Source organism: Pecten maximus, unplaced genomic scaffold (assembly GCF_902652985.1).
Source record: "Pecten maximus unplaced genomic scaffold, xPecMax1.1, whole genome shotgun sequence".
In the NCBI taxonomy this organism is placed as follows: Eukaryota; Metazoa; Mollusca; class Bivalvia; order Pectinida; family Pectinidae; genus Pecten; species Pecten maximus.
Window position 1 is genome coordinate 79,972 of NW_022979487.1, and position 66,630 is coordinate 146,601.

General features: G+C 37.4%; 2 protein-coding genes and 1 long non-coding RNA gene across 5 annotated transcripts; all 3 read left to right on the forward strand.

Moving 5' to 3' along the window:
- Positions 1 to 7,266: 7,266 nt before the first annotated feature.
- LOC117318722 lies at positions 7,267 to 10,413 on the forward strand. The gene is made up of 2 exons (XR_004530439.1): positions 7,267 to 8,573; positions 9,476 to 10,413. It is a non-coding gene; the product is annotated as an uncharacterized LOC117318722 (long non-coding RNA).
- A 33,592-nt stretch (positions 10,414 to 44,005) lies between these two features.
- Positions 44,006 to 48,958, forward strand: LOC117318723 (carbohydrate sulfotransferase 11-like). 3 transcript variants are annotated; one of them, XM_033873677.1, is made up of 4 exons: positions 44,007 to 44,265; positions 44,749 to 44,873; positions 45,170 to 45,210; positions 45,766 to 48,958. In XM_033873677.1, exons 2-4 carry the CDS (start codon positions 44,750 to 44,752, stop codon positions 46,819 to 46,821), a joined length of 1,221 nt encoding a protein of 406 aa, XP_033729568.1. In that variant the 5' UTR covers positions 44,007 to 44,265; position 44,749; the 3' UTR covers positions 46,822 to 48,958. The 3 variants fall into 3 exon arrangements, with proteins under 3 accessions (XP_033729569.1, XP_033729568.1, XP_033729570.1); XM_033873679.1 differs by lacking the exon at positions 44,749 to 44,873 and having other exon boundaries at positions 44,010 to 44,265; XM_033873678.1 differs by lacking the exons at positions 44,749 to 44,873; positions 45,170 to 45,210 and having other exon boundaries at positions 44,006 to 44,265.
- Positions 48,959 to 58,659: 9,701 nt separating this feature from the next.
- On the forward strand, positions 58,660 to 61,314 carry LOC117318728 (carbohydrate sulfotransferase 11-like). Its single transcript, XM_033873685.1, has 2 exons — positions 58,660 to 59,137; positions 59,471 to 61,314. The coding sequence occupies exon 2, from the start codon at positions 59,534 to 59,536 to the stop codon at positions 60,524 to 60,526; it is 993 nt and encodes a 330-aa protein (XP_033729576.1). The 5' UTR covers positions 58,660 to 59,137; positions 59,471 to 59,533; the 3' UTR covers positions 60,527 to 61,314.
- The last annotated feature ends 5,316 nt before the right edge of the window (positions 61,315 to 66,630 follow it).

Here is a 66,630-nt window from a genome sequence, read left to right on the forward strand (position 1 = left end):
TTATCGGAAGTTCGAGATACCCGGGAGGAAAGGTTTTGTATTAAGGTGTACTTGGGTTCACGTGATCGTAAACTTTGAAGGACTGATAGTGAATCAGAACAGATGACGGCCTGTTCAATGCGGTGTTCATCGATATGGTCAAGGGCCAAACCGATGGCACATGCCTCCGCAGAGAATATCGAGGCGCCATCTGGTAGTCGAATGGAAGAACAGTGGTGAGTAGTGCAGCAGGCTGCTGCAACCTTCTCGCCATCTTTTGAGCCATCAGTGTAGATCTGTGCATGAGTAGGGAAACCCGCAATGCACTCCCGAAAGGAGGATTTGTGTTCTTCGGGTAATGCACTGGCCTTTGCCCGCTCATGTAGCGTGAAATTAATGTCAGGTGTTTTAACAAGCCATGGTGGTATATCCGGTACTGAATACTTGGCTATGTTGTCTAAAGATATGTTTAATTCTTCTAGAAAATTTGATATTCGGATGCCAAAGGTTGGTACGAGTTTTTGGTTTTGAGTGAAGATGTTTCGATACTGTGGATTGAAGACGTGATTGAAAGCTGGGTTTTTTGGATTGGACTTTAATTGGGCAGCAAATTGTAATGACAGTTTTTTCCTTCGATCATTTAACGATGGCTCATTCGCCTCTACATAAAGGCTTTTTACCGGTGTTGTTCGAAAAGCCCCAAGAGCTAAACGTAACCCCTGATTCTGTATAGGATCCAGCATCTGCAGGTATGAACTGCGTGCTGATCCGTAGACGATCGAGCCATAGTCAAGTTTCGAACGAATAAGCGACCTATACAGTCGCAGAAGCATTTCACGATCCGCACCCCAGTCAGTATGGGAGAGGACACGCAAAATGTTCAGCGCCTTTGAGCATTTATCCTTCAGATGTTTAATATGTGGAACAAAGGATAGTTTAGAATCAAATATTAGTCCGAGAAATTTAGTTTGTTCGACAACTGGAATTTTAATGCCATCAAGTGTGAGATCTGGGTCATTGTGTGGTTTTCGTTTTTGACAGAAGTGCATACATACAGTTTTTGATCTGGAAAATTTGAAGCCGTTTTCATCTGCCCATACTTGTAATTTGCCTAAACATTGTTGGAGTTGTCGTTCTATTGTGTGCATGTTCTTTGATCTATAACAGATCAGAAAGTCATCCACAAATAGTGAGCCTTCTGTAGACTGACCAAGACATTGAACTATACTATTAATTTTTAGGCCAAAAGGTGTTACTGATAGGATTCCGCCTTGTGGAACTCCCGTTTCTTGTTTGGCTGTTTCAGAATAGGTTGAACCAACGCAAACTTTGAAGTGTCTGTCAGATATGTAGTTTGAAATGAATTTCGGGAGATTCCCGCGCACACCAATCTCATGCAGGTCTTTCATTATACCATATTGCCACGTAGTATCGTATGCCTTCTCAAGATCGAAAAATACGGCAACAAGGTGTTCTTTCTTGGCAAAAGCTTCTCTAATGAACGTTTCTAGTCGGATCAAATGGTCTACCGTCCCTCTTCGGTTTCTGAATCCGCTTTGGAGTGGGCTGATGATATTGTTTGACTCGAGAAACCAAACTAGCCTGGTGTTAATCATACGTTCAAGTGTTTTACAGACGCAACTTGTCAGAGAAATAGGGCGATAATTATTTGGTTCAGTAGCGTCCTTTCCGGGTTTTGGAATTGGAATTATTGTAGATTCCTTCCATGACTCGGGGATCTTTCCGGAAGCATAAACTTGGTTGAATATATGTAGAAGGCAATTTAATGACGAGTCTGGTAGATGTTTTAAAAGCTGATATGTAATTTCATCAGGACCAGCTGCTGAATCTTGTGATTTTCCTAGTGATTCAAGCAGTTCTGGTAAATCAAAGGGTTTATTGTAATTTTCAGTGTTTGATGATTTAAAATTGAGCCGTTTCTTTTCTTTCTCCTTTTTAAATGCCTGGAATTTTCTGGAGTGATTTTTGACTGATGAGTTTTCGGATATATTTTTGGCAAATGCGTTTGCAATTTCAGATTTGGAAGAAAATATTTTGTTTTTGTTGATAAGGTGAGAGGATGGTGATGTTTTCCTTTTCCCACTTATTTTTCTGATCATATCCCATACTTTTTTAGACGATGTATTTGATGATATTTTAGACACGTATTCTTTCCAGCTATTCTTTTTGTCAGTTTTGATTGATCGCCGAGCCTTTGCCCTCCAGATTTTAAAACTACTGTAGTTTGCAACGGTAGGAGAAGCCAAGTACCGTCGCAGCGCTGCGTTACGACCAGATCTATTTAAAAAAGATTCTTCTGATAAAAGGAACTTTGTAGGTTTTGGAGCGGATTTTTGTATGGTCTTTTCGGAAATAGAAGTTAGTGTTTCGGTAAAAGTTTTAATTGGGTCGTCGAGGTTTTGGAAATGTTCCTCGATCAGCTCATCATTGCACAGGTTTTGAAATTGATCCCAGTCTGCTTTGTGTATATTCCATCGAGGAAGAGGTTCCTCGAGGGGTGACCCTATATTTTTTAGAAAGATGGGAAAGTGATCCCTTCCACATAGATCGTCAGTGACCTTCCAGTCATAATCAAGTAAAATTGAAGGATGACATAAAGACAGGTCAATGTGGGTAAGCGAACCAGAGGCAGGGTGTAAGTATGTAGGTGCGTTGTTTTTAAACAGACACAGGTTGTTCTTATTTATGAGCTCTTCGATACGTCTCCCTCTTTCGTCTGTGTTTGGGGAGCCCCACAGGCTGTTGTGGCCATTAAAGTCACTCAATATGACAGAAGGTGTTGGGAGCTGGGACAGGATGTTTTTCAGTTGGTCGCAGTTAAAGCTTTCGCTCGGAGGAAGATAAATAGAACAGACGGTAATTTGTCTGTGTAAAGTTGCGCTAACGGCAACAGCTTGTAGAGTCGTGTTCAAATGTAATTGTCTGTGATGGATGTTTGTATTTATAGCAAAAGCTGCATCATCCGATGCCCTGCCGCCAGCTGTTGGAATATTACAGTAGAGTGAGAAGTGTCTCAAGTTCATCGAGTCTTTAAGCATAATTTCTTGCAAGCAGAAAATGGCTGGGTTGTGTTTTTTAGATAAATACTGAAATTCTTCTATGTTTGCCTTTAATCCGCGTATGTTCACATTTAGGGGATAGTAAGATTTTTTGAGTGGCTATACTGGCGATTAGAACATGAAATTTGGTTTAAACTCGAGACCGATAGGTCGAGAGTTTAAACCAAATTTCATGTTCTAATCGCCAGTATAGCCACTCAAAACAACGTACTATCCCCATTCTAACACGTTTACTATCGCATATATTTAGAAACATTGTTTTACAGCGCTACAAGTACGCTGTTAAGTACTCTGTGACCTCCGTTAGTGACGTGTCATACTGTGGCGGATTGACCAATCAGAGAGAAGCTATCAAAGTCGGTCAATTGGCCACGCCCATACTGGCGAGAGCTCGGTCTGCATGTTAATGAAGCGGGGTATTTGGATTGTTGTGAAAGTCCTGTTTCCGAAGATTTAAAGACATATTTTGATTTACACAGTATGCTTAACGACATGTGCATTTTAACAAAGTCAGGGTTGATGTGTTTCTACAGGCTCAACCGTTATGTGAAGTCGTGTGCACTTGTTCCATTTCATTTCGGATTTTACTTGACCTTAGATGCTTGCACACGGACGAAATGAACGTTTCAATCAATAAATGACGGTAAGAATGATGTTAACGATTGTTGTTAAATTTATTAAGTTAGTTCATTCTATTCGCTTTCGATTCCAATATCACGGGTCATCAATCATAAATGGTGCAGAGTGTTGAATTTCGCTACGAGTCGAACTCGACGCCATATTGTTTTGATTAGAAACGGGGCGTGGCTTAACACGATATGTCATGGTTCTATCGCAGATTAGAAGTCGGTCCGCAACCAATCAAAACACGCGTTGCAAACGAATCGTGTTAGAATGTATTATAATATTGTTCATTTATGTTTTTGCGTGTTTGTTTTGTTTTCGTCCTGGAGTCGAGGAATGGAGTGGTGTAGCTTCCGCTTCCAACTCGTCTTCAAGACCAATCAGGATATTGAATCTGTTGGTCGGGTCGTCCGATCCTTTGCCATAATTATGTGACATTAAGATCGGATTCGACCGGCATTCTTGATATCCTTAATTTTTTTCTGGGTTGTTTGTAGATTGGTGATTGGTTTTCTGGCCTAGTGCGAGGCACAGAGAGTGAGCGGCATCGTTGTGATGAGGAGTGTTTTCTTGGTGAAGGATGTGTACGATGAGGTTAGTTTTGATTGGATGTCGAGTTTGTTGGAGGTGGTGGCTGTTTGTTTTCTGGCTGTTTGATTGGAGGTTTTGATGGTTTTTGACGAAAGCGTGACGGGTTCCCGACTAGGACCTTGCAAGACTTAGAGCTAGCTAAGTCTGGGACCTGTGAGCCAAATGCAGGTCTGTCCTCCGAAGCCTGGACAGATGCATCCTTGACTGTGACACTGTCGACCGGTTTCTTTGCTCGTGTCACCTGTGCATAAGACCCACTCTCTCCACTCTCAACTATCATCCTGTCCTCGGGGAAGGAGACACTACGGGTGTATTTGACCCGCAAGATCTCTCTCTCCCGACCCCAGGTAGGACAGTCTCGAGAGGAGGCAGCGTGCTTCCCCTCGCAGCTGACACAGCGCCGGCCGGCAATGTCACAGTCATTTTCGTCGGTGTGACCCTCGCGGCCACAAAACCGGCAGACCGTCGGTGACGGTGTACCGTTGGTAGCCAATAGTGACAGTTTGTGGGAGTGCTGGTGTGGAAAAGGTAATGATGAATGTATGTGTATTGACAATGGATCCTTGTTTCCTTGCTGTGATCCGTCTCACCTCGGGACGCTCTCCTCTTGGAAATAGGCCAGTATGTCGGCGTCGGTGTCATTGCGCAGGGCTGGGCACCTGATTACCCCCTTGCTGCAATTTAGTGACGAGTGTGGCTTCACACTGACACCGATGCCGCCAAAACTGGTCGTTCTCTGTAGGTTCACCGCCTGTTGCTGACGGTAAACCTCTATGAGGAGATCACCCGATCCCAGTGGCTTGACAGATTTAACATCGCCAGCGATGCCTTGGATGCCCTTCCTTAACAAGAGAGGGGACAGGGATGCTGTGGTTTTGTCACTCTGTGTCGAGGACATCACCAGGAACTGAGGGAAAGTTTTGTTTGGTTTTGTTTGGGAGTTTGGTTTGGTTTGGGTAGTTGTTTGATGATTAGGTTTGGTTTTATTTGTTTGATTGGTGGTTTGTTTGGATTCAGTGGGTGATTGAACTGCAGAATTTTCAGTTTTTTCCCATGTAGATGTTAATTTTGTTCACTAATTGTGGCCCCACCCACCCCGGAGTCCAACAAGGGGACACTTCTATGGCGTGGATATCCAACGTCGAGTGTCAGGGATGCACAAAATAGCATACTCGTAAGTAACTCGCGATTGACCCTGAGACACCGCCTTCTTAGATAAAGGTCTACGGGATCGGCATGACCAGCCGATTTGTAATACAGGGCCCATACCACCCCTCGTCTATCCAGTGTCCGAAGCCGAAGTGGTGTGTTGCAAGAGCTGGTTCATAATCCCCCCACATAAAAGGTTCGTCAGTGACGCCAGCTCTAGCTCAACCACCAGGACCATCATTCCCCAGAATACGAGCCGCAACCCACAGCAAACAGGTTGGCTCAATTTGGAGCTGCTGTGAAAGCCTTCAGCTACACTGATACCCAGTGTACACTACCATACCCCCGTAATGAACTATGCACAAAGGGTACCAATGTACCCAGTCTCGGGACGAGGACCCAGCTTTCTTGGAGATATATATGATCCTAAATAGCAGACTAATCCTACTACGAACAAGCAGAGACTATAGGGTGACGTCACAATACGTACAATCAGAGACTATAGAGTGACGTCACAATACGTACAATCAGAACGTACAGAGTGACGTCATAATACGTACAATCATAGCGTACAGAGTGACGTCACACTAAGTACAATCAGAGCGTAAAGTGTGACGTCACACTGCGTAAAATCAATGCGTATATATTGACGTCACACTACGTGCGATCAGAGCGTATAGAGTGACGTCACACTACGTAAAATCCGGGCGTCTATATTGACGTCACATTACGTGCGATCAGGGCGTTTTAAACGACGTCACACTTCGTACAATCAGTACGTCCATAATATTATCCATCCCTGTCAAAACTCACAAAAAAAATCACGGGTATGACAGAATATCGATATTTTCTCGATGGCGAAGCACCAGTGAAAAAAATTTCGCAATATTCTGGTATACGAGTGAAATATATATATACGTCATATTTAACGGGAAGCTATTCAATTTTCTTTTTATTGCATTTCATATACATTGTACCTAAAAACAAAATTAAAAACATTAAATAATTAATAGTGTCAAAAAGTGCGGGAATCGGTAATGACGTCATCTTTTTGAGACGTTACTCCGCATTTTTATATTTCATTGGCAAAAATGCAATAAAACTCCACCCATGTCAAAACTCACAAACAATATACCACATATACATTATAACTCATATCCACCCATATCAAAATCACATACAACATTTACCCTACCTGCAGTATAACTTATATCCACCCATGTCAAAAACACATACACAATCTTCCCCATATACAGTATAACTCATACCCACCAATGTCAAATCACATACACAATCTACCCAACATACAGTATAACTCATATCCACCAATGTCAAAACACATACATAATCTACCCCATATACAGCATAACTCATAGATTGTGTCGTTGGAGGTTTAGTACATGTCTTGTCTTTATTGACTAATTGACATTTTAACGTGGCGTGAACATTCACGTCGATATGAAATAAAATGTAAAACAGGGTGCTGACAGTAGTTCGTCATCGTTTACCTGGACGGTAGGTGTGTCGGCGGGGATTGATTGCCGGGATTAGTGTATAGAGGTACTGACTTGGCCAGGGATTAGTACTGGGGAGGGGTGAACTGTACTTAGTCTACCTGAGGAAACAAAGTAAGAGTTACCTCCTACATACTTACCTTGGAATAAAATAAAATTTAATATTTCCATACTTTACAAAAAAAACTTGAAACAAAATTAAAATGTAAATGATTAGAATACCCGAAAACATTTTTTAATCAAATTTGTTGAACATGAAATGTTTGCAGTGACATAAGACATGAGTGTAAGAAATATGCACACCTTGAAACATCAATTTTCTTTGGTATAAAATGGTAGAATGAGGAGGAGGAGGAGGGAGGAGGAGGGTAAGTGGATAAGTAGAATTGTACAAGTAAGAATGTGTTTTTTGTTTTCAAGCACAGGTCCTCGCTCGAGAGTCTGGGGAATGCGAGACTACACTTTAACCTACATTTGTACTGAATGAGAACTGCTGCAGCAATTGGTTCCATTATTATAGGAAGTTCCTAGGAATATTCCAATAAAGGAAAAGAATTGTACCTCTTAGACCTGAGAGCGACCGGAGTATGATGCTAATTAGGATGGAACGGTTCTCGCAGGCTTATGACAACATCGTCGTGTTACCCTAACTTTTAACACTTATCATTGAAAATATACGAATGTGCATTTATTATGAAAGAGTACGGTAAACTGAGGAGGAGGAGGAGGAGGAGGAGGAGGAGGAGGAGACATCACATATCTGTTTAAAGGGGACTACTGATGTGTTGATTGATAAAGTTTGATATCTTAAAAAGAATTATAGAATGTGATATGTTCCTTTTATAGGTTTCCAATGCATATCAATTTATAACATGGCAACGAGAGTAGATGGACAAATTGAAAGATTCAACAGGCTGTAACGAAATGATGACATTTTCACATACACAATTTAACTTAATTGTTTGTTTTTTTTAGAATTATTTGTAATTTTGAAAGCAATATGCTTATCATTTTTATTAATCGTACGCTACCTATTGCAAACATTCCTTTCATATACACCAGAGACGTACATATCACGTCACGGAAGCAGCGTCTGTCTGCAATGTTTTATTGGAGTACCATTATTTATTTTTATGCCCAGATATATATGTAAGTCAAATTCGTAAAAAAAGTATTATACATGTACCTCATCTATTCATAAAATGAAAGCATTATCATTATGCAGCATTAGAGTATTATCAAATCTGTCTATGTTCATCCAATTACTAGAAACAAATAATATGGCATTTCAAACATCAATTTGTAAAATATGTATATTGTAAAAATATGGAAATTATATGTTCTAAAACTTACATTTTATCATACGTACTACAGTATGGTTATGTATTGAACGAACTTTTATGCAGTGTATACTACAAACTTTGTCTAAATGTATGAGAAATATAACAGTGAAAACTATACCTGATTCATATACCTGAGTTGAACCTATTTTTTACCTTTGTTAGTATTCCGTATTGAAACAGACTATAACTAAACTTCAAAGAACTTCCTACATAAACACCTTCCTTTGTCTTAACCAGAGTTGGTGTTCGGGGAATGAGCCACACCACCACATACGATCTTCTCACCTGTAGAGGTATAAACATTTTCAGTATTAAAAACAAGGAATATTTTTGCCATTGAAAAAAAAAAAAAAAAGGAAAATTATAATAGAAAATTATGTACGATGGTAATACCAGAATTAGAGCAGTTAGGATACAATTTCTGTTTTTGTGCTTTTCATTTCTATTATATTGACGTTCCTAATGTGGTTTGCTGATATGAACATACCAAGTGAAAACAACAAACATATGACCATGGATACACTATGAAAACCGTATGAAAACATTGTCTCTCGTGCAAATCACCTGATTAATCGGGTCATATTAATACGCCATCGACAGTAAGACAGGAAGAGTAGCTTCCCTTAGATCGATAACGTTGGTACGAGATAAGTGTTAAAAATATTGAATGATTGTATTTAATATTATTTTTACTTTAATACTTCTTTCTTTTTATTTTATACAAAATTAAGCAAAAAAGACCGGAAAATGCGGAACGACATTAACACAATGGCGTGGTGCATAGGCGGGATCTCCCGGCTGTTCTAATAATTTGGCGTTTCGTCGTATACATGACAATTTTTTCTTTTTAATAAAATTTCTCGTTTTCTCGATATAAATTTTTTAAATCGAGGTTATGTAAATATATGAATTGAATAGATTTTTTTAAAATTTTCATTGCGGCTATGAATACCAGTAGCTAGCTACATATTCTCCGAGGCGCGCTACCGCGCGCCGCGGGATATGTAGCTAGCTACTGGTATTCATAGCCGCAATGAAAATTGAAAAAAAATCTATTCATATATACATCTATGACACGTAAATTAAGATTGGCTTTTAAACCATGTGTGTGATGAAAGATGTCCAATCACTACATATTCCAGGATGATGTTATTTTAAAAATTGCCTGATGTTACTGTTTTTCATTGTTTTGCAGTTCCATAGCAAAGTCGGATGTCAGAATGAATTCACTGATAATATCCTGAAAATGAGAAGGTCCGTGAGCTTTAAGGGAACTTTGAAGTGTTGATTTGTGATTGGTTGATTATCACGAGTTCTGACTAATCAAATGCCTTGTTCCTCGAAGTAGATTTCAATTGATTGAAAACCAGATATGAACGACCTTCAGAACTTCTATCAGGCCATACTACTCAGCTGATACAACACACTAAGGACACCTTGGCTGAAGATCCTATGTATATGGGTAAATCCCTAACTTGAGTCAGTTTCCATTTCTCAGTAAGCGGTGATGATTGATCATCCTATGCTGTTTTGTGATCTTAGGCAAGACACTTCATCTCAAATCTTCTGGTTAGCCTGCAGTGATGTAGCCGCCAGCTACTACCTACAGATCCATACACCTAAAAGACACCCAGGCTGATGTGAACATCGGGAAAGACAATTGACCCCAACTATTCTCGATACCAGTAAATGTCCCTATGCATGTTTTTCAGTGAGGTAGCCACCATCTACTACAAGCAGACATCATGGCCTCAAAAAGACCCTCACTGTTGATGGGTGAGAATCCTAACAATCAATGAAGACAGTCATAATGTATTTCGCCAACACAGTTGTGATTACATGAACTACAGAATCGAAGTGATCTCTAAAAGTGTATGGCTTTCATCATTTAAGTGCTATACAGAAGTTAAATTAACTGCAGGTTTTACATGTTCAGATGTCTATGACTAACCTGTTCTTTGTATGAAGCACAGAACATGTTTTGAGGTATACTGAATGATCGAGAATATATTAGATTTATCAACAAGATCGGGGGACACGTTCCACCACAGTAAACAAGAATGTGTTGATGTTGAGTAAGGTGTTTATATGTTCATATCAACTGAATATCAAGTAAACATGTATGAATACAAACCTGTTATCAGATGAGTTTGTTTATTTATGTACTCTCCAAGGTTTATACAGCTTAAAAGTTAAAGTTTAAAATCACCCATGTTGATCAATCCCAGTCTTTAGAATACTTCAAGTTCAAAATAGATAAATTAATTAATTCCGATTTCTTACAGTAGATTATTTAGGTTCTCAAAGTTGGTATCATGCAGAAAGCGCTTTTAAAATATATAATCCAAGTCCATGGTTCATGCTAAGATATGCACATTCAATAAATATATAGCTTGGTTGGTGGGTAGATCGTGTTAAATGTCATATATATAATATCATATATAGCTCTAGTCTTTTAAGGAGTAGTTCCCATATATGTGTAGTGTGTTCTGCCTGAAGGGATATAGGACATATTTGGTTTGTGTTTGTAAACAGAAAGAAACAAAAGTTCCCTCACCATACCAAGGCCCAGAGTTATAAGTATAAGTTCCCTAATTTGATAAGCGCTATTATAAATGCAATGTTCTTTGCAGTAGATATTTTCTTTACATTTCTTTTTCCTTCCATCAAAACGTTTGTGAACCAAAGGTTATGGGTTGGGGAATACACAGATACACATGATTCGACATTCTGTAGTTCCACACCTTGGTACATCACTAGTAGGTAACGGTTGTTTAAGTTATTTTGGTATAGCATGATTCGACATTCTGTAGTTCCACATCTTGGTACATCACTAGTAGGTAACGGTTGCTTAAGTTCTTTTGGTATAGCAGGATTCAACAGTCTATAGTTCCACACATTGGTACATCACTTGTAGTTAGCGGTTGTTTAAGTTACATTGGTATAGCAGGATTCGACAGTCTTTAAGAGGAATGTTAAGGGCAATAAATCAGCCAGAAACATTATTATTAATCAGTATAAATAGTTGGTCAAGGTTTAAAGGCAGATAGTAATCCTTAACAAATAGACAGAAAATTGGTTGTATGTGCAAAACGCTTAAATATGTAAAAACGAAGTCCAAAACAAGGTAACCTTCCAATGTTGTCAGTGAATGACCATGTTTTGTGGTCTGTATGTAAATGCAAAATGCAGTTTCCTGTATGAAGACATTTTATATCAAAACTCCTGTCAAAGCTGGCAAAGCATCATCTCAATGATCGTCACAAACTATAGTGTCCACACTTCCCTGCAGTTCAAATCATCTCATTGGAAATGATCTAAAACTTAAGATTTGAAATCAAACAGATGGAAGAGAAAGCTTAATTTCTCCGTTACCTTTGAGATATCACCGATGTTATCTTCCTTCACTTCAAGCTGCTCCTCTTTAGACAATGCAGAATGTAAAGACTGGGGCAGTTGGACTATTCTATCGCACTGTTCTGTCGCACTGTTCTTCCTTTCTTCATACTGTTTTTCACCCAAACAAAGAAGATGCAAAATTTCAATTCTGGGTTAGGAATATATTACGATAAATTTGGATACAGTACGAAACACTATTAGCCATGTCCAATTCAAGTGTTTCAAAACGCTTCATTCTGTGATACAAGTATTATACTAAATAGTGTTTCTTTGTAAGGAGCACCTCAAAGTATAAATACTTCTATAACACTATACTATGTTTGCACAAGCATTGCTTTAACCCGACGATAACCGATATCCTTTATATGATCACAAGCCTCGGCCAATTTCTTTGTCCAGAAAAACGTAACTATCTAAAATCCATGAGTATGGTTTTGTCTGATGAACTCTTGAACACGGTAGGAAAAAATTCTGGTAATGACATCGATGCCAAGATCATCCAGACGGCCAAAGACGAGACGGGATGTCTTTGACATTTAAAAACTTGCAATAGATATAGGTATACGTAATAAGCTTTCAAAACTTTTTAACATTAGATGGTAGGTGCGAAGTTTGATCAAAACATTATGTTTTATCTCTAATTCTAAAGATACTCAAAATCCTCTGGCTTGTAATACACAATCTCTGACATGCGACTTTGGAAGGTTCATAACGAACAGAAGTTAAAAAAAAAACCAGGATTGTGAAAGATGCGGGTTGGTGATAAGAAGTGTTTGACATATATATATCCTGGCGTTTTGCCACCAGCCTGGCTCTCGGTTAGAGAACATGACATTACCCAAATTTGAAATATAAGCAAAGGACCTTTACCTAAAAGGACACCCTGTCTTAGGTTCGTTTTTTCTTTTAGCAAGGGTCTCCGTGTTAATCTTTGTTACGTTTGCTCTCGTTTAATCGATTTCGATTTTATCTATTGAAATTATAGGTCTTTAGTACCTCCCCATCTATATTTTAACTTTTTTTACCCATTTTGAGTTTGTTGAAAGCCTCCTCATCGTCGGAGACCCAGGGTTGATTGCACTACGCTACGCTACTTGTATCATGATAAGTGTAACATAGTGCAATCAACCGTGGGTCTCTGACGATGGTAGCTTCCTATGATTACTGGACCCTAAGCATCACCGACGATTCCTAGAAGGACGAATCAGCTGTATGATGTCTTTAACGTCACTGACGAGTCCAAGAAAGCTGAAACTGCTGTTTAATGTCCATAACGTTACTGACGAGTCATAGAAAGATGAAACAGCTCTATGTTATCTCTAAAATCACTGACGAGTCTTAGAAGGTTGAAACAGCTGTATGATGTCCATAACGTCACCGACGTGTCTTAGAGGGAGAAAACAGCTGTATGATGTCCCTAACGTCACTGACGAGTCATAAAAGGACGAAACAGCTGTGTGATGTCCCTAACGTCACTGACGAGTCCTAAAAAGATGAAACAGCTTCATGTTGTCTCTATCATTACTGACGTGTCCAAGAATAATGAAAAAGATGTATGATGACGAGGAAACAGCTGTATGATGTCCCTAACGTCACTGACGAGTCTAAGAGGGACGAAACAAATGCATGATGTCCCCAACATCACTGACACGTCCTAAAAGGACGAAACAGCTTTGTGTTGTCCCTGTCTTCACTGACGTGTCCAGGAAGGATGAAACAGCTATATAATGTCCATTACGTTACTGACGAGTCCTAAAAGGACGAAACAGCTTCATGGTGTCTCTATCATCACTGACGTGTCCAAGAAGGATAAAACAGCTATATGATGAAGAGCAAACAGCTGTTTGATGTCCCTAACGTCACTGACGTGTCTTAGAGGGACGAAACAGCTGCATGATGTCCCTAACGTCACTGACGAGTCATAAAAGGACGAAACAGCTGTATGATGTCCATAACGTCACTGACGAGTCTTAGAGGGGCGAAACAGCTTTATGATGTCCCTAACGTCACTGACGGTTCCTAGAAATATGAAACAGCTTTATGTGTCTCCATCATCACTGACGAGTCCTAGAAGGACGAAACAGCTGTATGATGTCCCTAACGTCACTGACGAATCTTACAGGAACGAAACAACTGCATGATGGTCCTAACGTCACTGAAGAGTCATAAAAGGACGAAACAGTGGTATGATGTCCCTAATGTCACTGACGAGTCTTAGAGGGACGAAACAGCTTTATGTTGTCCCTGTCATCACCAAATGATGAACAGGTGTATGATACATTGAGTTCATTTTGGTTCTACTGACTCTGCTCCCTATTTGTTTTGAAATGGCGTTACTATATTATGGGTATTTTGTAGAGTACAATTCTATGAGTTAGAATTCAGGTTTTCACGTCAGCATTCTCATGATTTTAACAGAATGCTGATAAATATTTTGTAGACCATTCTACTGTACACTGATAGCTCTAAAACATCAGATGTCTGAGCGAAGACCGTATATTAGCCCTCGGTCGTCACTTAAAAGGCTCCATTCCTGTTGTCATTAAGTACGTGTAAGGTGATATCAATAATGATATACACATTATACTGCAGCCAATCAAAAAGGCATGCAGGTCTATTTATAGCAAGGTAACATTTATTACCAAAGACTGTCCTTAATTTACTGGAACGTTTGAAGATCTGATGATTCATTTCAATATATTTCTTTTAAGATGTCTACATAATGTGTACTGTTTTGTAATATATTTGCATGGCTTGCAATAGTTTATAGATTTAAATCAAAACAGAACAAAGGTAAGAAAATAATGGGGCTTGGGCAGTTATGCAATTTGTATCTTTTCGTCGGCACGAAAGAGACAGGCGGCACTCTATCAGTTTATCTATGCCAAAATCAGATAGACCTGGGTAAACATTCTCACAATTTAAATACTAGCACGGCTGTTGAACATGCAGAGGTATACACGATCGGTATTGATGCGTGTCTTTTATGAATAGCTTGATAACTTTTGTATATATTGCATGTGGTCATGGACAAAAGGAAAATACATCAAGATAGAAATTGTCTATCCAGTGACAAAGTCAATATTATTCTATACACAACCATTTAGAGTGTCCAGGAATTTCGCGACAAATAGTAAAGTTGATACATATAGATGTATTCGTCTTTATTTTGTAGTATTTATTGTCATATGATATACAATTCTATATATTAATCTTATATATGATATTATATATATATATGTACCTTCATTACTTATCACCATAATGTGTTGGTGGGACGTCAAACTTTACTTAGAAGTGTGCCTAAATCATTTTAGTATATTCGCGTGACATAGAAAGGAATATTAAGAAGTTTCAATAAGCGATAAAACTTCATAAATCTTGAGAGAGAGTTCTAGTCTTAAAGTGAAAAATATTGGCCGATAATTTCCTGATGTTAATCGATTACATACCTAGGTTCAGTGTCATGATATTATTTCTGAAGTAATCTTTACTCTCCAGTTTTTCCGTCACATTTACAACTGGTTTTGGTTTCAACAGTGTTTCTGACGTAGGTAACCGAGTTTTGGTTCTGCGACCCATCAGTAGTTGCACTGGTGATCCTAGGTTAGAGTCTCGTGGTGTTGTCATGTGATCCAATAAGGCCAGGCATGGATCTCGTTCGTCTTGTTTAACTTTTTTTCAGTAACCGTTTAACAGTTTGTTCAGACTTTTCAGACACTCCATTAGATCCTGGAAACAAGGGACACGAAGTTCTGTCTTCGAAACCAAACTCCTTTGTGAATTTCCAAAATTCCTGACTATCAAATTGTGGACCGTTTTCAGTAATCAGTAGATCTGGAGTTTCATGGCGTGCAAACTGTGATTTGCAGTTGATTATAACGGTTTCACTCTTGGTATCCTTTAATTTGGACACCTTAAAAAATTCTGAATAACAATATAATAGTATAAAGAAATGACCACCATCTGTGTCTGACACAGACCACATCTACTTTGATCATGGTCCTGATGGAGCTTAATGTGATATAAGCGCTTATATCGGCTTGCTTATACTGATTTCTTGACAAATAGCACAACACCATACTGCATCAGATATATATTGTTTGACATTTTGGGCCAAAATATAGCATTACTAGCCCTTTGTCTACACCTTTTATTCACTTAAATGGTATTCATGAATTTTCTGCGATATTTCACATCTCATACATGTAGCACTTGGGATGACAGACCTTTTACCTTTTAAGATCACACCATCTCGTATACATGTACTTAGCTTAATTATCACGAACACTACATTAGTGTAAAGCTTGTGAATGTCAAATCTGTTGTTGAGTCATCCGGATAAAACTAATGATTTGACGACTCGGAGAGACTGATCGTTTTTCTGTTTCCTTGCTTATTTCACGAAATATCTTCAAGGGCTGCTGATACGGCGAGCATTACGTTATCATCCTTCAGGTATGTTGTGTCGCGATCTTTAGGTAAATATACATAGGCACACTGACTTCAGCCAAGTTAATTGTTAGAGTACAATCAAAGACAGTTTTAATTTAGTTGTTAGAGTACAATACAGCTGTCTATCAGCTTACGACAGACTTTAGAGAGAAGAGCTTAAAGAGGTATGGCGCATATCGGCCTGTTTCGACCTAATGGTGACCGTTTTCAAAATAATAAAAAAAAAAAATGTTAAAAACTTAGTTTCTGTATACAAACTTTAAATCAATAACATGTAAAATTTCTTATTTGCGAAAATGTCTTTTTGTTCACTGCAATGGATATTTCATTGAATGACCGTAAAGTTGCATCATCGGGCTATTTGTAATTTTCGAGGGGGGTTTTCCCGCATTCATATCATTTTTTTGACATAGAGCGCATCGGAAGACCAACTTTTACAATGCCTTATTTTATTCTATGCACCAAAAGACAACTAAAATCCTTTTCTTAAAAAGTGGTCCTCCGATGCGCTGGTATCGAAAAATTGAAAAAACGTTGTTGATAAAATATTTTTATTTTCGCATTAACCAGACTGACTATAATTCTTCACATAACCATCACATTCCTATACACGTGTAAGTCAGCATAACTCATATGATAGAACCTTGCTTAGCAACCCGAAGGTTCTGAGTTCGGATCACCAAGATGTATCTTATCCATATTTTGTTATGTTTAACAATAATACCATTTGATTTTTCTTGGCCATATTTGAAAGATTTTTTTTTTTTTAATCGTAATTTGTATTCAATTCAACATAATTATAGGATGTTTTTGAAAGGAAAAGTATTTATCTTTTCAACGGTCATAAGCATATTATCTGAAACGTAGTCAGGGTTGATTTTTTGTCACTTTCTTACCACCCTTTTCTTTACAGTGAAAACTGGGAGCATCATTTTTACAGAAATACACGATAGATGTAATGAAGGAAAGACATATGGATATCTCAATTTTCAGGATGGAGTGCGACACGATTAGTATGGGGGAAGATCAGCTCCTGCATTTTTAAACAATCCCGAGGGACAAATGGCAAGGTAGTTGCACGTGTTTGAACTCATACAACATCAACGTTATACACCAACCCGGAAAATAACATCAGAATGCTGATGCTATGAGACGGATACAAAGTAGACAGTGTTGGTTTAACCTCAAATGAAAAAAAGAGCTTAAATACTACTTATACACGAGTTGTATATGAAGCTAAACAGTGCTGCGGCGTATTCACAAAAAAAATTAAAATAGATAGGTCATATAAAGAGATCACATAGAGAGACCACCTAGAGATATCACATAGAAATATCACATAGAGATATCACATAGATATATCACATAGAGAGATCACATAGTGATACCACATAGAGATATCACATAGAAATATCACATAGAGATATCACATAGATATATCACATAGAGAGATCACATAGTGATACCACATAGAGATATCACATAGAAATATCACATAGAAATATCACATAGATATATCACATAGAGAGATCACATAGAGATACCACATAGAGATACCACATAGAAATATCACACAGAAATATCACATAGAAATATCACATAGAGATATCATATAGAGAGATCACATAGAGATATCACATAGAGAGATCACATAGAGAGATCACATAGAGAGATCACATAGAAATATCACACAGAAATATCACATAAAAATATCACATAGAGATATCACATAGATATATCACATAGAAAGATCACATAGAGATACCACATAGAGATACCACATAGAGAGATCACATAGAGAGATCACATAGAGAGATTACATAGAAATATCACATAGAGAGATCACATAGAGAGACCACATAGAGATATCACATAGTGAGATCACATAGAGATACCACGTAGAAATATCACATAGAGATACCACATAGAGATATCACATAGATATATCACATATATAAGACATATCACATTGAGAGACCACATAGAGATATCACATAGATATATCACATAGAGAGATCACATAGAAATATCACAGAGAGACCACATAGAGAAATCACATAGAGAGATCACAAAGAGAGATCACATAGAGATATCACATAGATATATCACATAGAGATACCACATAGAGATATCACATAGATTTATCACATAGAGAGATCACATAGAAATATCACAGAGAGACCACATAGAGAAATCACATAGAGAGATCACAAAGAGAGATCACATAGAGATATCACATAGATATATCACATAGAGATACCACATAGAGATATCACATAGATTTATCACATAGAGAGATTACATAGAAATATCACATAGAGATACCACATAGAAATATCACATAGAGAGATCACATAGAGAGATCACATAGAAATATCACAGAGAGACCACATAGAGAAATCACATAGAGAGATCACAAAGAGAGATCACATAGAGATATCACATAGATATATCACATAGAGATACCACATAGAGATATCACATAGATTTATCACATAGAGATATCACATAGAGATATCACATAGAGAGATCACATAGAAATATCACATAGACATAACACATAGAGAGACCACATCGTTTTCACAACATAATCATCTTATTGTTGTATATACCAACTATATTTATGGAACCGTTCCATGTTCTATGTCTATATGTGATCGTTTGTAATTTACTTGTGTCTTGATAAAGGGGCAGATTGCCTTTTACATTCGACAATTTACTTGTCTGTACTGTAGTTATTACTACTTGACAAATCAAATATATATAATGGACAAAATAAAATAGATAAATGAATCAGCATTGACCAAACAGTTATTTCCATATATTATACTGTATACGTAAGACAAAATCTGCGCAGCAGAATCAATGATGATGATTTATACAACCTATATAGTATCAAATACAGGTAGCGGATCGTAGTATGATCTACAATATAACGTGTAATATACATCGGTGCGGCCAACAGCAATCGCGCAATTTACATGTAAACAAGTTACGCTTGAGTGACGCGCATCCTTACCTAGCCTAGCCCACCTGCTTCATGCATGCACAATGTAATTGATCTAAAACCCTTTAAAAATGGAAAAAAATGTAGTAATACAGGTTTGCATATATTGAATAGATTTTAGTAAAAGATACACATCGCATTATTTGGTGGTCTTGGCGACACTATGTCTGGTTGTGGCTTCAAAAACGACACACGTCCTAAAAGCGGCCAGTAACTGTGAATATTTTTACCTGTACAACGGTCAGTATAATGTACAAAATCACAAAAATACAATCAACGTCATACTATACATCTTTACTTTGTTTATACGCTTCGTGACATGGACCACATAGAGATATCACATTGAGAGATCACATAGAGAGACGTCGTCGAGAGATCACATAGAGAGACAACATAGAGAAATCACATAGAGAGGTCACATAGAGATGTCACATAAAGAGATCACATAGAGAGATAACATAGAGAGATCACATAGAGAGGTCACATAGAGATGTCACATAAAGAGATCACATAGAGAGATAACATAGAGAGATCACATAGAGAGATCACATAGAGAGGTCACATAGAGATGTCACATAAAGAGATCACATAGAGAGATAACATAGAGAGATCACATAGAGAGATCAAATAAAGAGGTCACATAGAGAGATCACATAGAGAGATCACACAGAGAGATCACATAGAGAGATCACACAGAGATATCAAATAGAGATATCACGAAAAGAGATCACATAGAGACATCACATAGAGAGATCACATAGATATTTCACATGGAGAGATCACAAAGATAGATCACATAGAGAGGTCGCATAGAGAGATCACATAGAGATTTCACATAGAGAGATCACATATAGAGATCACATAGAAATATCAATAGAGAGATCACAAATATAGATCACATAGAGAGGTCACATAGAGAGATCACATAGAGAGATCACATAGAAATGTCACATAGAGAGATCACATAGAGAGATCACACAGAGAGATCGCACAGAGATATCAAATAGAGATATCACGAAAAGAGATCACATAGAGAGATCACATAGAGAGATCACATAGAGAGATCACATAGATATTTCACATGGAGAGATCACAAAGATAGATCACATAGAGAGATCACATACAGAGATCACATAGAGAGATATCATAGAGAGATCACATAGAGGAATTACATAGATAGATCACATAGAGAGAGCTCATCAAGAACATTATTCCTCCGATAAGTTATTAAAACTGGTAAGTGATTCTTAACAATGAAAGACATCAGTTTCAGAATAAGTCTTGCATTAGTTGCATTATTACAAGGTCTAGGATAATTTCGCAAACGATTCCCGAGTTCATAGTGCTGGAATCAGGAGTAATGTATTACAACAAAGTACTCACCGACCGGTGTGTTATAGCTAGGTAGTCACCGACTCGTGTGTTATAGCTAGGTAGTCACAGACTAGTGTGTTATAGCTAGGTAGTCACAGACTAGTGTGTTATAGCTAGGTAGTCACAGACTAGTGTGTTGTAACTAGGTAGTCACCGACTAGTGTGTTATAGCTAGGTAGTCACCGACTAGTGTGTTATAGCTAGGTAGTCACAGACTCGTGTGTTATAGCTAGGTAGTCACCGACTAGTGTGTTATAGCTAGGTAGTCACTAACTAGTGTGTTATAGCTAGGTAGTCACCGACTAGTGTGTTATAGCTAGGTAGTCACCGACTAGTGTGTTATAGCTAGGTAGTCACGAACTAGTGTGTTATAGCTAGGTAGTCACTAACTAGTGTGTTATAGCTAGGTAGTCACCGACTAGTGTGTTATAGCTAGGTAGTCACTGACTAGTGTGTTATAGCTAGGTAGTCACTAACTAGTGTGTTATAGCTAGGTAGTCACCGACTAGTGTGTTATAGCTAGGTAGTCACCGACTAGTGTGTTATAGCTAGGTAGTCACCGACTAGTGTGGTATAGCTAGGTAGTCACCGACTAGTGTGTTATAGCTAGGTAGTCACCGACTAGTGTGTTATAGCTAGGTAGTCACCGACTAGTGTGTTATAACTAGGTAGTCACCGACTAGTGTGTTATAGCTAGGTAGTCACTAACTAGTGTGTTATAGCTAGGTAGTCACAGACTCGTGTGTTATAGCTAGGTAGTCACCGACTAGTGTGTTATAGCTAGGTAGTCACCGACTAGTGTGTTATAGCTAGGTAGTCACCGACTAGTGTGTTATAACTAGGTAGTCACCGACTAGTGTGTTATAGCGAGGTAGTCACCGACTAGTGTGTTATAGCTAGGTAGTCACCAACTAGTGTGTTATAGCTAGGTAGTCACTAACTAGTGTGTTATAGCTAGGTAGTCACTGACTAGTGTGTTATAGCTAGGTAGTCACCGACTAGTGTGTTATAGCTAGGTAGTCACCGACTAGTGTGTTATAGCTAGGTAGTCACCGACTAGTGTGTTATAGCTAGGTAGTCACCGACTAGTGTGTTATAGCTAGGTAGTCACCGACTAGTGTGTTATAGCTAGGTAGTCACCGACTAGTGTGTTATAGCTAGGTAGTCACCGACTAGTGTGTTATAGCTAGGTAGTCACCGACTAGTGTGTTATAGCTAGGTAGTCACCGACTAGTGTGTTATAACTAGGTAGTCACAGACTAGTGTGTTATAGCTAGGTAGTCACCGACTAGTGTGTTATAGCTAGGTAGTCACAAACTAGTGTGTTATAGCTAGGTAGTCACCGACTAGTGTGTTATAGCTAGGTAGTCACAGACTAGTGTGTTATAGCTAGGTAGTCACAGACTAGTGTGTTATAGCTAGGTAGTCACAGACTCGTGTGTTATAGCTAGGTAGTCACCGACTAGTGTGTTATAGCTAGGTAGTCACCGACTAGTGTGTTATAGCTAGGTAGTCACAGACTCGTGTGTTATAGCTAGGTAGTCACTAACTAGTGTGTTATAGCTAGGTAGTCACCGACTAGTGTGTTATAGCTAGGTAGTCACCGACTAGTGTGTTATAGCTAGGTAGTCACGAACTAGTGTGTTATTTCTAGGTAGTCACTAACTAGTGTGTTATAGCTAGGTAGTCACCGACTAGTGTGTTATAGCTAGGTAGTCACCGACTAGTGTGTTATAGCTAGGTAGTCACCGACTAGTGTGTTATAGCTAGGTAGTCACCGACTAGTGTGTTATAACTAGGTAGTCACAGACTAGTGTGTTATAGCTAGGTAGTCACCGACTAGTGTGTTATAGCTAGGTAGTCACAGACTAGTGTGTTATAGCTAGGTAGTCACAGACTAGTGTGTTATAGCTAGGTAGTCACAGACTAGTGTGTTGTAACTAGGTAGTCACCGACTAGTGTGTTATAGCTAGGTAGTCACCGACTAGTGTGTTATAGCTAGGTAGTCACAGACTCGTGTGTTATAGCTAGGTAGTCACCGACTAGTGTGTTATAGCTAGGTAGTCACTAACTAGTGTGTTATAGCTAGGTAGTCACCGACTAGTGTGTTATAGCTAGGTAGTCACCGACTAGTGTGTTATAGCTAGGTAGTCACGAACTAGTGTGTTATAGCTAAGTAGTCACTAACTAGTGTGTTATAGCTAGGTAGTCACAGACTAGTGTGTTATAGCTAGGTAGTCACTGACTAGTGTGTTATAGCTAGGTAGTCACTAACTAGTGTGTTATAGCTAGGTAGTCACCGACTAGTGTGGTATAGCTAGGTAGTCACCGACTAGTGTGTTATAGCTAGGTAGTCACCGACTAGTGTGGTATAGCTAGGTAGTCACCGACTAGTGTGTTATAGCTAGGTAGTCACCGACTAGTGTGCTATAACTAGGTAGTCACCGACTAGTGTGTTATAGCTAGGTAATCACTAACTAGTGTGTTATAGCTAGGTAGTCACCGACTAGTGTGTTATAACTAGGTAGTCACAGACTAGTGTGTTATAGCTAGGTAGTCACCGACTAGTGTGTTATAGCTAGGTAGTCACCGACTAGTGTGTTATAGCTAGGTAGTCACCGACTAGTGTGTTATAGCTAGGTAGTCACCGACTAGTGTGTTATAGCTAGGTAGTCACCGACTAGTGTGTTATAGCTAGGTAGTCACTAACTAGTGTGTTATAACTAGGTAGTCACCGACTAGTGTGTTATAACTAGGTAGTCACAGACTAGTGTGTTATAGCTAGGTAGTCACCGACTAGTGTGTTATAGCTAGGTAGTCACAGACTAGTGTGTTATAGCTAGGTAGTCACAGACTAGTGTGTTATAGCTAGGTAGTCACAGACTAGTGTGTTGTAACTAGGTAGTCACCGACTAGTGTGTTATAGCTAGGTAGTCACAGACTCGTGTGTTATAGCTAGGTAGTCACCGACTAGTGTGTTATAGCTAGGTAGTCACTAACTAGTGTGTTATAGCTAGGTAGTCACCGACTAGTGTGTTATAGCTAGGTAGTCACCGACTAGTGTGTTATAGCTAGGTAGTCACGAACTAGTGTGTTATTTCTAGGTAGTCACTAACTAGTGTGTTATAGCTAGGTAGTCACCGACTAGTGTGTTATAGCTAGGTAGTCACTGACTAGTGTGTTATAGCTAGGTAGTCACCTACTAGTGTGTTATAGCTAGGTAGTCACCGACTAGTGTGGTATAGCTAGGTAGTCACCGACTAGTGTGTTATAGCTAGGTAGTCACCGACTAGTGTGTTATAGCTAGGTAGTCACCGACTAGTGTGTTATAGCTAGGTAGTCACTAACTAGTGTGTTATAGCTAGGTAGTCACTAACTAGTGTGTTATAGCTAGGTAGTCACTAACTAGTGTGTTATAGCTAGGTAGTCACTGACTAGTGTGTTATAGCTAGGTAGTCACCGACTAGTGTGTTATAGCTAGGTAGCCACTAACTAGTGTGTTATAGCTAGGTAGTCACCGACTAGTGTGTTATAGCTAGGTAGTCACCGACTAGTGTGTTATAGCTAGGTAGTCACCGACTAGTGTGTTATAGCTAGGTAGTCACCGACTAGTGTGTTATAGCTAGGTAGTCACCGACTAGTGTGTTATAGCTAGGTAGTCACCGACTAGTGTGTTATAGCTAGGTAGTCACCGACTAGTGTGTTATAGCTAGGTAGTCACCGACTAGTGTGTTATAGCTAGGTAGTCACGAACTAGTGTGTTATAGCTAGGTAGTCACTAACTAGTGTGTTATAGCTAGGTAGTCACAGACTAGTGTGTTATAGCTAGGTAGTCACCGACTAGTGTGTTATAGCTAGGTAATCACTAACTAGTGTGTTATAGCTAGGTAGTCACCGACTAGTGTGTTATAGCTAGGTAGTCACCGACTAGTGTGTTATAGCTAGGTAGTCACCGACTAGTGTGTTATAGCTAGGTAGTCACCGACTAGTGTGTTATAGCTAGGTAGTCACCGACTAGTGTGTTATAGCTAGGTAGTCACCGACTAGTGTGTTATAGCTAGGTAGTCACCGACTAGTGTGTTATAGCTAGGTAGTCACCGACTAGTGTGTTATAGCTAGGTAGTCACCGACTAGTGTGTTATAAGCTAGGTAGTCACAGACTAGTGTGTTATAGCTAGGTAGTCACCGACTAGTGTGTTATAGCTAGGTAGTCACAGACTAGTGTGTTATAGCTAGGTAGTCACAGACTAGTGTGTTATAGCTAGGTAGTCACAAACTAGTGTGTTGTAACTAGGTAGTCACCGACTAGTGTGTTATAGCTAGGTAGTCACCGACTAGTGTGTTATAGCTAGGTAGTCACAGACTCGTGTGGTATAGCTAGGTAGTCACCGACTAGTGTGTTATAGCTAGGTAGTCACCGACTAGTGTGTTATAACTAGGTAGTCACCGACTAGTGTGTTATAGCTAGGTAGTCACTAACTAGTGTGTTATAGCTAGGTAGTCACAGACTCGTGTGTTATAGCTAGGTAGTCACCGACTAGTGTGTTATAGCTAGGTAGTCACCGACTAGTGTGTTATAGCTAGGTAGTCACCGACTAGTGTGTTATAACTAGGTAGTCACCGACTAGTGTGTTATAGCTAGGTAGTCACCGACTAGTGTGTTATAGCTAGGTAGTCACCAACTAGTGTGTTATAGCTAGGTAGTCACTAACTAGTGTGTTATAGCTAGGTAGTCACAGACTAGTGTGTTATAGCTAGGTAGTCACTGACTAGTGTGTTATAGCTAGGTAGTCACCGACTAGTGTGTTATAGTTAGGTAATCACTAACTAGTGTGTTATAGCTAGGTAGTCACCGACTAGTGTGTTATAACTAGGTAGTCACAGACTAGTGTGTTATAGCTAGGTAGTCACCGACTAGTGTGTTATAGCTAGGTAGTCACCGACTAGTGTGTTATAGCTAGGTAGTCACCGACTAGTGTGTTATAGCTAGGTAGTCACCGACTAGTGTGTTATAGCTAGGTAGTCACCGACTAGTGTGTTATAGCTAGGTAGTCACCGACTAGTGTGTTATAGCTAGGTAGTCACTAACTAGTGTGTTATAACTAGGTAGTCACCGACTAGTGTGTTATAACTAGGTAGTCACAGACTAGTGTGTTATAGCTAGGTAGTAACCGACTAGTGTGTTATAGCTAGGTAGTCACAGACTAGTGTGTTATAGCTAGGTAGTCACAGACTAGTGTGTTATAGCTAGGTAGTCACAGACTAGTGTGTTGTAACTAGGTAGTCACCGACTAGTGTGTTATAGCTAGGTAGTCACAGACTCGTGTGTTATAGCTAGGTAGTCACCGACTAGTGTGTTATAGCTAGGTAGTCACTAACTAGTGTGTTATAGCTAGGTAGTCACCGACTAGTGTGTTATAGCTAGGTAGTCACCGACTAGTGTGTTATAGCTAGGTAGTCACGAACTAGTGTGTTATTTCTAGGTAGTCACTAACTAGTGTGTTATAGCTAGGTAGTCACCGACTAGTGTGTTATAGCTAGGTAGTCACTGACTACTGTGTTATAGCTAGGTAGTCACTAACTAGTGTGTTATAGCTAGGTAGTCACCGACTAGTGTGTTATAGCTAGGTAGTCACCGACTAGTGTGTTATAGCTAGGTAGTCACCGACTAGTGTGTTATAGCTAGGTAGTCACCGACTAGTGTGTTATAGCTAGGTAGTCACCGACTAGTGTGTTATAGCTAGGTAGTCACCGACTAGTGTGTTATAGCTAGGTAGTCAACGACTAGTGTGTTATAGCTAGGTAGTCACCGACTAGTGTGTTATAGCTAGGTAGTCACCGACTAGTGTGTTATAACTAGGTAGTCACAGACTAGTGTGTTATAGCTAGGTAGTCACCGACTAGTGTGTTATAGCTAGGTAGTCACAGACTAGTGTGTTATAGCTAGGTAGTCACAGACTAGTGTGTTATAGCTAGGTAGTCACAGACTAGTGTGTTATAGCTAGGTAGTCACCGACTAGTGTGTTATAGCTAGGTAGTCACCGACTAGTGTGTTATAGCTAGGTAGTCACCGACTAGTGTGTTATAGCTAGGTAGTCACCGACTAGTGTGTTATAGCTAGGTAGTCACTAACTAGTGTGTTATAGCTAGGTAGTCACCGACTAGTGTGTTATAGCTAGGTAGTCACCGACTAGTGTGTTATAGCTAGGTAGTCACGAACTAGTGTGTTATAGCTAAGTAGTCACTAACTAGTGTGTTATAGCTAGGTAGTCACAGACTAGTGTGTTATAGCTAGGTAGTCACTGACTAGTGTGTTATAGCTAGGTAGTCACTAACTAGTGTGTTATAGCTAGGTAGTCACCGACTAGTGTGGTATAGCTAGGTAGTCACCGACTAGTGTGTTATAGCTAGGTAGTCACCGACTAGTGTGGTATAGCTAGGTAGTCACCGACTAGTGTGTTATAGCTAGGTAGTCACCGACTAGTGTGTTATAACTAGGTAGTCACCGACTAGTGTGTTATAGCTAGGTAGTCACCGACTAGTGTGTTATAGCTAGGTAGTCACCAACTAGTGTGTTATAGCTAGGTAGTCACTAACTAGTGTGTTATAGCTAGGTAGTCACTAACTAGTGTGTTATAGCTAGGTAGTCACTGACTAGTGTGTTATAGCTAGGTAGTCACTGACTAGTGTGTTATAGCTAGGTAGTCACCGACTAGTGTGTTACAGCTAGGTAGTCAGTGACTAGTGTGTTATAGCTAGGTAGTCACCGACTAGTGTGTTATAACTAGGTAGTCACCGACTAGTGTGTTATAGCTAGGTAGTCACCGACTAGTGTGTTATAGCTAGGTAGTCACAGACTAGTGTGTTATAGCTAGGTAGTCACAGACTAGTGTGTTATAGCTAGGTAGTCACAGACTAGTGTGTTATAGCTAGGTAGTCACCGACTAGTGTGTTATAGCTAGGTAGTCACAGACTAGTGTGTTATAGCTAGGTAGTCACAGACTAGTGTGTTATAGCTAGGTAGTCACCGACTAGTGTGTTATAGCTAGGTAGTCACAGACTAGTGTGTTATAGCTAGGTAGTCACCGACTAGTGTGTTATAGCTAGGTAGCCACTAACTAGTGTGTTATAGCTAGGTAGTCACCGACTAGTGTGTTATAGCTAGGTAGTCACCGACTAGTGTGTTATAGCTAGGTAGTCACGAACTAGTGTGTTATAGCTAGGTAGTCACTAACTAGTGTGTTATAGCTAGGTAGTCACAGACTAGTGTGTTATAGCTAGGTAGTCACTGACTAGTGTGTTATAGCTAGGTAGTCACCTACTAGTGTGTTATAGCTAGGTAGTCACCGACTAGTGTGGTATAGCTAGGTAGTCACCGACTAGTGTGTTATAGCTAGGTAGTCACCGACTAGTGTGTTATAGCTAGGTAGTCACCGACTAGTGTGTTATAGCTAGGTAGTCACCGACTAGTGTGTTATAACTAGGTAGTCACCGACTAGTGTGTTATAGCTAGGTAGTCACCGACTAGTGTGTTATAGCTAGGTAGTCACCAACTAGTGTGTTATAGCTAGGTAGTCACTAACTAGTGTGTTATAGCTAGGTAGTCACTAACTAGTGTGTTATAGCTAGGTAGTCACTGACTAGTGTGTTATAGCTAGGTAGTCACTGACTAGTGTGTTATAGCTCGGTAGTCACCGACTAGTGTGTTATAGTTAGGTAATCACTAACTAGTGTGTTATAGCTAGGTAGTCACCGACTAGTGTGTTATAACTAGGTAGTCACAGACTAGTGTGTTATAGCTAGGTAGTCACCGACTAGTGTGTTATAGCTAGGTAGTCACCGACTAGTGTGTTATAGCTAGGTAGTCACCGACTAGTGTGTTATAGCTAGGTAGTCACCGACTAGTGTGTTATAGCTAGGTAGTCACTGACTAGTGTGTTATAGCTAGGTAGTCACAGACTAGTGTGTTATAGCTAGGTAGTCACTAACTAGTGTGTTATAGCTAGGTAGTCACCGACTAGTGTGTTATAACTAGGTAGTCACAGACTAGTGTGTTATAGCTAGGTAGTCACCGACTAGTGTGTTATAGCTAGGTAGTCACAGACTAGTGTGTTATAGCTAGGTTGTCACAGACTAGTGTGTTATAGCTAGGTAGTCACAGACTAGTGTGTTGTAACTAGGTAGTCACCGACTAGTGTGTTATAGCTAGGTAGTCACCGACTAGTGTGTTATAGCTAGGTATTCACAGACTCGTGTGTTATAGCTAGGTAGTCACCGACTAGTGTGTTATAGCTAGGTAGTCACTAACTAGTGTGTTATAGCTAGGTAGTCACCGACTAGTGTGTTATAGCTAGGTAGTCACCGACTAGTGTGTTATAGCTAGGTAGTCACTAACTAGTGTGTTATAGCTAGGTAGTCACTAACTAGTGTGTTATAGCTAGGTAGTCACCGACTAGTGTGTTATAGCTAGGTAGTCACTGACTAGTGTGTTATAGCTAGGTAGTCACTAACTAGTGTGTTATAGCTAGGTAGTCACCGACTAGTGTGTTATAGCTAGGTAGTCACCGACTAGTGTGTTATAGCTAGGTAGTCACCGACTAGTGTGGTATAGCTAGGTAGTCACCGACTAGTGTGTCATCAATGTAACTAGGTAGTCACCCACCGACTAGTGTGTTATAGCTAGGTAGTCACCGACTAGTGTGTTATAGCTAGGTAGTCACTAACTAGTGTGTTATAGCTAGGTAGTCACCGACTAGTGTGTTATAGCTAGGTAGTCACTAACTAGTGTGTTATAGCTAGGTAGTCACTAACTAGTGTGTTATAGCTAGGTAGTCACTAACTAGTGTGTTATAGCTGGGTAGTCACCGACTAGTGTGTTATAGCTAGGTAGTCACCGACTAGTGTGGTATAGCTAGGTAGTCACAGACTAGTGTGTTATAGCTAGGTAGCCACTAACTAGTGTGTTATAGCTAGGTAGTCACCGACTAGTGTGTTATAGCTAGGTAGTCACCGACTAGTGTGTTATAGCTAGGTAGTCACTAACTAGTGTGTAATAGCTAGGTAGTCACTAACTAGTGTGTTATAGCTAGGTAGTCACAGACTAGTGTGTTATAGCTAGGTAGTCACTGACTAGTGTGTTATAGCTAGGTAGTCACTAACTAGTGTGTTATAGCTAGGTAGTCACCGACTAGTGTGGTATAGCTAGGTAGTCACCGACTAGTGTGTTATAGCTAGGTAGTCACCGACTAGTGTGGTATAGCTAGGTAGTCACCGACTAGTGTGTCATCAATGTAACTAGGTAGTCACCCACCGACTAGTGTGTTATAGCTAGGTAGTCACCGACTAGTGTGTTATAGCTAGGTAGTCACTAACTAGTGTGTTATAGCTAGGTAGCCACCAACTAGTGTGTTATAGCTAGGTAGTCACTAACTAGTGTGTTATAGCTAGGTAGTCACTAACTAGTGTGTTATAACTAGGTAGTCACTAACTAGTGTGTTATAGCTAGGTAGTCACCGACTAGTGTGTTATAGCTAGGTAGTCACCGACTAGTGTGGTATAGCTAGGTAGTCACAGACTAGTGTGTTATAGCTAGGTAGTCACTAACTAGTGTGTAATAGCTAGGTAGTCACTAACTAGTGTGTTATAGCTAGGTAGTCACCGACTAGTGTGTTATAGCTAGGTAGTCACTGACTAGTGTGTTACAGCTAGGTAGTCACTAACTAGTGTGTTATAGCTAGGTAGTCACCGACTAGTGTGTTATAGCTAGGTAGTCACCGACTAGTGTGTTATAGCTAGGTAGTCACCGACTAGTGTGGTATAGCTAGGTAGTCACCGACTAGTGTGTCATCAATGTAACTAGGTAGTCACCCACCGACTAGTGTGTTATAGCTAGGTAGTCACCGACTAGTGTGTTATAGCTAGGTAGTCACTAACTAGTGTGTTGTAACTAGGTAGTCACCGACTAGTGTGTTATAGCTAGGTAGTCACTAACTAGTGTGTTATAGCTAGGTAGTCACTAACTAGTGTGTTATAGCTAGGTAGTCACTAACTAGTGTGTTATAGCTAGGTAGTCACCGACTAGTGTGTTATAGCTAGGTAGTCACCGACTAGTGTGTTATAGCTAGGTAGTCACATACTAGTGTGTTATAGCTAGGTAGTCACTAACTAGTGTGTTATAGCTAGGTAGTCACCGACTAGTGTGTTATAGCTAGGTAGTCACCGACTAGTGTGTTATAGCTAGGTAGTCACTAACTAGTGTGTTATAGCTAGGTAGTCACTAACTAGTGTGTTATAGCTAGGTAGTCACAGACTAGTGTGTTATAGCTAGGTAGTCACTGACTAGTGTGTTATAGCTAGGTAGTCACTAACTAGTGTGTTATAGCTAGGTAGTCACCGACTAGTGTGGTATAGCTAGGTAGTCACCGACTAGTGTGTTATAGCTAGGTAGTCACCGACTAGTGTGGTATAGCTAGGTAGTCACCGACTAGTGTGTCATCAATGTAACTAGGTAGTCACCCACCGACTAGTGTGTTATAGCTAGGTAGTCACCGACTAGTGTGTTATAGCTAGGTAGTCACTAACTAGTGTGTTGTAGCTAGGTAGTCACCGACTAGTGTGTTATAGCTAGGTAGTCACTAACTAGTGTGTTATAGCTAGGTAGTCACTAACTAGTGTGTTATAGCTAGGTAGTCACTAACTAGTGTGTTGTAACTAGGTAGTCACCGACTAGTGTGTTATAGCTAGGTAGTCACCGACTAGTGTGGTATAGCTAGGTAGTCACAGACTAGTGTGTTATAGCTAGGTAGTCACTAACTAGTGTGTTATAGCTAGGTAGTCACCGACTAGTGTGTTATAGCTAGGTAGTCACCGACTAGTGTGTTATAGCTAGGTAGTCACTAACTAGTGTGTAATAGCTAGGTAGTCACTAACTAGTGTGTTATAGCTAGGTAGTCACAGACTAGTGTGTTATAGCTAGGTAGTCACTGACTAGTGTGTTATAGCTAGGTAGTCACTAACTAGTGTGTTATAGCTAGGTAGTCACCGACTAGTGTGGTATAGCTAGGTAGTCACCGACTAGTGTGTTATAGCTCGGTAGTCACCGACTAGTGTGTTATAGTTAGGTAATCACTAACTAGTGTGTTATAGCTAGGTAGTCACCGACTAGTGTGTTATAACTAGGTAGTCACCGACTAGTGTGTTATAGCTAGGTAGTCACCGACTAGTGTGTTATAGCTAGGTAGTCACAGACTAGTGTGTTATAGCTAGGTAGTCACAGACTAGTGTGTTATAGCTAGGTAGTCACAGACTAGTGTGTTGTAACTAGGTAGTCACCGACTAGTGTGTTATAGCTAGGTAGTCACAGACTAGTGTGTTATAGCTAGGTAGTCACAGACTAGTGTGTTATAGCTAGGTAGTCACAGACTAGTGTGTTATAGCTAGGTAGTCACAGACTCGTGTGTTATAGCTAGGTAGTCACCGACTAGTGTGTTATAGCTAGGTAGTCACTAACTAGTGTGTTATAGCTAGGTAGTCACCGACTAGTGTGTTATAGCTAGGTAGTCACCGACTAGTGTGTTATAGCTAGGTAGTCACGAACTAGTGTGTTATAGCTAAGTAGTCACTAACTAGTGTGTTATAGCTAGGTAGTCACAGACTAGTGTGTTATAGCTAGGTAGTCACTGACTAGTGTGTTATAGCTAGGTAGTCACTAACTAGTGTGTTATAGCTAGGTAGTCACCGACTAGTGTGTTATAGCTAGGTAGTCACCGACTAGTGTGTTATAGCTAGGTAGTCACCGACTAGTGTGTTATAGCTAGGTAGTCACCGACTAGTGTGTTATAGCTAGGTAGTCACCGACTAGTGTGTTATAACTAGGTAGTCACCGACTAGTGTGTTATAGCTAGGTAGTCACCGACTAGTGTGTTATAGCTAGGTAGTCACCAACTAGTGTGTTATAGCTAGGTAGTCACTAACTAGTGTGTTATAGCTAGGTAGTCACTAACTAGTGTGTTATAGCTAGGTAGTCACTGACTAGTGTGTTATAGCTAGGTAGTCACTGACTAGTGTGTTATAGCTAGGTAGTCACCGACTAGTGTGTTATAGTTAGGTAGTCACTAACTAGTGTGTTATAGCTAGGTAGTCACCGACTAGTGTGTTATAACTAGGTAGTCACAGACTAGTGTGTTATAGCTAGGTAGTCACCGACTAGTGTGTTATAGCTAGGTAGTCACCGACTAGTGTGTTATAGCTAGGTAGTCACCGACTAGTGTGTTATAGCTAGGTAGTCACCGACTAGTGTGTTATAGCTAGGTAGTCACTGACTAGTGTGTTATAGCTAGGTAGTCACAGACTAGTGTGTTATAGCTAGGTAGTCACTAACTAGTGTGTTATAGCTAGGTAGTCACCGACTAGTGTGTTATAACTAGGTAGTCACAGACTAGTGTGTTATAGCTAGGTAGTCACCGACTAGTGTGTTATAGCTAGGTAGTCACAGACTAGTGTGTTATAGCTAGGTAGTCACAGACTAGTGTGTTATAGCTAGGTAGTCACAGACTAGTGTGTTATAGCTAGGTAGTCACCGACTAGTGTGTTATAGCTAGGTAGTCACCGACTAGTGTGTTATAGCTAGGTATTCACAGACTCGTGTGTTATAGCTAGGTAGTCACCGACTAGTGTGTTATAGCTAGGTAGTCACTAACTAGTGTGTTATAGCTAGGTAGTCACCGACTAGTGTGTTATAGCTAGGTAGTCACCGACTAGTGTGTTATAGCTAGGTAGTCACTAACTAGTGTGTTATAGCTAGGTAGTCACTAACTAGTGTGTTATAGCTAGGTAGTCACAGACTAGTGTGTTATAGCTAGGTAGTCACTGACTAGTGTGTTATAGCTAGGTAGTCACTAACTAGTGTGTTATAGCTAGGTAGTCACCGACTAGTGTGTTATAGCTAGGTAGTCACCGACTAGTGTGTTATAGCTAGGTAGTCACCGACTAGTGTGTTATAGCTAGGTAGTCACCGACTAGTGTGTCATCAATGTAACTAGGTAGTCACCCACCGACTAGTGTGTTATAGCTAGGTAGTCACCGACTAGTGTGTTATAGCTAGGTAGTCACTAACTAGTGTGTTATAGCTAGGTAGTCACCGACTAGTGTGTTATAGCTAGGTAGTCACTAACTAGTGTGTTATAGCTAGGTAGTCACTAACTAGTGTGTTATAGCTAGGTAGTCACTAACTAGTGTGTTGTAACTAGGTAGTCACCGACTAGTGTGTTATAGCTAGGTAGTCACCGACTAGTGTGGTATAGCTAGGTAGTCACAGACTAGTGTGTTATAGCTAGGTAGTCACTAACTAGTGTGTTATAGCTAGGTAGTCACCGACTAGTGTGTTATAGCTAGGTAGTCACCGACTAGTGTGTTATAGCTAGGTAGTCACTAACTAGTGTGTAATAGCTAGGTAGTCACTAACTAGTGTGTTATAGCTAGGTAGTCACAGACTAGTGTGTTATAGCTAGGTAGTCACTGACTAGTGTGTTATAGCTAGGTAGTCACTAACTAGTGTGTTATAGCTAGGTAGTCACCGACTAGTGTGTTATAGCTAGGTAGTCACCGACTAGTGTGTTATAGCTAGGTAGTCACCGACTAGTGTGGTATAGCTAGGTAGTCACCGACTAGTGTGTCATCAATGTAACTAGGTAGTCACCCACCGACTAGTGTGTTATAGCTAGGTAGTCACCGACTAGTGTGTTATAGCTAGGTAGTCACTAACTAGTGTGTTATAGCTAGGTAGTCACCGACTAGTGTGTTATAGCTAGGTAGTCACTAACTAGTGTGTTATAGCTAGGTAGTCACTAACTAGTGTGTTATAGCTAGGTAGTCACTAACTAGTGTGTTATAGCTAGGTAGTCACCGACTAGTGTGTTATAGCTAGGTAGTCACCGACTAGTGTGGTATAGCTAGGTAGTCACAGACTAGTGTGTTATAGCTAGGTAGTCACTAACTAGTGTGTAATAGCTAGGTAGTCACTAACTAGTGTGTTATAGCTAGGTAGTCACAGACTAGTGTGTTATAGCTAGGTAGTCACTGACTAGTGTGTTATAGCTAGGTAGTCACTAACTAGTGTGTTATAGCTAGGTAGTCACCGACTAGTGTGTTATAGCTAGGTAGTCACCGACTAGTGTGTTATAGCTAGGTAGTCACCGACTAGTGTGGTATAGCTAGGTAGTCACCGACTAGTGTGTCATCAATGTAACTAGGTAGTCACCCACCGACTAGTGTGTTATAGCTAGGTAGTCACCGACTAGTGTGTTATAGCTAGGTAGTCACTAACTAGTGTGTTATAGCTAGGTAGTCACCGACTAGTGTGTTATAGCTAGGTAGTCACTAACTAGTGTGTTATAGCTAGGTAGTCACTAACTAGTGTGTTATAGCTAGGTAGTCACTAACTAGTGTGTTGTAACTAGGTAGTCACCGACTAGTGTGTTATAGCTAGGTAGTCACCGACTAGTGTGGTATAGCTAGGTAGTCACAGACTAGTGTGTTATAGCTAGGTAGTCACTAACTAGTGTGTTATAGCTAGGTAGTCACCGACTAGTGTGTTATAGCTAGGTAGTCACCGACTAGTGTGTTATAGCTAGGTAGTCACTAACTAGTGTGTTATAGCTAGGTAGTCACTAACTAGTGTGTTATAGCTAGGTAGTCACAGACTAGTGTGTTATAGCTAGGTAGTCACTGACTAGTGTGTTATAGCTAGGTAGTCACTAACTAGTGTGTTATAGCTAGGTAGTCACCGACTAGTGTGGTATAGCTAGGTAGTCACCGACTAGTGTGTTATAGCTAGGTAGTCACCGACTAGTGTGGTATAGCTAGGTAGTCACCGACTAGTGTGTCATCAATGTAACTAGGTAGTCACCCACCGACTAGTGTGTTATAGCTAGGTAGTCACCGACTAGTGTGTTATAGCTAGGTAGTCACTAACTAGTGTGTTATAACTAGGTAGTCACCGACTAGTGTGTTATAGCTAGGTAGTCACTAACTAGTGTGTTATAGCTAGGTAGTCACTAACTAGTGTGTTATAGCTAGGTAGTCACTAACTAGTGTGTTATAGCTAGGTAGTCACCGACTAGTGTGTTATAGCTAGGTAGTCACCGACTAGTGTGTTATAGCTAGGTAGTCACCGACTAGTGTGTTATAGCTAGGTAGTCACTAACTAGTGTGTTATAGCTAGGTAGTCACCGACTAGTGTGTTATAGCTAGGTAGTCACCGACTAGTGTGTTATAGCTAGGTAGTCACTAACTAGTGTGTTATAGCTAGGTAGTCACTAACTAGTGTGTTATAGCTAGGTAGTCACCGACTAGTGTGTTATAGCTAGGTAGTCACTGACTAGTGTGTTATAGCTAGGTAGTCACTAACTAGTGTGTTATAGCTAGGTAGTCACCGACTAGTGTGTTATAGCTAGGTAGTCACCGACTAGTGTGTTATAGCTAGGTAGTCACCGACTAGTGTGGTATAGCTAGGTAGTCACCGACTAGTGTGTCATCAATGTAACTAGGTAGTCACCCACCGACTAGTGTGTTATAGCTAGGTAGTCACCGACTAGTGTGTTATAGCTAGGTAGTCACTAACTAGTGTGTTATAGCTAGGTAGTCACCGACTAGTGTGTTATAGCTAGGTAGTCACTAACTAGTGTGTTATAGCTAGGTAGTCACTAACTAGTGTGTTATAGCTAGGTAGTCACTAACTAGTGTGTTGTAACTAGGTAGTCACCGACTAGTGTGTTATAGCTAGGTAGTCACCGACTAGTGTGGTATAGCTAGGTAGTCACAGACTAGTGTGTTATAGCTAGGTAGTCACTAACTAGTGTGTAATAGCTAGGTAGTCACTAACTAGTGTGTTATAGCTAGGTAGTCACAGACTAGTGTGTTATAGCTAGGTAGTCACTGACTAGTGTGTTATAGCTAGGTAGTCACTAACTAGTGTGTTATAGCTAGGTAGTCACCGACTAGTGTGTTATAACTAGGTAGTCACAGACTAGTGTGTTATAGCTAGGTAGTCACCGACTAGTGTGTTATAGCTAGGTAGTCACAGACTAGTGTGTTATAGCTAGGTTGTCACAGACTAGTGTGTTATAGCTAGGTAGTCACAGACTAGTGTGTTGTAACTAGGTAGTCACCGACTAGTGTGTTATAGCTAGGTAGTCACCGACTAGTGTGTTATAGCTAGGTATTCACAGACTCGTGTGTTATAGCTAGGTAGTCACCGACTAGTGTGTTATAGCTAGGTAGTCACTAACTAGTGTGTTATAGCTAGGTAGTCACCGACTAGTGTGTTATAGCTAGGTAGTCACCGACTAGTGTGTTATAGCTAGGTAGTCACTAACTAGTGTGTTATAGCTAGGTAGTCACTAACTAGTGTGTTATAGCTAGGTAGTCACAGACTAGTGTGTTATAGCTAGGTAGTCACTGACTAGTGTGTTATAGCTAGGTAGTCACTAACTAGTGTGTTATAGCTAGGTAGTCACCGACTAGTGTGGTATAGCTAGGTAGTCACCGACTAGTGTGTTATAGCTAGGTAGTCACCGACTAGTGTGGTATAGCTAGGTAGTCACCGACTAGTGTGTCATCAATGTAACTAGGTAGTCACCCACCGACTAGTGTGTTATAGCTAGGTAGTCACCGACTAGTGTGTTATAGCTAGGTAGTCACTAACTAGTGTGTTGTAACTAGGTAGTCACCGACTAGTGTGTTATAGCTAGGTAGTCACTAACTAGTGTGTTATAGCTAGGTAGTCACTAACTAGTGTGTTATAGCTAGGTAGTCACTAACTAGTGTGTTGTAACTAGGTAGTCACCGACTAGTGTGTTATAGCTAGGTAGTCACCGACTAGTGTGGTATAGCTAGGTAGTCACAGACTAGTGTGTTATAGCTAGGTAGTCACAGACTAGTGTGTTATAGCTAGGTAGTCACAGACTAGTGTGTTATAGCTAGGTAGTCACAGACTAGTGTGTTATAGCCAGGTAGTCGTCTAATGTGTGACAGCTTGGCAGTAACCGTGTTTATATATAATCCGACCCGCTTGAGCTTGAGCTGTTGTGGTTGTTTTGATGAACATTTTGATTGCAGACGAGACGAATATCATATAAGGAAAATATATGCATCCATTCGTGTATAATTCGTCAATGTTATATATCATTTTAACGTTGACAGTGCAGCTTCATCATCGGTTGATATTGTTCTTAGTTTGTGTAATAAAATCATAGATCGACCTCATTATCATGCTAAAATTGTTTAATATCGCATTGAACAGACAACTTTGCTGCAAGGTTACTCCATAATCAATCGGAACACGTCGCCTCCGTCTGCGAACTTAAGCTCGGAGGTAAGTGTATGAATACACATGAAAATGATGGGACCGGGTGATTCGCCGGACGATGACCAAATTACCACGAACTATAGTTGTCGAAAGGGTAAACAACATGGCTGCGCCCAGTCTATTCCATACAGTTTTGAAGTATTTCGCTGTATATGTGAAGAGTAAGCGTTATATAAATGCTATTGACATGTTTTTTTCATTTTGTTTTGTTTTATGTTGATGATCCAACAGTATTTGTAAAGATTAACAGAACTACTATGACATTGTGTGGACTACCGGTACATGTAATGTATTAGATCCATTCTTTTTTATCGACAGCGATGCATTCCTTATATCAACAAAATGATCCCCAAAAAGTCATATTGTCTACCAAATGTCAGAAATGTTAGTTGACTCATCCAAATTTGACTCGCCCAGAATGCACATTAATAATAGACTAATTTGACTGGTAGATAATGTATGATTAATTGTCATGGGTATGATGTTTGTAAGAATAAAAAGAAATACTCTTAAACATTAAACATTACATCATTGAGTCATCAAAGGCTTTGCAGTGGATTTTGTTTATTTGAAATACATTTTATATACACTATGCATTTGAATTTTACATTATTTCGCAGGTAGCCACCTTGATTCTGAAACCTATATATAACTTTATAACAAATACCTATTAGTGAAGTGGATGTTTTAAAAATAATATTGCAGAAAGGTTCCAAAACCCATGCATCTGTGTATAATTTATATATTTTATCATCTAATGGTATATTTTATCTGAGTTAATTACAATTTCTATGGTGTACTCTCAATTATCAGTTTTTCCCTGGCAGTTGTTATGCTTGTACAGGACACTTATATGTTTCAGTCAAGCTTGACATGTTAATCTGTTGGCAATTAATTATGACTGTTGTGAGTGGTCAGATGAACCATTTACTTTGAAGATTGTGAGATTATCTAGCGATTCAACTTGAACATCATAAAATATTTCAATTCCAATAATAGCTTGGATCTAATTTGTACTTTTTCACTCTTTTGTCAAGATTTTAGAATATAAGGATTGCATAACATACAATATGCTTGGGCATGATTAATGTACCCAGTATGAAAAAAAACATTGTTATGGTTCAACAGTTATTTTCTAGTCTGTCCAAATTTTGTTTTCATGTGACAGCTTGAGCATTTATTACCATTTTTTATAGTCGTCAGGGAGTGTTCTAAAACATAGATCCACTGTGTAACTGTCAAACTCTCTAGCTTAAAAAGTCAAATTCTTTGTTTTGAGCATTTTGTTAAAACGCTATGAATCAAATTTATCAAGCAAAGTTTTTAATTGAATAAGACATCAGCGGACTAGAGAATTATTACTTTTACGTGTATATAATTTATTCTTTATTTTCATATAAAAGATATATAAACACAAATGTTGACAAATTCTTATGTAGCATCTCCACTCTCACATGTACAACCAACAATCTCATCATCACCATCATCATCATGTGAATGTACTATCCTGACATATACTGTTAAGATACCTTATTGTAACATCCTCACCCTCATCATCAGTCTCATTAACACTCTTTTTCATTACAAACTGAATCTAAGCATAAAAACAACATGTCATTGTGTATTCATCAAAATATACATCAGCAAGTTGTATTACCATGGCATACATACTTGCCCCCAAAAAAAAAAAAAAAAATGGGGGGGGGGGGGGGGGGGGGGGGGGGGGCAGTTCTTACAGTCTCATTCTTCCACATCACATACTATGACCCACAACCTTTCACAGCCAAACATCATTCACATCTGCTTGTGGGCACAGTATCAGAACATATAAACTAATGAATTGTCTATTGTATATCAAAATGATATTCAAAATAGATTAATGATAATAAATATTTCATTTTATTGACAAGACAGACAGGAAAATGTGAAAGAGAGGAGAGGTTAGGTAATAATAAAGGTGGGGAGTAGACCAGATAAAGTATGTTTGGTTTTGTCAAGGGCTAGGAGTAAGTACAAAAAGAGTGATTCATGTGAAGTGTAAAAATGATATCAATGATAGTTGTAATAGTAATACATGTAGTTTAAGTGTGCTTGGCACTTAAAACCAAATAGCCAACTCATAAATTAACTAATTTTTTCCCCATTTATTCCATTCTACTTAAAACTTTTCTTTAACAGTCAACGTTACCAGAAGCAATATGTTGTTGAACTTTATTATAAGTGTCCTTTACTGTGTTGATTAAAGAAATTGCATGTATAGAGTTGTGAAAATATCTCATTCTGTATAGATATTGCTTAATAATAATGGTAATTTCATTATCAATCGTATTTATAGGTGAATAATTAACAGAAATCTTTAAGTAGTTTAGAACAATCTTCTGATTTAATTAAATTTTAATTAAAAAGCAAATAATATGATAGAAGACTAGAATTCAACGTTCTTCAGAATTTGTTTCACTTGGATGGTGGAGTGAAACAAAAAGGTGAGTGAACTGTGATACCATCAGTGATTGTATTATATATGATATGTAACAATAACAGTTAATGACCTACTCCAGGTTTTAATAAATGATATTTGTTTATTTTCTAACAAAATTCAGTCTTGGTTCAGCTGACCAGAGTTCAATATCACTGTACCAACAGTCAATGTCACTGTTATAATGTCAAGTCACTTCTAGTTTTGTTTTTTTTTGTTTTCCAATGGTACACATTTTGTTTTAGCTGTAGCATGAAGCAAAGTTGACTTGTCAATGTTCAGGTTTTCATAAAGAGCTATATTCCAAGCTTTCCTTCACCAGCCTAGGAGGCAATTTTCCATCACCTCAATATTTTATTTTTATCTGGTATGTATATTGATGCAATCATATACAAAAATCAAATCCCTTACCTTTAAACAAACAGGAACACAAGAAGATTAGAAAAAAAAACATTTCTGAAGACATAGAAGAACATTTGGAGAACTGGATAATGACTTACCATTAGTAAACTTTATACTCTATCATTATGTAAAATTAGAAGCATACCAAATTGATATGCTTCAGGGTTAACTTTCCATTTTTATGTTTGATATTTTATTTCATCATTCTTATAAGGGTTTTGTATTATTTGAAATAATGTTCAAACATGAGTTTTATTTGCTTATTATAAAGATATATTCCAAAAATAACCACATTCCTAAAAAAACTATCCTGGTCTATTTTACCTTTGTGGATGACACATGGTTGTGTTCTGTTGAATGCTGATGAAAGTTATATAATAGTAGTATAATGGCAAATTTGTTAATAATATTGAAACAATATAGACTTTATCAAAGTGGTGTGATTCTGACCCTGTATACAATGTATGAGTGCATAATCCAGCTGTGGGAGAACAGTACAGATATTCTGGGTCTGGTGTAATATGAATCAGACTATAATCCAGCTGTGGGAGAACAGTACAGATATTCTGGGTCTGGTGTAATATGAATCAGACTATAATCCAGCTGTGGGAGAACAGTACAGATATTCTGGGTCTGATGTAATATGAATCAGACTATAATCCAGCTGTGGGAGAACAGTACAGATATTCTGGGTCTGGTATAATATGAATCAGACTATAATCCAGCTGTGGGAGAACAGTACAGATATTCTGGGTCTGGTATGATATGAATCAGACTATAATCCAGCTGTGGGAGAACAGTACAGATATTCTGGGTCTGGTATAATATGGATCAGACTATAATCCAGCTGTGGGAGAACAGTACAGATATTCTGGGTCTGGTATAATATGAATCAGACTATAATCCAGCTGTGGGAGAACAGTACAGATATTCTGGGTCTGGTATAATATGAATCAGACTATAATCCAGCTGTGGGAGAACAGTACAGATATTCTGGGTCTGGTATAATATGGATCAGACTATAATCCAGCTGTGGGAGAACAGTAGAGATATTCTGGGTCTGGTATAATATGGATCAGACTATAATCCAGCTGTGGGAGAACAGTACAGATATTCTGGGTCTGGTATAATATGAATCAGACTATAATCCAGCTGTGGGAGAACAGTACAGATATTCTGGGTCTGGTATAATATGAATCAGACTATAATCCAGCTGTGGGAGAACAGTACAGATATTCTGGGTCTGGTATAATATGAATCAGACTATAATCCAGCTGTGGGAGAACAGTACAGATATTCTGGGTCTGGTATAATATGGATCAGACTATAATCCAGCTGTGGGAGAACAGTACAGATATTCTGGGTCTGGTATAATATGAATCAGACTATAATCCAGCTGTGGGAGAACAGTACAGATATTCTGGGTCTGGTATAATATGAATCAGACTATAATCCAGCTGTGGGAGAACAGTACAGATATTCTGGGTCTGGTATAATATGGATCAGACTATAATCCAGCTGTGGGAGAACAGTACAGATATTCTGGGTCTGGTATATTATGAATCAGACTATAATCCAGCTGTGGGAGAACAGTACAGATATTCTGGGTCTGGTATAATATGGATCAGACTATAATCCAGCTGTGGGAGAACAGTACAGATATTCTGGGTCTGGTATAATATGAATCAGACTATAATCCAGCTGTGGAGGAACAGTACAGATATTCTGGGTCTGGTGTAATATGAATCAGACTATAATCCAGCTGTGGGAGAACAGTACAGATATTCTGGGTCTGGTATAATATGGATCAGACTATAATCCAGCTGTGGGAGAACAGTACAGATATTCTGGGTCTGGTATAATATGAATCAGACTATAACTGCTGTCACTCCTTTTTTATGATTTTCAAGATAGAGAAAGGAGAACACGCCTTTCACGAAAACTTATCTCGGCCGTGTTTACACGTTTTCTGTATTTTACTTTTGTCTAGATTTTATATTTTAATTTATATGCATTTATAACATAAACATTCCTGCATACATGTAATTCTGATATTGTAGAAGTACTTTATATGCTAGTGATTTACATCTGTATAACAATAAAAAATACTTAAAATATCATAACATTCAGGTATGTTTATTCCTCCATATTATGAGTCTTAAATTTCGGTGTCTTTACATATTATATAAATATATCTAGAAAAATATCATGTTTGAAGGTGCTCATGATGTTCTGGAAATCTTGCAATTGATAAAAATGTGGCTGTCATAATGAGATGGCAGGAATGATCTGTTTATAGATATCTTACCATTAACCAAATTTGGTATATACATATGTATACATTGTATATATATATTGATGTACATATATTTTATCAGATCTGTCATGACAAATATATATATACACTGTAAATCTTAAAAGATAAAAGAATCAAGGGTGAGATCTGTCGAAACCATTTAAGAAATTTAGGGAACTTATATGTATTGAGTAACAGAAATAACCTACTTGACACTCGAACCAACGTTGACAAAACATAACATTAGCATTTGGGAATGTTAGAAAAATATATACTTGGAGGTAAATCAGCGACTTCCTAATGATCGAAATATGAGAAATATATCGAAATACTACAATCGTTATGTGGAAAACTTTTGACATCCCATTAAATACCGTTTTCACATCATGTCGATTTATGATGATCGCTGAATCTCGCCGTTTAATGAAACATGGGGGCCGCCATTTTTTTGTGTCATGTGATCAAAAGTAGTCCAAAATGGTTACTACTTTGGTCCGAGTCTAGTTTTGACGAAATGACGAGGAGTTCCGATTGCTCCATAATTTGTACAGGTGCGTTATGTACTCGATGAACTGAGACATTTATTAACAGGTTTACATGCCTACTGTAGGATCACCTTCTTTGAATATTCAAGCAGGTCAACTCAACAGGTCAATCTTGTCGGACTACACCATTAGCGTCCTGTATTAGTGTTACAAGGTTGTAACATATATTGCATAATTAGTTGATCGCTACCATATATCCATTAAGGGACCCAAACGTTGCATAAGCCTAACAGACGACACGCCCATATTTAAAAATATTGTTTACTATCATGATTTTATTTTTATACGCATGCCATGTATGTAAGTTAGCCAATCGTGTACAAACAGCTTCAGCTTTGTCTGAATACCCAATCAGTAGGAATGACATATAACTAGCTGGCAAGTTAGCTTCCGAACCAATACATTAAAACGAGATACTTTACTAAAAGGTTTCATTTCAAGAAATAATCCAGATTAATATGTGCGTAGTGCTTATCAATCACACTATATGGAGTACTGAAAAGTTTATGACGATTGAAATTTATTTCCAGTCATATTGAGACTATTACAAATCAAATTTGGGGGCGAGTTTTCCATATTAAGAATCTGTACTTGGAGGAAAAAACTGTGATAAGGAGATTGTGGAATAACTTTTTGCTAGATTCCATGAAGGGTTTGCGACTAAAGGTAAGCATTTCTTTGTCTGCTAAATTGACAAGCAAACATTTATTTTTCGGACTTCAATGCCACCGGGATGCTTATAAAGACACTTTTGTTTGTAGATCCTTAATAATATTCACAGTAAACTTTATATACATATTGTCTTTATGTATTATGTAAGATGACATTTGTCTATTTTATAACAATCAGCTGATTTAGATAGTCAGCAGTTAATATACAGTTTCATTGCTTGATTTATAGATATTTCATCCATTTCAGGGTGGCTGTTTTTCTTCTTTCCTTTCTACCGTCTCCTTGACATTTGTCGTCAAATCACTGATTGTTGGTGTCTCCTTGACACTTGTCGTCAAATGACTTATTGTTAGTGTCTATTGACACTTGTCGTCAAATGACTTATTGTAAGTGTCTCCCTGACACTTGTCGTCAAATCACTGTCCTCTTGACATCCTCGTCGTCACATGACTCTGGCTATTTTTATCTCTCTTTCAGAATGACAAAATCAATCATATTCCGCGTACTATTGAAGCGTGGCTTAATTCTTCCACTGACCGCCGTTCTGGCTTTTTGGTATTTTGGTGTAAATACCAACGTCATGAATACGCGCAAATGCTTGGGTATGTTTAAGCTAATTAATGATGCAGAAACATACGGTACGGATAAAAAACTGTATATGTTAATTTATGTCAATTCTACAAAGATAAACGTCGTCAATATGACTACAGCAAAGGCAAAATAAGTATGAATGAAATGTCGTTTGATAAAATCGATTCATATTAAATTGTTAAATTTTGTTAAATTGTAAATGTGATATCAATTAATAATCCATAAATTCACGAAATACGAAATTCACTATACTATCCAAGGCGATGATTTAAAAACAATTGTAAGGCATTACTATTTTTTTCTTCAGCGACAGGGAATCACATCACACACTCGCATTCAAGTGAAAAGGTTTGTTTGAATTCATCATCATCATCATCATCATCATCATAGTTGCAACATACATGAAATTTGGAAATTGTCGTGTTTTGAAAACCATTATCCATATACATATATACCAACAGCTTTACAAAAACAAAAACAAAAAAAAACAAGGTAACCAGATCTGAAATGAAAATTACAATATTTAACGTTGAAATCAATTCTATTAGCTTCTACAGCTTGTCTGAAAGGTTACACGGAGCTCATAGAGGACCGTTGCACAGTGTACAATTTAGAATATGCATACATTGTTATCAGATTTTGTAGTTCGCATATAGATAATACAATGCCATTGGCGCTGCTACTTTTATCTCCCGGTCTGGTTATTCCAGAAAAAATGTCTAATAAACCAATTGACAATTTCCTTTTCTATATTATCCTGCTGACTCAATAATTGCTCTGTTGTAATTGGTTAATCAAAATAAATCAAATCATTATTACTTTTTGAAAATTAAATTAATCAAAGTATGATACAACGTATTGTAACTGCCTTATATAGCGTTATTTCTTTTGTCTTCTTCTTAGAAACAGATACGATGGGATAGTTTTGAGGACAGGCGAAACCATCTCAGGAAAACCTGCGACTCTATGCCCAAATTCAAGCAAAGCGGAACACTTGTATCCTTAAAAGGACAATATCTTCTCTACGATTCTAAACACGACTTTGTCTTCTGTATGGTACAGAAGATAGGCTGCACATTTTGGCGACGGGTTTTCCATTTGTTAACGCATAATATTTCGGATTTGTATTCTATAGATAACTACAAAGTTCATCAGGAAACTTTACCATCATTGGAACGTCTCCACATCAACAAAACAGGACGTATTTTACAGTCAGCAACAACTGCTCTGTTTGTTCGAGAACCTTATGAGCGTGCTGTGTCTGGCTATTTGGACAAACTGTTTGCAATCAATAGTTATTACATGGAAACACTTGGACGACAAATCGTAAGAATGACCAGAAAAAACGCAAGTGTTGAAGCCTTAACTTGTGGCCATGATGTGACATTTACGGAATTCATCCAATACATTTTGGAAATGAAACGGAAGAATAAAATTGAAAGCATTGATCATCATTTTACACCCATATACATACACTGTTCGCCATGTGCGGTCAAATACGACTTCATAGGCAGAATGGAGAATTTCCAAGAAGATACCACAGCGATTTTTAAACAAACTGGTATATTTCGTAACAGAACAATCTCCATGGAAATCAAGGATTTCATGGGTGATGAGATACGTATTACATTCAAAGAAGTGTTGGTGACTAGAAAGGCATTGTCACACTGCATGACGTTGCCGGAGATGTATGGTAGAGCGTGGAAAACTCTCCAACTTAGGGGCATTATTAACCCGGATGTTCCAATGCCTAGCTCTCAAAATGTTACCTTGGAGATGTTGCACCGAGAGGCGGTGGAGGCCAATGATCCGTCACGGGTATCCGAGTATAAACACGGGGCATTTGTCAATTTGTATAAGACCTTGGACAGAAAGCTTCTGGAAGAGTTTCGAGAATATCTTTTACCAGACTGCAAGCTGTTCGGTTATAACGATAGGCCTCCAGAATTATTTTCATGAGAAACGATACTTTGACTATACGACTTTGCTCATGTATACTGTCGCATAGTATAGTTGATTGCTAAATGTTCGTATTTATCATCTTCAACACAAATATTGTAACCAAAATTAATGTAAAGTAAAGCCGAATGGAAATGACCTTTTATTTGAAGTTGGGGGAATCATGTGAGATCCTATACGCTGTTTTAAAAACACGCATTTTTGAAATGGAAAGCAATATTTTCATCAGTTGATATCGTTACGTTTAACAGTGTCCTGTCTATATTAAGGCGTGGGTTAGTCTTAATTCGTCAAGAAATCTAGAAAGATTGTCTGATCAAGAAAGATATATGTAATATGCAAACATCACAATCATCATTTTCACTCCGGGGTGAAAATCTATAAAATCACAACTTGACGTCCGGATCCAAATATTTAGTTTAGTACGAAGGATATTCTTAGCTTGTAGATATAGCTATGCACAATCCTTAAAAACTTGGGCGTTGGAGTTAACCTCAGTGATAGGATCACTTTGTTAATTGCTACTGACAAAACCTAGCATCCAAACTCTTACTCTCGAATGAAGATATTTCTGCCCACAGAAAAAAAAGCAATTTCAGATTGTTCTTTTGTTGTAAGACCTGTTGTTACAATTCTCTTGTCATAGACTTCGCCTATTGACGTACCTTGTTTATACTTCCGTCAAATTTGATGGTATTTTGTATTTCTGCATGCATCATACAATGAACTGTCTGACGATAGACAGCTCCAGTATCAGTTCATAATGCAAGATGTTTTAATGAATTGTTTTTCACTCAGTCTTTTTTAAAGTTATTTCACCCAGTTTCACTTGTATCATTTATTATATATCTTTACTTAATCATGACGTCCCCCACTTTATCTCATATTACACATTACTTTCATACTTCATCATCTTGTGTCTGCATAGCTGTGATGTAACTTTTTGTAATAGCTTTCTTTATTTTCGAACTGATTTTGGTATCCTGTTTTATATTGTTGTTTCACCTTTTAAATGTAATATAAAAGATTATTGACATTTGTTTGTTAATTTAACTCATGTTAAATCTAAGCAGGATTTTAAACAGGATGTTGTTAAGAAATTATTTTTGTATATACTTTTGAATTTGTTTACTTTCTACCAAGTCACATTCTATGTATAATTAAATATTATTTTATATATATATTGCTTATATATTTCGGGGATTTCCCTTGTTTCGATCTCAAATCCCCCCCCCCCCCCCCCCCCCCCCCCCCCCCCTTTTTTTGACTTTTTGTAAATATGGAATCTAAGTAAGTACTTTCTTTTTTATTGTATTTAAATGTTGATTTAGATGCTTCTTCATAATTCAAAAGATTGTTCCATCGGTTTTTTCTGCTGGAAGGCTAGAAGAAAATCTTATTTAAAAAGGGGGAGGGGAGAAAAAAATCGTAAATACAGGTGTATAAACAAACCAATTTCTTAACAGCCTGTTCAGTTTAAATATGACTTAATATTAACAAATAAATGTCAATATTCTATTATATTACATTGAAAACGTGGAACAATGTCACATAATAAATGATACCAAATGGAATCTAAAATTTGTATCATACCAAGTTTTTGGTAACAAGCACATACAGTTAAACAGACATCCATTATCTATACCATCATGGAATGCCTAAAACAGCCGACATATTGGAGGTGAATAGTAAAATATTTTATTGCGAATTAATAGACCAAGACGAAGCAATTCTATTTTAAGAACTATAGAAAGACTTTTCCCCCCTTCGGTTCTTTGTAAATATGTTACGAATTTTTTATTGCTAATTCTTTATTATATTTTTATCACACCGTTCAAAAAGATTTTCATGTGAATTTATTTCATTTATTCCATACGCCAAACATGTCTCTAGTGAGTTTTAAAATGTCATAGGTTCATTACTTTGTCACTAAACTTCAATGATTCGTGCCCTCGTTCTGAATCATAAGTCATTTACTTCCATATTCCGAATGTCTTCATTATATTGTTTTGAATTTTGATTTTTGATTTATCTTTAACACACTTACGATAGGAAAAGTTGTATTTCCAGTATGTATTATGATTACCATATGAAGCTGTGTTTCCTTGAATAAAAACTTTTTAATTTTACTATTTTTGAAAAACTTATTGTCCTTTGCTTTTTTCGGTATTTGATTTTTTGACCGGAGATCTACATTTCATATGTGTACACACTTATACATGTCACGGTATGTGTACACACTTATACAGGTCACGATATTTGTACATACTTATACATGTCCCGATATGTGTACATACTTATACATGTCACGATATGTGTACATACTTATACATGTCACGATATTTGTACATTCTTATACATGTAACGATATGTGTATATACTTATACATGTCACGATATGAGTACATACTTATACATGTCACGATTTGTGTACATACTTATACATGCCACGATATGTGTACATACTTATACATGTCAGTATGTGCAATACTTATACATATCACGATATGTGTATATAATTATACATGTCATGATATGTGTACATACTTATACTTGTCATGATATGTGTACATACTTATACATGTCACGATATGTGTACATACTTATACATGTCATGATATGTGTTCATACGTATACATGTCACGATATGTGTACATACTTATACATGACACGATATGTGTATATACTTATACATGTCACGATATGTGTATATACTTATACATGTCACGATATGTGTATATACTTATACATGTCACGATTTGTGTACATACTTATACATGTCACGATATGTGTATATACTTTTACATGTCACGATATGTGTACATACTTATACATGTCACGATATGTGTACATACTTATACATGTCACGATTTGTGTACATACTTATACATGTCACGATATGTGTATATACTTTTACATGTCACGATATGTGTACACACTTATACGTGTCATTATATGATTATAATTATACATGTCACGATATGTGTACACACTTATACATGTCATTATATATTTTTAATTATACATGTCATGATATGTGCACATACTTAACATGTCTCGATATGTGTACACAGTTTTACATGTCTCGATATGTGTACATACGTATACATGTCACGATATGTGTACACACTTATACAGGTCACGATATGTGTACATACGTATACATGTCACGATATGTGTACATACTTATACATGTCACGATATTTGTAAATACTTATACATGTCACGATATGTGTACACACTTATACAGGTCACGATATGTGTACATACTTATACATGACACGATATGTGTACACAATTTTACATGTCTCGATATGTGTACAGTTTTACATGTCTCGATATGTGTACATACGTATACATGTCACGATATGTGTGCATACTTATACATGTCACGATATGTGTACACACTTATACAGGTCACGATATGTGTACATACTTATACATGACACGATATGTGTACACAATTTTACATGTCTCGATATGTGTACACAGTTTTACATGTCTCGATATGTGTACACAGTTTTACATGTCTCGATATGTGTACATACGTATACATGTCACGATATGTGTATATACTTATACATGACACGATATGTGTACACAGTTTTACATGTCTCGATATGTGTACATACTTATACATGTCACGATATGTGTACATACGTTTACATGTCACGATATGTGTACATAATTGTACATGTCACGATATGTGTACATACTTATACATGTCACGATATGTGTATATACTTATACATGTCACGATATGTGTACATACTTATACATGTCACGATATGTGTACACAGTTTTACATGTCTCGATATGTGTACATACGTATACATGTCACGATATGTGTACATAATTGTACATGTCACGATATTTGTACATAATTATACATGTCATGATATTTGTACATAATTATACATGTCATGATATTTGTACATTCTTATACATGTCACGATATGTGTACATACTTATACATGTCACGATATGTGTACACACTTATACATGTCACGATATGTGTACATACTTATACATGTCGTGATATTTGTACATTCTTATACATGTCACGATATGTGTACATACTTATACATGTCACGATATGTGTACACACTTATACATGTCACGATATGTGTACATACTTATACATGTCACGATATGTGTACATACTTATACATGTAACGATATGTGTACATACTTATACATGTAACGATATGTGTACATACTTATACATGTCATGATATGTGTACATACTTATACATGTCACGATATGTGTACATACTTATATATGTCACGATTTGTGTACATACTTATACATGTCACGATATGTGTACATACTTATACATGTCATGATATGTGTACATACTCATACATGTAACGATATGTGTACATACTTATACATGTCACGATATGTGTACATACTTATACATGTCACGATATGTGTACATACTTATACGTGTCACGATATGTGTATATACTTATACATGTCACGATATGTGTACATACTTATACATCTCACGATATTTGTACATACTTATACATGTCACGATATGTGTACACACTTATACATGTCACGATATTTGTACATACTTATACGTGTCACGATATGTGTACATAATTATACATGTCACGATATTTGTACATACTTATACATGTCACGATTTGTGTACATACTTATACATGTCACGATATGTGTATATACTTTTACATGTCACGATATGTGTACATACTTATACATGTCACGATATGTGTACATACTTATACATGTCACGATTTGTGTACATACTTATACATGTCACGATATGTGTATATACTTTTACATGTCACGATATGTGTACACACTTATACGTGTCATTATATGATTATAATTATACATGTCACGATATGTGTACACACTTATACATGTCATTATATATTTTTAATTATACATGTCATGATATGTGCACATACTTAACATGTCTCGATATGTGTACACAGTTTTACATGTCTCGATATGTGTACATACGTATACATGTCACGATATGTGTACACACTTATACAGGTCACGATATGTGTACATACGTATACATGTCACGATATGTGTACATACTTATACATGTCACGATATTTGTAAATACTTATACATGTCACGATATGTGTACACACTTATACAGGTCACGATATGTGTACATACTTATACATGACACGATATGTGTACACAATTTTACATGTCTCGATATGTGTACAGTTTTACATGTCTCGATATGTGTACATACGTATACATGTCACGATATGTGTGCATACTTATACATGTCACGATATGTGTACACACTTATACAGGTCACGATATGTGTACATACTTATACATGACACGATATGTGTACACAATTTTACATGTCTCGATATGTGTACACAGTTTTACATGTCTCGATATGTGTACACAGTTTTACATGTCTCGATATGTGTACATACGTATACATGTCACGATATGTGTATATACTTATACATGACACGATATGTGTACACAGTTTTACATGTCTCGATATGTGTACATACTTATACATGTCACGATATGTGTACATACGTTTACATGTCACGATATGTGTACATAATTGTACATGTCACGATATGTGTACATACTTATACATGTCACGATATGTGTATATACTTATACATGTCACGATATGTGTACATACTTATACATGTCACGATATGTGTACACAGTTTTACATGTCTCGATATGTGTACATACGTATACATGTCACGATATGTGTACATAATTGTACATGTCACGATATTTGTACATAATTATACATGTCATGATATTTGTACATAATTATACATGTCATGATATTTGTACATTCTTATACATGTCACGATATGTGTACATACTTATACATGTCACGATATGTGTACACACTTATACATGTCACGATATGTGTACATACTTATACATGTCGTGATATTTGTACATTCTTATACATGTCACGATATGTGTACATACTTATACATGTCACGATATGTGTACACACTTATACATGTCACGATATGTGTACATACTTATACATGTCACGATATGTGTACATACTTATACATGTAACGATATGTGTACATACTTATACATGTAACGATATGTGTACATACTTATACATGTCATGATATGTGTACATACTTATACATGTCACGATATGTGTACATACTTATATATGTCACGATTTGTGTACATACTTATACATGTCACGATATGTGTACATACTTATACATGTCATGATATGTGTACATACTCATACATGTAACGATATGTGTACATACTTATACATGTCACGATATGTGTACATACTTATACATGTCACGATATGTGTACATACTTATACGTGTCACGATATGTGTATATACTTATACATGTCACGATATGTGTACATACTTATACATCTCACGATATTTGTACATACTTATACATGTCACGATATGTGTACACACTTATACATGTCACGATATTTGTACATACTTATACGTGTCACGATATGTGTACATAATTATACATGTCACGATATTTGTACATACTTATACATGTCACGATATTTGTACATACTTATACATGTCACGATATGTGTACATACTTATACGTGTCACGATATGTGTACATACTTATACACCTCACGATATTTGTACATACTTATACATGTCACGATATGTGTACATACTTAAACGTGTCACGATATTTGTACATACGTATACATGTAACGATATGTGTACATACTTATACATGTAACGATATTTGTACATACTTATACATGTCACGATATTTGTACATTCTTATACTTGTAACGATATGTGTATATACTTATACATGTCATTATATATTTTTAATTATACATGTCATGATATGTGCACATACTTAACATGTCTCGATATGTGTACACAGTTTTACATGTCTCGATATGTGTACATACGTATACATGTCACGATATGTGTACACACTTATACAGGTCACGATATGTGTACATACGTATACATGTCACGATATGTGTACATACTTATACATGTCACGATATTTGTAAATACTTATACATGTCACGATATGTGTACACACTTATACAGGTCACGATATGTGTACATACTTATACATGACACGATATGTGTACACAATTTTACATGTCTCGATATGTGTACAGTTTTACATGTCTCGATATGTGTACATACGTATACATGTCACGATATGTGTGCATACTTATACATGTCACGATATGTGTACACACTTATACAGGTCACGATATGTGTACATACTTATACATGACACGATATGTGTACACAATTTTACATGTCTCGATATGTGTACACAGTTTTACATGTCTCGATATGTGTACATACGTATACATGTCACGATATGTGTATATACTTATACATGACACGATATGTGTACACAGTTTTACATGTCTCGATATGTGTACATACTTATACATGTCACGATATGTGTACATACGTATACATGTCACGATATGTGTACATAATTGTACATGTCACGATATGTGTACATACTTATACATGTCACGATATGTGTATATACTTATACATGTCACGATATGTGTACATACTTATACATGTCACGATATGTGTACACAGTTTTACATGTCTCGATATGTGTACATACGTATACATGTCACGATATGTGTACATAATTGTACATGTCACGATATTTGTACATAATTATACATGTCATGATATTTGTACATAATTATACATGTCATATTTGTACATTCTTATACATGTCACGATATGTGTACACACTTATACATGTCACGATATGTGTACATACTTATACATGTCGTGATATTTGTACATTCTTATACATGTCACGATATGTGTACATACTTATACATGTCACGATATGTGTACACACTTATACATGTCACGATATGTGTACATACTTATACATGTCACGATATGTGTACATACTTATACATGTAACGATATGTGTACATACTTATACATGTCATGATATGTGTACATACTTATACATGTCACGATATGTGTACATACGTATACATGTCACGATATGTGTACATACTTATATATGTCACGATTTGTGTACATACCTATACATGTCACGATATGTGTACATACTTATACATGTCATGATATGTGTACATACTCATACATGTAACGATATGTGTACATACTTATACATGTCACGATATGTGTACATACTTATACATGTCACGATATGTGTACATTCTTATACGTGTCACGATATGTGTATATACTTATTCATGTCACGATATGTGTACATACTTATACATCTCACGATATTTGTACATACTTATACATGTCACGATATGTGTACACACTTATACATGTCACGATATTTGTACATACTTATACGTGTCACGATATGTGTACATAATTATACATGTCACGATATGTGTACATACTTATACATGTCACGATATGTGTACACAGTTTTACATGTCTCGATATGTGTACATACGTATACATGTCACGATATGTGTACATAATTGTACATGTCACGATATTTGTACATAATTATACATGTCATGATATTTGTACATAATTATACATGTCATATTTGTACATTCTTATACATGTCACGATATGTGTACATACTTATACATGTCACGATATGTGTACACACTTATACATGTCACGATATGTGTACATACTTATACATGTCGTGATATTTGTACATTCTTATACATGTCACGATATGTGTACATACTTATACATGTCACGATATGTGTACACACTTATACATGTCACGATATGTGTACATACTTATACATGTCACGATATGTGTACATACTTATACATGTAACGATATGTGTACATACTTATACATGTCATGATATGTGTACATACTTATACATGTCACGATATGTGTACATACTTATACATGTCATGATATGTGTACATACGTATACATGTCACGATATGTGTACATACTTATATATGTCACGATTTGTGTACATACTTATACATGTCACGATATGTGTACATACTTATACATGTCATGATATGTGTACATACTCATACATGTAACGATATGTGTACATACTTATACATGTCACGATATGTGTACATACTTATACATGTCACGATATGTGTACATTCTTATACGTGTCACGATATGTGTATATACTTATACATGTCACGATATGTGTACATACTTATACATCTCACGATATTTGTACATACTTATACATGTCACGATATGTGTACACACTTATACATGTCACGATATTTGTACATACTTATACGTGTCACGATATGTGTACATAATTATACATGTCACGATATGTGTACATACTTATACATGTCACGATATTTGTACATACTTATACATGTCACGATATGTGTACATAATTATACATCTCACGATATTTGTACATACTTATACATGTCACGATATGTGTACACACTTATACATGTCATGATATCTGTACATACGTATACATGTCAAGATATTTGTACATACTTATACATGTCACGATATGTGTACATACTTAAACGTGTCACGATATTTGTACATACGTATACATGTAACGATATGTGTACATACTTATACATGTCACGATATTTGTACATTCTTATACATGTAACGATATGTGTACATACTTATACATGTAACGATATTTGTACATACTTATACATGTCACGATATTTGTACATTCTTATACTTGTAACGATATGTGTATATACTTATACATGTCACGATATGTGTACATACTTATACATGTCACGATTTGTGTACATACTTATACATGCCACGATATGTGTACATACTTATACATGTCAGTATGTGTAATACTTATACATATCACGATATGTGTATATACTTATACATGTCATGATATGTGTACATACTTATACATGTCATGATATGTGTACATACTTATACATGTCACGATATGTGTACATACGTATACATGTCATGATATGTGTACATACGTATACATGTCACGATATGTGTACATACTTATATATGTCACGATTTGTGTACATACTTATACATGTCACGATATTTGTACATACTTATACATGTCACGATATGTGTACATACTTATACGTGTCACGATATGTGTACATACTTATACATGTCACGATATGTGTGCATACTTATACATCTCACGATATTTGTACATACTTATACATGTCACGATATGTGCACACACTTATACATGTCACGATATTTGTACATACGTATACATGTCACGATATTTGTACATACTTATACGTGTCACGATATGTGTACATAATTATACATCTCACGATATTTGTACATACTTATACATGTCACGATATGTGTACACACTTATACATGTCATGATATCTGTACATACGTATACATGTCAATATATTTGTACATACTTATACATGTCACGATATGTGTACATACTTATACGTGTCACGATATGTGTACATACTTATACATCTCACGATATTTGTACATACTTATACATTCACGATATGTGTACATACTTAAACGTGTCACGATATTTGTACATACGTATACATGTCACGATATTTGTACATACTTACATGTCACGATCTGTGTACATACCTATAAATGTCATTATATGTTTATAATTATACATGTCACGATTTGTGTACATACTTTTACATGTCAGTATATGTATACACACTTATACATGTCACGATATGTGTACATACTTATACATGTTAGTATATCTGTACATACTTATACATGTCACGATATGTGTGCATACTTATACATGTCATGATATGTGTACATACTCATACATGTAACGATATGTGTACATACTTATACATGTTACGATATGTGTACATACTTATACATCTCACGATATTTGTACATACTTATACATGTCACGATCTGTGTACATACCTATAAATGTCATTATATGTTTATAATTATACATGTCACGATTTGTGTACATACTTTTACATGTCAGTATATGTATACACACTTATACATGTCACGATATGTGTACATACTTATACATGTCAGTATATCTGTACATACTTATACATGTCACGATATGTGTGCATACTTATACATGTCATGATATGTGTACATACTCATACATGTAACGATATGTGTACATACTTATACATGTCACGATATTTGTACATACTTATACATGTCACGATTTGTGTGCATACTTATACATCTCACGATATTTGTACATACTTATACATGTCACGATTTGTGTGCATACTCATACATGTAACGATATGTGTACATACTTATACATGTTACGATATGTGTACATACTTATACATCTCACGATATTTGTACATACTTATACATGTCACGATTTGTGTGCATACTCATACATGTAACGATATGTGTACATACTTATACATGTAACGATATGTGTACATTCTTATACATGTTACGATATGTGTACATACTTATACATCTCACGATATTTGTACATACTTATACATGTCACGATTTGTGTGCATACTCATACATGTAACGATATGTGTACATACTTATACATGTTACGATATGTGTACATACTTATACATCTCACGATATTTGTACATACTTATACATGTCACGATTTGTGTGCATACTTATACATCTCACGATATTTGTACATACTTATACATGTCACGATTTGTGTGCATACTCATACATTTAACGATATGTGTACATACTTATACATGTTACGATATGTGTACATACTTATACATCTCACGATATGTGTACATACTTATACATGTCACGATTTGTGTACATACTTATACATGTCACGATATGTGTACATACTTATACATGTCACGATATTTGTACATACTTATACATGTTACGATTTGTGTACATACTTATACATCTCACGATATGTGTACATACTTATACATGTCACGATATGTGTACATACTTATACATGTCACGATATGTGTACATACTTATACATGTCAGTATATCAGTATATCTGTACATACATAGCTGATTTAGATAGTCAGCAGATTATATAGTTTCATTGCCTGATTTAAAGATATTTCATCCATTTCAGGGTGGCTGTTTTTCTTCTTTCCTTTCTACCGTCTCCTTGACATTTGTCGTCAAATCACTGATTGTTGGTGTCTCCTTGACACTTGTCGTCAAATGACTTATTGTAAGTGTCTCCCTGACACTTGTCGTCAAATCACTGTCCTCTTGACATCCTTGTCGTCACATGACTCTGGCTATTTTTATCTCTCTTTCAGAATGACAAAATCAATCATATTCCGCGTACTATTGAAGCGTGGCTTAATTCTTCCACTGACCGCCGTTCTGGCTTTTTGGTATTTTGGTGTAAATACCAACGTCATGAATACGCGCAAATTCTTGGGTATGTTTAAGCTAATTAATGATGCAGAAACATACGGTACGGATAAAAAACTGTATATGTTAATTTATGTCAATTCTACAAAGATAAACGTCGTCAATATGACTACAGCAAAGGCAAAATAAGTGTGAATGAAATATCGTTTGATAAAATAGATTCATATTAAATTGTTAAATTTTGTTAAATTGTAAATGTGATATAATAATTGCTCTGTTGTAATTGGTTAATCAAAATAAATCAAATCATTATGACTTTTTGAAAATTAAATTAATCAAAGTATGATACAACGTATTGTAACTGCCTTATATTGCGTTATTTATTTTGTCTTCTTCTTAGAAACAGATACGATGGGATAGTTTTGAGGACAGGCGAAACCATCTCAGGAAAACCTGCGACTCTATGCCCAAATTCAAGCAAAGCGGAACACTTGTATCCTTAAAAGGACAATATCTTCTCTACGATTCTAAACACGACTTTGTCTTCTGTATGGTACAGAAGATAGGCTGCACATTTTGGCGACGGGTTTTCCATTTGTTAACGCACGTTAATATTTCGGATTTGTATTCTATAGATCCCTACAAAGTTCATCAGGAAACTTTACCATCGTTGGAACGTCTCCACATCAACAAAACAAGACGTATTTTACAGTCAGCAACAACTGCTCTGTTTGTTCGAGAACCTTATGAGCGTGCTGTGTCTGGCTATTTAGACAAACTGTTTGTAATAAATAGCTATTACATCGAAACACTTGGACGACAAATCGTAAGAATGACCAGAAAAAACGCAAGTGTTGAAGCCTTAACTTGTGGCCATGATGTGACATTTACGGAATTCATCCAATACATTTTGGAAATGAAACGGAAGAATAAAATTCAAAGCATTGATCATCATTTTACACCCATATACATACACTGTTCGCCATGTGCGGTCAAATACGACTTCATAGGCAGAATGGAGAATTTCCAAGAAGATATCACAGCGATTTTTAAACAAACTGGTATATTTCGTAACAGAACAATCACCATGGAAATCAAGGATTTCATGGGTGAAGAGATACGGAATACATTCAAAGTGTTCATGACTGGAAAGGCATTGTCACACTGCATGACATTGCCGGAGATGTATGGTAGAGCGTGGAAAACTCTCCAACTTAGGGGCATTATTAACCCGGATGTTCCAATGCCTAGCTCTCGAAATGTTACCTGGGAGATATTGCACCGAGAGGCAGTGGAGGCCAGTGATCCGTCACGGGTATTCGAGTATAAACACGGGGCATTTCTCAATTTGTATAAGACCTTGGACAGAAAGCTTCTGGAAGAGTTTCGAGAATATCTTTTACCAGACTGCAAGCTGTTCGGTTATAACGATAGGCCTCCAGAATTTTTTTCATGAGAAACGATACTTTGACTATACGACTTTGCTCATGTATACTGTCGCATAGTTTAGTTGATTTGCTAAATGTTCGTATTTATCATCTTCAACACAAATAATGTAACCAAAATTAATGTAAAGTAAAGCCGAATGGACAAAAGCTAGCATCCAAACTCTTACTCTCGAATGAAGATATATCTGCCCACAGAAAGAAAGCAATTTCAGATAGTACTAGTGGGGTGACACCTAAAGGAGTGTCACAGAATGAATGAAGTGTAGTTAGGGAAGATAACTGTGGATGAGCACGAAAGACAGAAAAAAATAAATGCTGATGGTGATACAGAAATGTCCGTCTTGAGTTCAGAGGTTCCATGCACGAGTCCTGGTTTACATCAAAATCGTTCAATGTCAATATTTCGACCAATAAGAAGCATCAGCGTGGTTATATGGCAAGAAAATCCGTGAGGTTGAATTTGCATCTAAAATTTGACCGATTGAATTCCTCAATGTAGTTGCTATGGCAATGAATCCCATGTGGTTGAATTCAAATTCCCCTATTTACAAAAATGTACCATTTTGCATCCAAATCCATTGTCTAAACTTCGACAAATCAGAAGCCTTGATATGGCAATGATACCCATGCAATGGAATTCGCAGTCCCCTAATACCAATATATACCATATACCAATGGTAATCGAAATCAAACAATATCTAAATTTTCACCAGTCAGAGGCAAATAAGTCTGTGGCGGCCCTCTTGGCTGACCGATCGGAAAATAAAAGATCAGTTGCAAACCCCATGACATTGAAGAACATTTGTGTCATTTTTTTTTAACTTGGGCACTAAATAGATTATTGGTTATCCTAACACTGGTAACCCCAAAAACCTTTATTTTCTTTCCTTTAGCATAAATACCTTCACTTGCTCTTAATTTCCTCACTTTCACTTAATTTTCTCACTTGCACTTAATTTATTCGCGCGACATTTAAAACTCTCAAATACTTTTGAATATTAATACTGGCGCGAAGAAATTGAAGGTTTGAGGGTTACCACCGTAATAATTTTCATAATTCTTCAGTTTTCTGGAATATGACACATTAATTGATTATGAGACATCAATTGGCATATATGCAAGCATACGTTAGAGTCTCTCGTGTGTTGTTGTTCAGTGAGGTAGTCACCCACTACTATAAGGAGACCCAGCCTCAAAACGATCCTGATTGCAATATATACACGTGGTGATAAAACAACCAAACAATCAACCCTAAGTTCATCTTAGTAACAGATGTACTCGCGGTATTCTAATCGATAAATAATTACATATACGATCAAAGATAAAAACAAATGTCATGTATATCATTATGATGTCAAAATCAGGGCTTCTAGGGACCACAGAACCAAATCAAAAATAGATTGTGGGTTTTTCCCGTTTGGGCAGAAGATTTAATAGGAAGGTGAATGCATCCGGGCCTACTGATTGGATATTTAGGTGACTGGTGACGTAACATCCGCCACCTCTCGATAAAATACGACCCTTTTTCAAAACCCTATTGTGGCCGTTCTATGAAAGATATAGAAAAACTAAAGATACGCCTTTCTTCAAAACTATCTCTTCTTGTTATGTTTGGAGTTTCAGATTTTTGGATTGAAACGCTGATTTTTAAGGACCGGTTAAACAGAAGCTACCGGTCAAAATGACGATTTTGGCATGTTTGACCCAAAATATCTCATAAATAACAATTTCCACAGGGATACCACACACATCCAGACCTAGATCGAGTCGAGTTTTACAATGGTTCAAAAAACTAGATCGAGTCGAGTTTTACAATGGTTCAAAAAAACATAGAGATTGTATGTGCCATTTTTTCCACCCTCAAATCGCTACAATAGCCGGCAAAATGGGTGAATTAGCCAATACTTTCATTTCGCTCCGCAAGGAACGATAACTGAGTTATCGCCCCTTACTACACTCCATTCTTTACTAGTGGGGTGACACCTGAAGGATGTCACAGAAAGAATGAAGCGTAGTAAGGGGCGATAACTCTGATTCAGAGTGGTTTTCATCAAAACCACTTAATATATAAATTTCGACCAATAAGAAGACTCTGTGTTGGTCACAATGCAACCAAATCCATCAAGTTGTAATTTGCAGTCGCCTAATACACCAACATATCAAATTTTATAACAAGAGATCCCAGAGGGATCTTGGCGCCCACCATTGAATGATCTTCATAGGTTCCATGTCAGATTGATCTTTTCTCTACTTTTCCCTTCATTTTACTAATCTGTGCAAATTGAGACATCCATCCAGTACTTTTCAAACAAGGGAATCCTAGCTATATAAGAAATTTGAGATTTAACGATAATGGCTGTTTGTTTGCCAGGTTGTTTTCAGGACAGACTGGTCCAAAAATGCAATACAAGGGTCCAAGGGGAACCTACTTATGAAATTTGAGAAAGATCCATTCAGTACTTTCTCAGAAATAGCGATAAAAATCTTCAATTGTCAAAATCCAAGATGGCTGCCTGTCGGCCATGTTATTTTCAGATTGGTCTCAAAATGCAATATGCATAACTAAGCACCAAGGGAAACTAACATATGAAATTTGAGAAAGATCCCTTAAATACTTTCTCAGAAATAGTGATAACAAACTTCAATTGTCAAAATCCAAGATGGCTGCCTGTCGGCCATGTTGTTTTCGGATTGGTCTCAAAACGCAATATGTATAACTAGGCACCAAGTGGAACCTTCATATGAAATTTGAGAAAGATCCCTTATATACTTTCTCAGAAATAGTGATAACAAACTTCAATTGTCAAAATCCAAGATGGCTGCCTGTCGGCCATGTTGTTTTCAGATTGGTCTCAAAACGCAATATGCATAACTAGGCACCAAGGAAAAACTACATATGAAATTTCAGAAAGATCCATTCAGTACATTCTCAGAAATTGTGATAACAAACTTCAATTGTCAAAATCCAAGATGGCTGCCTGTCGGCCATGTTGTTTTCCAATTGGTCTCAAATCGCAATATGCATAACTAGGCACCAAGGGGAACCTACATATGAAATTTGAGAAAGATCCCTTAAGTACTTTCTCAGAAATAGCGATAACAAACTTCAATTGTCAAAATCCAAGATGGCTGCCTGTCGGCCATGTTGTTTTCCGATTGGTCTCAAAATGAAATATGCATAACTAGGCACCAAGGGGAACCTTCATATGAAATTTTAGAAAGATCCCTTCAGCACTTTCTCAGAAATAGCGATAACAAACTTCAATTGTCAAAATCCAAGATGGCTGCCTGTCGGCCATGTTGTTTTCGGATTGGTCTCAAAACGCAATATGCATAACTATGCACCAAGGGGAACCTTCATATGAAATTTGAGAAAGATCCCTTCAGTACTTTCTCAGAAATAGCGATAAAAATCTTCAATTGTCAAAATCCAAGATGGCTGCCTGTCGGCCATGTTGTTTTCCGATTGGTCTCAAATCGCAATATGCATAACTAGGCACCAAGGGGAACCTTCATATGAAATTTGAGAAAGATCCCTTCAGCACTTTCTCAGAAATAGCGATAACAAACTTCAATTGTCAAAATCCAAGATGGCTGCCTGTCGGCCATGTTGTTTTCAGATTGGTCTCAAAACGCAATATGCATAACTAGGCACCAAGGGGAACCTTCATATGAAATTTTAGAAAGATCCCTTCAGCACTTTCTCAGAAATAGCGATAACAAACTTCAATTGTCAAAATCCAAGATGGCTGCCTGTCGGCCATGTTGTTTTCGGATTGGTCTCAAAACGCAATATGCATAACTATGCACCAAGGGGAACCTTCATATGAAATTTGAGAAAGATCCCTTCAGTACTTTCTCAGAAATAGCGATAAAAATCTTCAATTGTCAAAATCCAAGATGGCTGCCTGTCGGCCATGTTGTTTTCCGATTGGTCTCAAATCGCAATATGCATAACTAGGCACCAAGGGGAACCTTCATATGAAATTTGAGAAAGATCCCTTCAGCACTTTCTCAGAAATAGCGATAACAAACTTCAATTGTCAAAATCCAAGATGGCTGCCTGTCGGCCATGTTGTTTTCAGATTGGTCTCAAAACGCAATATGCATAACTAGGCACCAAGGGGAACCTTCATATGAAATTTGAGAAAGATCCCTTCAGTACTTTCTCAGAAATAGCGATAACAAACTTCAATTGTCAAAATCCAAGATGGCTGCCTGTCGGCCATGTTGTTTTCAGATTGGTCTCAAAACGCAATATGCATAACTAGGCACCAAGGGGAACCTTCATATGAAATTTGAGAAAGATCCCTTCAGTACTTTCTCAGAAATAGCGATAACAAACTTCAATTGTGAAAATCCAAGATGGCTGCCTGTCGGCCATGTTGTTTTCCGATTGGTCTCAAAACGCAATATGCATAACTAGGCACCAAGGGAAACCTACATATGAAATTTGAGAAAGATCCCTTCAGTACTTTCTGAGAAATAGCGATAACAAGAATTGTTTACGGACGGACCACGGACCACGGACGCAGGGCGATTTGAATAGCCCACCATCTGATGATGGTGGGCTAAAAATCAGACAATATCTTAAATTGGACCATGTACCTTACCAAATTTTATTGAACACGGACAATACCTAAAATTGCACCAATCAGAGGTCAGTAAATGTCATTTTGTAAAAAATGTTAGTGAGGTGACAAGAGTAAAGAGTGTACCATTTTGTACCGGTATCCTTTTCAAATTTCATCAAAATCCGACTATCTAACTTTGGGCCAATCACAGGCCAGTTAAAGGTGGCCATTTTCTTTAAATGTGAATTTGAGGTTACAAGAGTGACCACTGTCCATAGATGTGCTTACATACCAAATTTCATCAAAGTCAGACAATATTTAAATTAAGACCAATAAGAGGCCGGAAAATGGCGACCATTTTAGTAAAATGTGAAATGATGTTGCGAGAGGGACCGTTGTTCCATGATGTAGCTACATATCAAATGTTGTTAAAATTGGACAATATCTTTATTTGGACCAATCAGAGGCCAAGAAATGGCGACCATTTTGTTAAAATGTGAAATGATGTTGCGGAAGGGACCGGTGTCCCTTAATGTAGCTAAATATCAAATGTCTTTAAAATCGGACAATATCTAAATTTAGACCAATCAGAGGCCAGAAAATGGTGGCCGTTTTGTTAAAAAAGTTAATGTGAGGTTACAAGAGTAACTGGTGTCCCATGAAGTACCTACATACCAAATTTCATTGCAGTCGAACAATATCTAAATTTGGACCTATTTCCTCGAAAAATGGGAATTCACTCAATCACTTGTAAATCTTCAGGATTTGATGGGAATTTCCTCACCCCAATATTTTTAATCTTGGAGGAAAAGGGGAATAATTCACACTTGTATCAGGAAAATCCCTTTTTTTTTTTGTATTCCCCAGTGGATTACAAAGGAGAGAAGGGAAATTGTTTGTTTTTTTTTGCTTTAGCCATTTACTCAGAACAATATTCCGATACATCATCAATAGAATTCAAAGTCAGTATTAGTGTCTATTACAATAGTTCATGTCGAGCAAATAGGGAAATGGTTAGGTATTACAATTTTTTTTGCTGATTTGAAAATTTTACAACTAATGTTTGGAATCACTATAAATATAAAGGTCATGATCGATCGTCATAATTTCTTAATCTATCTATGATCATTTATTGATCGATCATGAATAGAAAGATATATCTACAAGAGGCCCAATGGGCCTGTATCGATCACCTGGCTCTACAGCAACTTTGAAATTGATTGAGGTTATTTCTACATATACTATGCTGAATACCTCTTTATTCAAATATCATAGTAAGCTAGGTTTATTCATATTAATAAATTTTCTAGTCCTTCATTTCAGCATTCTTTTGGCCTAATATCAGGTGTTGGAGGCTCTTGGCTATCACAAAATTATTGTTTACAGATTTAAGCCGGTTTCACCCATGTGAGTGTAGGTCAAGGTCATTCATTTGACTCAACTTGGTAGCCCTTCACCCCAGCATGCTACAAGCTTAACATCAAGCCCCTGGGCCTCTTGGTTATTAAGAAGAAGTCATTTGAAGATTATAGCCTATT

Excerpts from the sequence above, each read along its gene's own strand:
- LOC117318723 (XM_033873677.1), top strand. The coding sequence starts at position 44,750 with ATGACAAAATCAATCATATTCCGCGTACTATTGAAGCGTGGCTTAATT. Across the intron at positions 44,874-45,169 it reads GAATACGCGCAAATGCTTGG|CGACAGGGAATCACATCACA; the intron begins GTATGTTTAAGC and ends TTTTTTCTTCAG. Across the intron at positions 45,211-45,765 it reads ACTCGCATTCAAGTGAAAAG|AAACAGATACGATGGGATAG; the intron begins GTTTGTTTGAAT and ends TCTTCTTCTTAG.
- LOC117318728 (XM_033873685.1), top strand. The coding sequence starts at position 59,534 with ATGCCCAAATTCAAGCAAAGCGGAACACTTGTATCCTTAAAAGGACAA.